Consider the following 72,089-nt stretch of genomic DNA (forward strand, 5'->3'; position numbering starts at 1 on the left):
ATATCGTTGGGAAAAATATCGATTAAAATAATGATAAAAAAATATCGAGTACAAAAATATCGACTCAAAAAAATCGACAAGACAAAATATCGATAAATAGTCAAAGTAAAAAATATCGATAATATGTAGAAAAAAGGTAAAAAAAAATAAAAAAATTATTAATAGTAATATAAATTGTAGTTAATGTTTAGGAGCGGGATGTTGGGTTAATAGGGGATAAGGGTGGGGAGTAATTTAAAATAAATAATTAATTAATATATGTTTGTAAATATTTTTAATTATTAATTAATTGGTAAATAATTAATATTAATTAGTTAATTAATTAATATAATTTTGTACATATTTTTTATTAGTAATTAATTGGCAATTAATTAATATTAATTAGTTAATTACATTAAATAGAGTAATTTTTATATATATAATATTTTGTTATTGTTAAATAATTAATTGGGAAAAAATATTATTAATTATTATATTAAATTAATTACAGCTAATGTGCTAATATATTAACTTATTTGTTATTGTTATAAATTGTAGTTAATGTTTAGGAGCGGGATGTTGGGTTAATAGGGGATAAGGGTGGGGAGTAATGTAAAATAAATAATTAATTAATATATGTTTGTAAATATTTTTAATTATTAATTAATTTGTAAATAATTAATATTAATTAGTTAATAATTATTATAATTTTGTACATATTTTTATTAGTAATTAATTGGTAATTAATTAATATTAATTAGTTAATTACATTAATTAGAGTAATTTTTTATATATAATATTTTGTTATTGTTAATTAATTAATTGGGAAAAAATAATATTAATTATTACATTAAATTAATTACAGCTAATGTGCTAATATATTATCTTCTTTGTTATTGTTAATTAATAATTAATTGGTAATTAAATAATATTAATTAATTTTGGGTAAAGGAGTATTTTTAGGGTTCAGGGTCAGTTTTGGGTTTTTGGGTAAAGGGGTATTTTTAGGGTTCAGGGTCAGTTTTGGGTTTTTGGGTAAAGGGGTATTTTTAGTGTTCAGGGTCAGTTTTCAGTCTTTAGGTAAAGGGGTAGTTTTGGGTATTTGGGTAAAGGGGTATTTTTTAGGGTTCAGGGTCAGTTTTAAGTTCTTGCGTAAAGAGGTATTTTTAGGGTTCAGGGTCAGTTTTCAGTTTTTGGGTAAAGGGGTATTTTTAGGGTTCAGGGTCAGTTTTCAGTTCTTGGGTAAAGGGGTATTTTTAGGGTTCAGGGTCAGTTTTCAGTTCTTGGGTAAAGGGGTATATTTTTGGGTTCAGGGTCAGTTTTCAGTTTTTGGGTAAAGGGGTATTTTTAGGGTTCAGGGTCAGTTTTCAGTTCTTGGGTAAAGGGGTATTTTTTGGGTTCAGGGTCAGTTTTCAGTTTTTGGGTAAAGGGGTATTTTTAGGGTTCAGGGTCAGTTTTGTGTTTTTGGGTAAAGGGGTATTTTTAGGGTTCAGGGTCAGTTTTGGGTTTTTGGATAAAGGGGTATTTTTAGGGCTCGGGGTCAGTTTTGGTTTTTTGGGGTACAGGGATATTTTTAGGGTTCAGGGTCAGTATTGGGTTTTTGGGGTCCAGGCGTTCAGGGTAAATATAAAATAAATTTATAATAAATCAATGAAATGAAATTAAAAAAAAATTACATTAAATTATTACGTTTTTAATTTATTTTAAATGTATATGTATTAGTTTGAATTTTTTAAATATGTTTTAATGTTTTTATTTAATATTTGTAAAATTTTATGTATTTTACAATTATTTTTACATTATTAATAATACTTTTAAAAATACGATATTTTTAAATTCGAAATTTTTGTACTACGATATTATTTTTTCTATATTTTTGTACTTACCTTTATGAAGATATGACTCCGATATTTTTGATTTAGATATTTTTGTGTCGATATTTTTGTATGTAGATATTTGGTCTGTCGATATTATGTCATACATTCAACATAATATTAGTATTAGGAATATAAAGTGTGCAAAAAAATAATATAAATATTAAAAATAATTGAATACATTTTAGTGACAAAAACTTGCAAATTTTTCTGCAAAAAAATGAATTTAGTACTACTCTGCAAAAAATATAATAAAAATAAATGTAAATAAAATTAATAAAAAATATATAATTATTTGACAAAATTTTATACAATAACATTATACTAAAGTAGCAATTCTAATTTATACATGGTCAGTGTCCAGCACCTTTCCTGATATTAGTTTGACTGGAGTAGGAATAGTAAATAATAATTGGTCAGTGTCCAGCAACTTCCCTGATAATAGTTTGACTGGAGTAGGAATAGCAATTATTAATTGGTCAGTGTCCAGCACCTTCCTTGATATTAGCTTGACTGGAGTAGGAATAGTAATTAATAATTGTTCTGTGTCCAGCACCTTCCCTGATATTAGCTACACTGGAGTTGGAATAGGAATATAATTTTTTTCTGAGTCCAGCACCTTCCCTGATATTAGCTAGACTGGAGTTGGAATAGTAATTAATCATTGGTCACTATCCAGCACCTTCCCTGATATTAGCTTGACTGGAGTAGGAATAGTAAATAATTATTGGTCAGTGTCCAGCACCTTCCATGATATTAGCTTGACTGGAGTAGCAATAGTAAATATTAATTGGTCAGTGTCCAGCACATTTGCATATAATTGTACATTACCGTGTTATTATATTACAAAATAATGCAAAATGGATGTTTTGACAAAACTTTATTAAATGTTTTAATTTTTTTTATGTGTACTACAATACAATCACAATCAAAAAGAACATAACATTTTTTTGAAATGTAGTATTTGCAGAATAACACATTATCATTTATGTACATGTTGTAAATTATCACACAAAATTATTTAACAAAATTTTTTCTGTAAATAAACATATTTATCATTAACTTTGAGTAACAAGTATTTATATTGAAATAAATAAAAAACAGTTTTTTTCAGCTTCTTCCATTTATATTTAATAATGTTAATATTATATATTAATATTATTAAATATTTATTTTTAAAATTTACATTTTTATAAAGTAACATGACAATTATTATATTTGCTCAAGATATGGAAATACAAATTAAGAAATTTTTTGGTACATATTTCAGACAATGTTGTTTTTAAATGAAACATATAAATATATTATGTTGTAAACTTTATAACTGTATAGGGGAAGAATATGTTTAATAATAATATCTGGTATTGGCAAAAGATTATTTATGCAATTATATACTTTTATAATACTTAGAAATTATTATAAAACATTTTGTAATAATTAATAAAAATAATAACAAATATATTTATTATTATTATTATTAATTACTAAACATAATCATTTATCTCTTCTTTTCTGAAAAACATACATTCAGAGAAATAAAATTACATTATTTCAGGGCATTGTTTATATATTAAATGGTTATGTTTTTTTTATTAATAACAATAAATAAGTTATATTATTTATTATTATTAATTATTACCATAAACAATTATAATGTTTAGTTAGAAACAAACACAAAGTTATTCCAATAAATGTCCAAAATAAGAAATTATTTACATATATTATTTCAAGTGTTACATAATTTTTTAATATTATTAATATATACTAATTACTATATAATAATTAATATTAAATATATTTATATTTTTTAAACAGTTTAAATTATAATGAGACTAGTGTATTAATTTGTAAAAAGAACAATGTGTATGTATTATATTTTTTTACTATAACATTGTATTTTCTATGATACCTTTTCAAAAATGGTTTAAGGGGACTACTTTTTTACCGCGTAAGGTTATTGCGCTTTATTCAGGACTGGAGAAGCTCGCGGTTGGGAGTTGCTTCGCGTGGAGAGAGGTAAGGTTAATTTTACATACAATTTATAACTGAGTGGTAATGTTTGAGGGTATATTCGAACTGTGTAGTGTTTTTGTGTGTATGTATGAATTGTTTATGTAGCGTTTAGGTGAAATGTCGTCGTTATAGGTGCGTCGTGTATGTTTTAGTTCTAGTGTTATTTTAAGTGTTAGGAAATGTCTTCTTACATGGTTAATGTTAATTGTGAGTGTATTTACAAATGTTATGGGCTATTTGTGGGTGGGTTTCGTTATGTATGTTTTTTTACAGGTTCCGGTTCCTCGCATGAAAACTACATGGAAGGAAGCGTGTTTTTTTCCAGAGAAACTAATGTATGACTTATTATGGTTATATTTTGACATGTATCTCCTATTTTTCGTGTTTGCCAGGAGCGGATTTAAAAATTTGTAAACATTTTTCGGGTTTTTGGAGGGTTTCGTATTGGATTGATACATTGATATGCGTGACCGTTTTTTAAAAGTTGTGTGTATATCACTTTAAATACTAAAGTGTCCACACTACTGTTTTCGGGATTTCCTGGAGCGTTTATTTCATTTTTACATAATTTTCGGGTTTTTGAGGGTTTCCCATATTGGAATTGTCCTACATTGCAATGGATTGTATGGATTGTATTTTGCTTCATTACGTCATTTTCATCTACAAAAATTGTAACTATTTAAAGTACTTTTTTTATTGAGTGGGAAATGTCGATCTTTATGTAATGTGTATGTGTGATGTAATTATAAATATTGCATATTTGTTCAGAAATAATGTCCCAAATTTTGATAAGTTTCTTAAACAAATATGTATTATTTATAATTGTTTAGAAATGTTTATGATTTTTATATTTACCATTATTGTAAGAAGACATTAGTATATTTTGTAGACATTTTTATAGTAGGCTTTTAGCTATTATTGACAGGTATTCTAATCATCTAGTTGTAGGATATAGTGTGACTTGACTTTGCAGTAGTCGGAACATTTGTTTAGTTGGTTTACTTAGTTTTGGACCAATTTGGGTCACAGATTGTTCCATTCTTAGTTCTTGATAGCTTTGTTCTTTTTTCAAAGCTTCTAGTAGGTTATGGAATGTGGGTTTGGCTCTGCTTGTGGTAGCTTGGAAAGCATTATGCCACCCTTCTACACTGTTGTTTGTTTTAGCCTCTTGGTTTAAAGTACTAAGATAGACATTCCACCAAGGGATTTGGAATTTGGGTTGGCGTCGATGTCCAGATCTGTGCAACCTTCCCACCCAAGTATCTTCGAAATAGTCCAGTAATGGGGTTAGTTTATCTTCATTCCTCTTGTAATATGTGCTGTCAATTAATAAATTATAGTGTTCCGCTACATCGGTAACAGGAACGTAGGCCAGTGCTATCAATTTTTTAATTTGATAGGCAAAGGTGCTATCTGTTGAGTATAGAATACTTAAAGTTGATTTCTGGAGATGTCTCCATATGCTCTGATTGAAATGATAGTAGCAACCCTGGATTGCTGTGTGGGGAAAAGTTTTCAAAATGCTATTAATCATAGCTAATTCGAAATCAATAATTATTTTTTGTGGAAAATAATTATTGATTTCATTTTTGAGAACATTTAATAGTTCTGTATAAGTGTTTTGCTGTTTGTTAGGTAGCAAACAGTAAATGAAAGGGATGTTATAGTTATGGTATAAACCGTGGATGGAATATAGTTGATAAAAAGGTTTTGTGCATGGTTTAAATGTTCCATCCATCATCCATTGGGGACACTGTTGGATTTTTCTTAAATTACTTGCAGTTGCAAACATTATGATTCTGTTTGTACTGCTTTCATTGTCAAAAAGGATAAATTTGTCTTTATTGTGTGTGATGCACATTTCTGGTGAAATAATAATTTCCTCAAAAGTAGTAGGGTTGGGTTGGGTTGTGGTAGTGAGTCTTTTAGTGTATGCAATTGTGCGTTTAAGGGAGTCATTAGAGGGTAGTTGACCTGAAGCATGGGCTGGGACTTTTAACAGTTCTTCTTTAAGGATTTGTGTTGTTGGTTTATCACTTTGTGTGCTAGCAGTTTTTATACTTTCTAAAGCATCTCTTATTTCAATTTCTGTGACATTGGGGGGATGATTGTGTTCCCTGGTAAATAACACATTAGTTTCCTCAGTAGTAGCCCTTCCATAACATTTGTTTGAGTAATATTTGGTACATTTCCAGAAAACTTTTCTACCACTTTGTCTTTCCTGATTATAAACATAACCCATATAACATAACAGTAATTTATTTTTCTGTGACATAACAAATTCTGCACCTTCTGTCATTTTGTTTTACTTGTTCTAGGAAAGAGTAGAAAGAAACAAAATCAAAAACCATATATTTCACTTTGTGGTGCAAACATAATTAATGATGTATTTATACTTACAGTTACTAAAAGTAGTAATCACAAATGCAGAACTGTATTTTGAAGGATTTTCTTGTATGTATTTCTTTATTTACTGTTGGTATGAAAATATAGAAATGCTAAGTTAATGTTTACACATAACAAACGTTTTTCCTAGGAAAAAGCAGTTTTTTATTTTGCTTAGTAGTACATTTGATGTAAACATTACATATACTTACTTGTTTAAATAGTTGAGTTGTAGTATTTGGTGGAGTACATCAAGGTAGTAAAGTTCAGATCTGTAGAGAAGATAGAATAAATATATGTAAAATATTATAAATAATATTTGGAACCGTTGGGAAATTGGAAATATTTAAAAGTATACAGACTTCTAAATAAGTAGTTTTGTTTGCTGTAGGTAGAATAGATGTATGATGTATTCAGAATATCTGTAGAGGAAATATAAAATAAATAACATGGTGTTAAGAACATAGTTTTCGTTTTTTTCGGACGTTTTAGACAAATTACAAGTATACTTACATTTTTTACAAGGGTAGTCTTGTCTTTTGGTATAGTTGATGTTGGATGTTTTTATTGGATCTGTAGGGAAGATGTAATATGCAAGATATGTTGTTTAGAAAATAGCATTTTTAATATTGGGTGTTTACTTACAAAAACATATATACTTACATGTTTAATTAGTGTAGTTTTATACATTTGTAGTGTTGAAATAGGAAAATCTCAGAATATCTGTGAATAAAATGTTTAAAATAAAGAATGAATCTTGTGAAATAGTGTTTAAAAACAGCAGTTGGTGTATAACAGAGCATTAATATATACTTACTATCTGATTTTCTAGGTGAAGAAATAGGAGCATGTATTAGGAATTTATTTGGAGTAGTTTCTATCAGAAATGTAGGAGGAGATAAAAATTAAATAAGTGCAAGAGTTAGGAGATATAAGTAAAATAGTAGACTACTAATTTAGATTTCTAAATAATGCACTGTAACTTACTTGAATAATTAGCTAGTGAGCTGGATCTTTAAAGATGTTTGTTCAGGAACAAGTGTTGGCATCTTCTTTCTATAGAGTTAGCAGCAACAAATGGTAGAATGCATGTATCCCTTTTATAGTATGTGTATTTTGTGTGCTTTGATTTGATTGGTTGTAGGATGAAATGAAGCATTGTATAGGCTAGTTTGAATTTTTTTTTTGTTAATTGGTGTGTTTGTTGATGTGAGAATGGTGGTATGTGGTGATTTCCGCATTAAAGCAGGTTAGTTGTTAAATAAAATAGATGTGTAAGTGAAAAAAAATAATGAAAATGTTAGTTAAATGTAAAGAATATTTTTCAAATGATAGAACGCATTTAATAGAATGTATAGCAAATGTAGATAAATAGGAATGTTATAAAAGTAACAGGTATTATATGTAAAATGTTTTTTGTATAGAGCAATGACTTTTATTGACGATTAATATGGTATTTTAGACATGAAAGGGTACAAAAAAGAACTCAATATTTTATTTGAAACGATATTTTTGTACTCTGTATGTTAGTAGTCGATATTTTTGTAGTGTTAGGGGTAATTTCATGAAAAACGATATATTTGTAGTCGATATTTATTAAGGCAATATTTATGTACTCGATATTCTAAAGAGTCGATATTTTTGACTCGATATTTTTGTAGTTATTGTAATAAGTATACAAAGTCGATATTTTTGTTGTCGATAATTTTTCAACGATATTTTAGGAAGTCGATAATGTGACCGTCGATAATATTTCAGTGATCCACTATGAATCAGTGAGAGCAAGAGTAAATGTGAGTAAAAGTAATTGACTGAATGAATGCATTAGAGATAGTGAGAATAACTGATGAGTAGAATGAGTACATGCGAGTAAGAGTGAGTGTGAGACTAATAGAGAAAACATGACTGAGTCAAACTAAGAGTGAATGTGAATGATTGAGAGTAAATATGAGTAAAAGATAGTGATTGTGAATGAATGAGTACATGTAAGTTAGTGAGAATGAATCTATGTGATTTAGAGTGAGTGATAATGAATGTGAGAAAGTGAATGTGAGAATGAGTACAAAAGTTGTGTTCTGCTTGATAGTCTGCCAATAGCCCTGGCATACCAAAGAAAATTAGGTGCATAGAGGAACCTGTGGAAAAATGTTTGTGCTTTTATTCTGGGGGTAATTCTTGGCATGGGGGTACCCATGGCAAAATGATGGTTCAGGCACATTAAAGTTTATTATTATCAAACGAGAGAGAGGGAGGAATAGTGTGGACTAGTTCACAACCCCTGTTATACTTGGTAAGTATCAATGAGAACTAGCTAGTGGGTGGAGGCTAGATGTCCGTGCCTGGAAGAAAAACATTTAGTTTTTATGAAGACCCTCACCCACCAACCTAGTTGCTGGCATGCTTCATCATCGGGTCCCACCCAAGGTGCCGATTGCACCTCGGGTGTGCTTCGGCACCTGACTACAGCAGAGCTGGTTTTGTGTTTGTGAGAGGTACCTTTTTTATAGTATATGTGCAACACTAATAGCCAAATTCTGGCAGGGGAATATTGTATGTACTGCTTAGCCTAATCAAATACCCCAGACATATGGTGGACACCTATGCAAAATTGCAGAACCTTGCACAATGTAGTAAATGTTTGATATATGGGAGCATCTATAGAACAGATTGGAAAAAAAGGTGTCTAATAATGTGGAACTCCATGTTTCATTTGCTTGGCATACTATGAAGTGACTTAAATATTGAATGAGTGCTCATTTAGAGCCCATAGATTTTTAGAAAATTTTACTCTATTGTTCAAACTTTTCTTGGAGGAGAACTTCCCCAAATCCTACCTAGAAGAGGTTGGGTTAGCGTATTTTAATCACTAGCTATTATTCAAGGCACATATTATATCGAGAACGTTTGAGGATTAGCAGCCACTGCAAGAAGGGAAGGTAAATCATTTCTTGATAATAACTGTTTACCTTCATCAGCATCTACTGGGACCAGAAAATTATATTTAAGGTTTTATCAAACAAATAAATTTAGTAATGCATTGTGTACTGCTCTGAATAATTAAAAAAGAACTAAACAACAAACATTATTGCCATGTTTCATTATTGTTAATACGTGTGTCTGAATAAAATATTTGCTTCTGTTCTATGCATGAGTCATATCACCTTGCAAACGATCATAAATCAAAATGTATTACCAGAAAGGGATCGGTTAAGCCAATAGCGTAGTGCATATTAAGTATATGGTCTATATCAATTAATGCATGAGGACATAACTACTGTTTATTAAATCTATTTCATTATGAATTGCTGCATGCACAAGGGAAACTATTGGATAATGGCACTTTGTAGTATAAAGTGCTGTTATGTGTTTTTTGGCACCATATCCTCTTCAGACCACATAATTTTTCATATCATACAAAGAAAAACGAGGTATGTTCTCCTGGTATATCGAGTAAGCAAAAAACATTTGTCTGTAAGGTGGTGTCATATTTTTCATGCAGTTATTATGGAACTTCAGTAAGGTTCAATTTTGTGAAGTCATCAAAGTTAAGGTCATGGAACACCACTTTCTCTGAAGATACAGGGTCAAATGTAATATAATGTCACCTCTTGCATTTGCATGAAATGAAGCCCATATCTGGCTCAGTGATTGTAACCATAGAATGTAACAATGTTTAAAATATATAATTGTGGCATGTTTTTGTATAGTCCAGAGGTGATATCTGTTACCAAAAGAAGGGTACTCTATATGGCAGTTTTCTTGCAGCTACATCCCACATGCAGCATTCCCTGTTATTTGCCTACTGGCTGCCCTGAATCATTCCATACTTGTGTGGTGTCCCAATACTCAGGAGACCCAGAGGAACACAGGTAGAGGTCAGGCCTTGAGAGGGTTAAGTACCTGTGTGAGGGAGACTGGAGTGAATTAACATGCCTTGTGGAAAAATGCTAAAACATCTGACAAACACCATGTTCAGCACACTCTGGTGCTGAGGGAGGTCTGGCACACAGTAATAGAAACCTTACAAAGTTTAAATGTTAGAAATATATTATTGCTGTATGATTCCATAAAGCCCAGTAATTACATCTGTGTCCAATTGACGGGTCCCCTCAACAGCATTTCGCTTGCAGCTGCTTCCAAATTTCTAAAATGCACTGCACCCAGTTTATCACTTGTGGGCACCCCGAATGCGTTGAAAACTCATACATGTCTGAGATCCCTATATTCAGACGAGATAAAGGAACATAGCGGGGGTCAAGTCTTGGCAGGGATGGGTATGTGCATGAAGGAGACTGGATGGAATTACCAAGTGATATGCCTGATTCTTTTTTAGCAGCAGATCACCTATCCCAAAGGTAACTAACTTCTGGATGGGTGATGGAAGTAAGACCACATAGCCTCTTGATGATTTGCATGTTTCCAAAGCCTGCGTGTTGGATAGAAGGTGGCAGGTGCCATAAGTCTGATAATATTTAAATTGATTGTGTCTTCCTGGAAATAGTGTATTATCACCTCAGCGAGGTTAATTGGTGGGGATTTCCAGGTTTTATAACCCTCTGATAGTGGTCGGTAGACCTGTTTGCAGTCAGGTTTACAATCTGGCAGGATCTAAGGATACCTCCCAGGGATCAGGAGATGGTATACTTGGATGAGGTGCAAAGTAATAGTCTTGTGGTGGTCAATTATTCACTAACAGTTACGGTGTGTTGTATGCAGTCTATGGAGGACTCTTTCCTAGTGCCTAGCGCCTCTGTAATCTGAAGAGAAGCTTCATGTCAGAGGCCTAGCCAGAAGGTAGGATAGTACCCACAGAAGCTGGATGGCAAGTATGTCTGTGATCCACCTGCTGCACCATCAACTAACCTTCGCTGTAAATAATGTTTGCAATTTGCCTGTGACTGACTAATATTAGGTATTTCAGATGCTCTTAAGAAAATATGCATTGATTATATTCATGAAGGATAAAAATAGGTGAATGTGAGTGGGCACATTATTTCTGAATGACTTTCATTTGAAACATAATAATATCAATGCAGGAAGTGTGGTAGTTGTAGCACGAAGTGACCCAACCTATCCAGACCAGCCGTGGACTGCAATGTGGGCCAGTGTCGTGAGGGTATGTTTAACCGCATGCGCGTTAGCGGTTTTCCCGCTGCGCGGTGCGATTTTAAAAATTACGCGTTACGTGACAAGGTCAGCTCGTCATCCGCGTAGCGCAGGTTACGCCCATGATGAGCTGACCTCGTCATGAGCGTAGAAGGGGTTAAGTGAACGGCCCGGATTTTATGCCACTTTGGAAGGCAAAATGGCCTTTAAACTTATGAACTGGTATTGAAGTCTATAATTTGGTCTGCTGTTCTCACCAGGGTCTGAGGGCTCAGTGAACTAATATTGCCTATCCAGGAATCTGTGTTTGGCCTGATGGTCAAGGGATTCAAATCCTGGCATATCCTTTAACACTCTCACTTACTGAAGTCAATCAATAAAGTACTATTGAGTTGGGTAACAATACACAGCTGTTACTCAGCATCAAGATGACCCAAGGGGTTAATGTGTGCTTTACAAATACATGTGTTATCTACTGAGAAATATGCCTCTCACATGTGAAGATTTTAGTAGGTGGGGATATCAATTCAAATGTTAGCTTTAGATCTGAGGCCCTTCCTGAGCTGGAATTTATTGTGGGAGAAGATGGTTCCAATGCCACTGAGATTGTTACATATAGTACGGAAGAAGATACACCTGGGTATTGGAAGACGGTCTAGGGACTGAAGTGCTTGGGAGCTGTGACACAATAAAATCTGGTATAAAAGCAGTTTTGAGGCTGTGTTTGCATCCCCGTAAACCTGCAACGTATGTATGCCAATACTCTTGGTATAGCCTATTCACATAATGCAGCCTGGAAAGAACAAAATCAATAATAGTATAAACACTTTTGACAACTAAAAGAAATGGGATCATACTGGACAGGCATGCAGATTTAGCTAGTACAGTGACTTGAGATGCCAGAGAGAGATACCAGTAATCCCTTGAATTGTTTACACCACTAACTTATACTGGTGCATCATGCAGTTCCAGAAGGTGTGGCCTGAGTTGCCCAGATAAACTCCTATCCACACAGGTGAGAATTTTAGTTTTGGAACCAACCAGGACATTTCTTATAACCAACATTGTCTTCCATGCCTTCAACTAAAGAAACTGAATTGTGTTCCTTAATTGGCAAGATCCTCCTTTTTACAATATTAAGAGGAAGCAGGTTTTAAGACTTACTTTTGTAGTGTGGTGTGGTGCAAAAACTCAGAAAGAATTCACATATTAATAGCATTAAAAATTGGAGTGTCCAAACAATTGTAATACTTATAAAACACTTAGGATTTATGTTTTATTGAAGTTCACTCATTTGGTAATCTGGAATCGATTACTTGTTTTGAAACACTTCTGTTCTGGCACTGTGGGTACTGGTTTATCCCTACAATTACAACCTCTCCACCTACTGAATTGTATTACTGCACTAACAAGTGAACACCTGCTGGTTTACAGCTATATGTGCCCTTTGGAGCAGTGTGTCTGGTTCACGTTTGGCAACACCATTATGCCTGTGGATATCACTCTTGCGCTTATGTGCCCTGATGTAAATTTCAGAGGACACTTTGTATAGCTTAGCAGGACACTGCATTCAAAGACCGACACTTCATTATTAAATGGCTACATGTTGAGAATGGGTTTCTTTGATGGAAGTAAGTGGTCCATGGGGTTTGTCATGATTGAACCAGAATGGATCTTTGGCTGGCCCTTCCACCATGGTGTGAAATTGAAGCAATCTTCATGCTCAGAGTCCAGCGGGCAGCCGGGCATAAGTTAAAATAGAAAAATTTCAGAGCACAAGAGATTTCACCACTACAGTAGAAGGGAAAGTAGGCTCAGGAGAGAAAGAGCATGTCTGGAGACAGGCCAAAACGTAGCCGTCGGTCCTAATCACTTTTTGAGCTCTTCGATACTTATCATGTACCCAGCCTATGGGTCACTCTCATAGAAAGGTAGGGTGAATGCAAAATGGTTGCTGAGATGCATTCTTGAGTATGGCGCTTTTTTTATTATCTTGGACAACTTCTTGACCTCAGCAGCTTTCCCTCCCAGGAGAAATTACTGGAGCTGGGCCTCTAGATTTGGTGTGTAGTAAGGCGGGCCACACGTCCTCCATGCAATGTACGTCTTTCTCCTTCCGGATATAGTAGCAGCAAATTATTTTCTCAATGCAAGAGTAAGAACTCAACTCATCTGGAAAGACAACTAATCTTCTAACCTCTGATTCATTCCTTTCTTCAGTATTGCACTTAGCTCCTTATAATCAAAAAAAGCTGAACTAGGTTACAATACTCACAAGGAGCGGTTTCATTCAAAATCTTGGTGGGTGATGTCAGGTCAATTTCAATACCAAACAACATGAACCAGTGGAAGTGTGACATGCGTACAATAAAATGCAAGATCCATCAGAATCTTAGAATGAGTAACAGGATTGCACATGGCTACAATGCTGTGTTTTTCAACCTTACACTGATGCCTATTCACAAACTGCATTTGTAATGTTTAGTAGCTCTAGGATAGTGCTACTAAAGTACTAAAAAAATGCTATTCACAAACCTGCGAGTGTAAATCTTCACATCCTCTTCTCCTTTTCTACTGGGAGAGCTACACAAATGTAATTTACTACTTATTGATAAACGTGGGCGGGACCAGGGGGAGTTACTGGAAAAAGGGCTGTACTTACTACTAAATGGAAGGGGATAAGAGAGGAGTAAGGAGGGGTTTAGGGAGTCTTAGGGTGGGGTTATGGGAGGGACATGCACCCGGAGACAAAGGAATAAACCCACTGCTATTCACAAACTGCTTTCCTAAAGATAATGTAGCCCTGTAAGGGACCAAAAACCGTAGTAACATACTCAAGTTTAAAGCTGGAATAAGTCCAACACCACACATGGCCAACCATTGGTACTGCAAACTCTTCCATAAAATCTAATGGAGTTAGGAACATAACCCCATAGGAAATAATGATAAATTGAATGACAAATGAAATTAAATTATTTAAGATAGTAAAAAAAACACATATAATGTAATGTTAAGAAATATGTTAAAAAAGACCATATTTAATATTTAAGTATAACATATTTTGTTAAATGTATAAATTAATGTGGCATCATTGTTATTAAACTAGAATCAAATTACTTTTAATAAATTCTGTAGATAATTTTTTATAATTATTAAAGCATAATAAAATGTCAAACTTTTTACGTTAGGAATTTACCCCCAGATTCATGCTCCTCTTTTGCGAGTCCTTAATAGCGATTATTAAGGAAACGCTATTAAAGACTCGCAAAACGGGATGCATGTAGAAATCGCAAAATTTATAGCGATTTCTACATCTTCCTTATTTGCGATTCGCTAATTGCTAATCGCAAATAAGGAATGACTCCCCATTCATTCCTATGGGCCAAAGGCCCATAGTCAATCCTTATTTGCGATTAGCAATTAGCGAATCGCAAATAAGGAAGCGATTTCAAGGGTGCCAGGGTGTCCAAAGCACACCTTGTAGCACCCGTGAAATGGTGATTTACACTGGTGTTGCGCACACACATGTCCAAAGGACATGTGTGTGTGTAACATCCAACTTAGAAAAATACACTAAAGTGCATTTTTCTAAGTTTTCGCTATTTACCACGAAGTCAGACTTCGCGGTAAATAGCGGCCAAAAATTGCGATTTCGCAATTCTAAAATAGTTCATGAATTGCATTTAAGGAATCTCAAATAGAGATTCCTTAAATGCAATTTTAAATGCTCGAAAATGCGTCTGGAGATGCAGGGAGCACATCTTCTGTTTCCCTGACCTTCACTAACCTTTCTGGTGTGCGGCCCACCCCGGAGCAACTCTTTCTTTCATATTTGGCGTCCAGCTTTGTCGCGGGCTGCACTGCCGCTGAGGGGCAGTTTCGTGCTGCGTGACTTTGGCAGTAGGATACGGACATGAAAGGTGGTTGCTGGCACTGGGGGGACTTTTTGTGTGTGCTCCTGTTCGTATACCATCACTGCAGGATGCCAGCAGCCCACTGGGGTAATGACTAAGTTTTGCAAGGACTTCAGGTCCCAGAATGCTCTTTGCCATGCTCACCTGAGCTTTGTTGTATTCCAATAAAAATAAGGGGAGGTAACTTGAATTCCCATTACTGGTGTCTATTTGCTGTATTCCCATGTAGAAGATCGCTTGCTCGAAACGCGCCGGGAGATGCAGGGGGGCACATCTTCAGTTTCCCTGACCTTCACTAACCTTTCTGGCGTGCGGCCTACCCGGGAGCAATTCTTTCTTTTATATATATATATATATCGTACTGTTCTTTCTATATTCAGTTGGAACAAGGTTGCTTTAGACTTGCCTGTTTACACCACCAATATGCATTTTTTAAAGTTTGGGAGAAGTCAGCATATGCTAGTTATTTATTGGTTTTAACAGGATTTTAATGTTCTCACTTTTTATCAAGATGAGGTTTGCTTTGGTTGTTTAGCTTAGAGTTTTTTTAAACAGCAATATCCAGGAATATTTATATTTTAAACATATTAATTAATTTATTTATTTATATGTTTTATTTATTCTAAATTGCTGTTTTTGTGATATTATTCACCTGACTCTATGGCCATTTGATTAACTCAATGTTTAAATCAAGTTTGACACATTGCAAGTTTTGCTTTTAAAGTATGCATTGCAGTATGCTCATAAGTATGCATTGCAGTATGTTTTCTATGTTCATGCTGTAGCTGTTGCAATTACTTGTCATGATTGGTTACACTTTAAAAGGAGCATCCCGCCTTTTCAACGTTGTCATGTGATCAAGGCCTCTTTTGGCAGAAACGCGTTATTGCGTTTTTTGGTGTTGGGCACTAAATAAATTTAAAACGAACCAGTTCCTGGGTTCGCATATATATATATCTATATCTATATATCTATATATATATCTATATATCTATATCTATATATATATATATGTATATGAAAGAAGGGACTCAAACAGATTAATTCACCAAAGCACAAAATATATTTCCACTACAACGTTTCAGCTTCTGCCTTCCTCAGGAAATACAAGATGGTTTGCTCAGTGGCTGCAGAGATGACAGATGAATTTTGAAAAAAGCATTTTGAATGAAGATTCCATTTGGAATGTGGAATGAATACAGACCTGAGAGCTCTTGAGCATACCGGAATTTAGGAATACCCCTCATACTTGAAAACATCCCTGATCTCCCCCTAGCAGAGAGGTGGTTGAAGCCCACAGCATGACTAGGCTTCATGATGCGAGGAGGATTCATGATGAAGCATGACACCTTTTTGTTAGTGAGTAGAAAGCCTTTATTGCTTAATGTTTTTGAGTCTTTATCATCTAGCTATTGGACCCAGTGTTTCAAAGTTTTCTCCTTTTTTCGTAGATGGGATTTAATTGACACATGGTTTGCTTTTTGCCACACTTTTGAAAGCCTGATTTTATAAAGTAGAAAAAATAAAATAATTACATTTTTTGGAGAGTCCAAACAACTTCTTTGTGCAAATGCTGCAGAATTAAACTCTTGGTTGTCAATTCTTTTTATTGTGAAAAAGATCTGAGAATAAACATTCTCATATTTATTAACAAGTGTTGTGGTCCTTGTATCACTGCTGTCTTATCTGTTCATTATTTAGGCATTTTGGACTAGGGTGTATTGATGAAGTATTTTCTGAGAAACGAAAATTCTATCTTTTCACAAAATATTAGTGACTTAATGTGCTCGCTGATGCTTCTGGAGACTTATTTCAGATGGTAAAAATGTTTTTCATGATTATCTGTGTGCATTGTGGCAGGGATATGCACCGAATTTTTTATTAGATTTTTCAATGTTACCAAATCTGGAAACGGCTGGTCAGTCTCACTGACACTATATCAGGGACCTGAAGTGCTGTTATTTGCCATGGTGCAAGTCCTCAGAGAATTTTAGAAAATTTGAGAGCCATGTAGGGGCACCCTGTGATGTGGTATCGGAGTCTACAAATAAAGTGGTCTGACAGCATGGTAGTGAAGGCTCTACTAATGTGGCTTATTTTATTTTAGTTTTGCATTTGTCCAATACATGTGCTTTCCAAGAGCAACAATGACCATGCATTAATGCATTCTTCTATATTTCAGGTACAAATATAACAAAAATCACAACAGTAATTTCCAGATGAATTTGGGTCGAAAAACAATAACGGCAACCCCAGTAATTTTTTTTTATCATGTCGAAGCATACAGTGTAAGCTGTGTAATATGCCATGAAAATTAACAGATCATGTCTTACAGGTTTGTTCAAGGCACTATCTGTCATTTCCGCATCTGCACATAGTGTGAGGAGTGGGCATAATTTTACATGTTGTTACCATGAACGGGGTACATTCATGTGATACATGACCTTGGTTCTCAGCTACTCCTTCAAGTACAATCTACAGTCCACAGAGATGCAATAGCCCGACCAGCACAGTCTACTCATGTTAGCAAACACTTGAATTATTTTCTGTGACCAGGTAAGCTATGAGCAGCTGACTAGTGTGTAGCCTGGGTTTTACATAGTAATGTAGATTCATATATAACCCTCCTGTTTCTCACTAATACAATATGACTCATCAGTGTTGCAGCCGACTGTACTACAGACACGGTGCAGAATGATTTCCTTGTAATAATTGGATATCTCATGGTCACATAAGGCAGAACTGTTGGAGGCCATGCCCGTCACCCAAGACTGTACCTGTTCACAGCAACAAACCACCCAGCATCACTTGAACTGCCATGGACTAACTGAAGAGATGTGCCACATACCAGTGGCTGTCAGAGGACTCGAATGTAGTCCACCAATGAAGGTACCAAAAAACGCTGTACTGTGATCGCTTCTCACAATGACATAAATATAAGGAATGACAGACAGCTCCACTGACCATCTTTCCCTCCAACCTCTGCCTGTTGAGGACCATAAACATAAAAAAATCTGAGATGGACAATCCTGTGCTGTAACTAGCTTACCACACTGTGACCATATGAAATATCATAAAGGAACTGTAGAGCTGATCAGTGCTGCCAGCTTGCAAAAACCATAAACTGTGTGCCTATCTTTCACACTCATTCACCCATTACACTGCTAAGCGCTGTGTCCCACAACATGATAAGCAACCCTTAGTGGTCATTGCGTATGACAAGGAAACACTTCCCACAATGGTGCAAAAAAAAAACACAACACCCTTCTGACCACACACCCTAATTAGTATGACATGTTACTCATGCAGGCAAGTGCTGCAGCACTGCACATAGGCGTAGTAAGTGCTATATAATTGTCACAATGCAATACACTACAATAGAATACAATAACATACAATACAACACAATACAATACATAGTTGAGGGACTGCTAATAATGTATCACTTCACTGTGAGAATCGTCTAGCTGAGCGGCTTCATCTCTAGTTCCCTGTCAAATTAAATAGCTTGCCTTTGTGCTCAGCCCCTTCTTAACAATGCCCTTATGCAGACCATAGAGGGTGGTAATATTCTATAAAAATAAAAATACTATAATTTTACATATGTGTACAGAATAAATTCTCAGGTTTTTTTGGTACCGACTCTGGGTATCAGGCTGACAACTAACCTATCTGTGTATACTTGGTGTGCTGGTAAGAGTAAACTTTAAATACAGTGAAACATTATGATAAATGTTTTCCACGTATATTTTATTTTTGATTGATCATGGAAGAACAACGATGATGTCACTGATAGCCTCATCTAAATGATGCAAGACTTTATTACTGAGATTTCACATGGTTACTAATCATCGCTTTTGTTGAGCCAGCAACTCTATATACATACCTGTGTAATTAGATCATAATGGATAGATATGACTCTATGAGTCAAAACTATCAAGAATTTTAGATATAGTTTATGTTTTAGTTCCTAAATAGCTACGAAGCAAACATTTAGGTATTAAATGAATAGTAGGGTGAGTCCCAAAGAGGTGGGCGGTCCCAATCTCCACCACGATGGCGGCGGTCCCACACGTAGAATCACATGGCGTGACCGTGGCGGTCACATCTTGGATCTTCACCATAGCGGCGGGTGCTGCTGGCTGCCGTACTCGCCGCAATGTGTGAAATACATGTAGTGCGTTTCCCTGCACTACGTGGCAGGCCCCACGCGGTGCCTGCCACTTAGTGCAGGGAAATGTAGGGGTACCATGGGTACACCCCCAGTGCACCACTACCTTCCTCCAACACAAGGGGTCCCCCAACAGGCCCTGAAACGAATCCCCGCAAGCCTTTCAATGGCAGTTTACCCACCACAGAGAGGCTGGCGGCGTCCAGCATGGTAATTTGGTGGACGGTGCCTGCTAGACATTGCCACCATTTTACTGATGCTGAACGCTCCGCCAGGCAATCGGAACAATTGCCTGTGGCGGATCCATGGCGGGCGGTCTTTGTGCCTGCCACGCTTGCGTTTCTGTTACCCCGACATCCTAATTTGGCAGGGGAAATGGCTGTCTGATGGCAGAGGACCCGCCACCGCACCGCTGGCGGTGACGGGCCCTCCGCCATTGTAATTACCCCCTAGTTACTTGTCTTCATTTTCTTATCAGATCCTTACTATATCGTCCATGTAGTGTCCCCAATAAATTATGTGATTCTGAAATTCTGTGGCTTGTTTGTTTCAGGTTGAATAGCTTTCAGATAGCCCTTTGACTAGGTTCTAATATTCTGGTGAGAACATACAGCTCGTGGCTGCTCTCTACAGCTGGAAATAAAATTGTCCATTAAGGCTGAATAATATCTCCTGGAGGAAGTAGCTCGAAGGAGCATCTTACATAAGGATAAAAGTAGTGCTAATCTTATATTATTCAATGGCTGTTCAGGTATCATATTTATTTGCCGCCAGTGTGGAGTCCCTATGTGAATCTGGCCCAAAATGCTTTAAAGAAGGTGACTTGTAATCAGCCTCGTCTTAACATCAGGTTTCTTAAAAACAATTAAATGCCAGCATTTATGGAATTTATTTAAGAAAAAAAGTTTTAAAGGCTTTGTTTTGTCAGTTTGAACACTCCAAACACTCCTTTTTATTGGCCAAAATGAAAATGTAACGCAGCAATAATAGTATTGATATCAGAAATTAAAGTCTCCTAGAAATGGCGCACACCAATAAATGGTACATGTTGTAGTGCAACGCATTGGATTTCAGAGTACTACAGTCTTTTTCTTCATAATGCATTGATACAATGGTCTGCCCAGCATTGTTCCATTGCTGCATCTTATTTTCAGTTAATGAAATAAAAGATATCCAACCCAAAGTGCTTGTAACAAAATAAACTTCCAGACTCCTGTAGATCATACATGCTCTGTTGGAAGCCTCAGTGTATTTTCCTGAGTTTGAAACCATCACAGCAACAATAAACTTCACAATTATCTTCTTTGTTGCTTCTTACTTTTTCTTATTTATGTCCCTGGAGAATCACTCCTAATCCTGATGAGAGTGTTGCCAATCAAAGAGTCTCTGTCCCACCAGTAAGGAGATTCTGTTTTCATTCCAGCAGGCTCAATCGTGGCCATGTACATTGAGTAAATGTGACATTAATCCATAACTGAAGATGTAGTTATCATATTGCCTTTAGAGCTGTCACACTGTGTCACTAAGTGAGATGTCTGGCATTCGCCTCATTTGCCAAATGACAAAGACAGCAGCTGGAAGGAACATAAGAAAACTCATGACCAGGACTGTGACGGAGATCAAAAGAACAATTGCCCAAGGCTCTAGGACGGTTGATACCATGGTCTGCTCTTCTCCCTTGCCTAGTTGACTGATCAATGCGGCACCTGAAAAACAAATGACATTAATGAGCATATCTTAATTATATTGTGAGCCAGATAACTGTTGAGGCATCCTGCACTGAGGTATCATCAATAAGCCAAAAGAAGAAAGAATGTTCCTCCATTTTTAGTTTTGAGCAAACCTCATACCCACTAACTAGATTTCTCTTGGTTACTTGCAAGAGGATGTATGACATTACAACGCATGCTTTTACCACGCATGCCTTTACAACACGGTTTTTACAACACATGCCTTTACAACGCATAGTGCTTTGGGGCGCTGGATAGTGAATAGTTTAATTTACTATTCCAACTCCAGTCCCCGTGGATAGTAGGGAATGTGTTGGATAGTAAATTAAACCTATTCCCTATCCTAGAGCGCCCCCCATCGCAATGCGTTGTAATGGTTTGCGTTGTAAAAGTTGCGTCGTAAAGGCACTGCGTGGTAAAAGTTGCGTTGTAAAGGATGTTTCCCCTTGCAAGATCACTTGCAAGTCTGCGCCTCCTGCAGATCCTGCGGAACAGAGATATACCTCTGGGCACTTTTAGATGTTATCCAAATGATGTGACAGCTGCTCAGACAGTAAAAGTTATCCTTCCCTTTAAGCACAGGCCCTTTTATGGCTTAATCATAGTGACTGCAAGCAGGAATATTATGATGTCTGTGATCTTTCCCGGAATGCTCTTCCTCTAACCTGATCTGTGCAACTTGGTCAATGCTCCTTTACAAAATATATTGCTAAAGTTTGAATGATAAGTTGTACTAACTTTTAATGGTTTGTTGTCTGAGTCTTATCTCCTACGAAATTACTATTTGCTCACCCCTGATCTGATGAATACATGCCCTACATGTACATATGTCTAATTAAAGGTGATTAATGAAATAAGAAAGCTATTGCTTTGTAGTCATTTGTTTCTTCCAGCCTCTGGGACTCAAGTTTTTTTGTTTTTTTTCTCCTTCTGCGTCTGTGAGTGTTGCATGTATGCTTCATCCTCTGTCAAGGTTTTTCAGTTATAAAACATTTGAGGTCTCACATATTTGAACAAAAGCACAAAAGATAAGAAAATGCATACCGCTAATCACCTCAATCACAAAACCCACTGTAGTAGTTTCTCTGACCACAAAAGAGCTCATCAGGAGTCGCATTTGAGCAACAAGGAGTGCATTGAGAGACTCACTGGGGATATTTACTAATATTTTATGCAACACAGGGCAACATAAAAAGTTGCTGATCTGCCTTAAATGAAAGGGAGACAGCAGAAAAGCACCATATCTACTTAGATATGACTCATTTTTGCTGTCTCCTAGCAGTGGTACACTGTGTGCTGCCTAGCACCAACGCAGGCACCCTGGGTGTCTGTATTACCGGAAGGATTTCTGGTGTAGGAAGAGAGACCTTTCGGAACATAAACAATGCTTAAAGGGATTTTACTATTTCCATTTGTGCTGCAGTATGAAGCATGCATAGAAAGAGAACATAAAAAGGAGAAATAAAGATATTTCTCCTGGTTACGCCTGAATCAGGGAGGCATAGCATTTTGGTGCAATCCCAGGTTTACTCAATTTGGTATCTGGGATTGTGTCAAAATCAATTGGTGGTTGCATGGGAACAGCCATGCTTGACCTATGCAGTGCATCCCTGATGCAAAGTAACTCAAGACTGTGCTATGCGCTGCCCAGCGTTACTTTGTATTTCCAAAACCATGCAAAGCCATGTAAAGTGGCTTTGCATGGTTTACTAAATCCCAGTTAAGGACGTTCATTGCCTTGCGCCGAACTGCGTAATGCAAGGACAACGAAAGTTCTTAGTAAATCTGTCTCATTGTATTTTAGCATTTGAATGATTATGCACAAAGTCGAAATTTAGGGCCAAGACACAAGTCACTGGAAGTGTCAAATTCATGTTGCATGTATTAAAGCGTTTGTAGGAATAATTGACATATTTTATCATCAAAAAGATAATTTGAAGGTTTGATCTCCAGGACTATCAAAGAACGGAATGAAAGTTAACAGTTTTAGACCATCAATAAGTCTATTGAAGGATCAGTCTTCTCAGCCCTTTAAGGAACTTACTAAAATGTTGGAACTTTTGGACTATTTAAAAATTAATTGTACAATATTACTCCTCTGAAAATCACATAGCTAATTCCAAAAGTTGATCAATCACACAATGAAAAGGCATATTGGGAAGTTTGACGTTTGGACAATCTAAAGGATTAGTATATAACAACAGTCCTGCATTAAAAATGCCCTGAGATCAATGAGGAGATTTTATCACATGGAATTAATCACTTTGGGCAAGGTCTAAAAATATACTCCATACCAGGAATCAACTTGGATTCTCACACATTTTCCTTTTGTTACAAATACAAAAAGTGCAACTGATAATTTGAACCATTTGTTATGGCATCTAAAATGAGACTGTTTAGATGTTTTGCAGGACAGCTTTTTTGTTACTCACTAGCTTGAATATTTTCTCAACTCTGATTTTGGACTGCTGTGTTGTTTGGCAAATGTAGGAACACTGCTTTCTTGCAATCTGTCTTTCTGCCCATTCCAATCTCTTCTTCTCCGTCGTGAAGTTTGGGATCTGACATTTTTGGGATCCCAAATTCTTCATGTTTCTTTCAGAGAAAGGGATTCCTAGCTGAAACTCTGGACGCGTTGCATGATTTTTTCATTGTTCTTATGTGCCACCTACAAGAAATCAACTTACACACTTGGGGCCCAATTCACCAAGGTAAACTGAGACGAAAGTTTAACTTCATGACTTTGGGTATTCACAGAGGGCATTTACGAGTAGTAAAGTTAGACTCTTGTCTCAGTTTAACTTAAGTTTTGTCTCAGTTAGATTTAAGACCAAAACTTAGGTTAAACTGAGAGAAAAGTCTAACTTTACTACCCACAAATGCACTTTATGAATACTGAAAGTCGTAAAGTAAGACTTTTGTCTCAGTTTACCTTTGTGAATTGGGCCCTCTGTGTGGGAAAAATGGAATTGTGATGGATAATTAGGCTATGTGAATTAGAGTCACGTTCTGGATTTTTTTGCGGCTCATGTATTGTTTTTTTCTCAGATTAGGGGTAGGTACATTTGTCAGAAACTAAGGAGATTTAATGGCGGGGTAAGTGTTGCTAGCCTGACATTGTTTGATTTAGCCACAGCCTTTCCTGGTACAATTGCAACAAAATTATGCTATGTGGAACAGTTCATATAGGAATATGGGGTACCTGCTAAGGGGGTGAAACCTGATAAATCTAATTTGTCCATCACCCCTGTGTCTGACTTTGCAGACTAGCAGTCCCATTCTGATAGTGTTTCTGCTCAATTCCTAGCTTCTGTGATGACTTTTAGCTTGTACGCACCTCCTAGAAAGCAGTTTGGGCTTATGCTTCTTTTTGCTCAAGCAGATCTTCCCTGCAGATCCAGCTAGCATTTAAAATTCACTTACAAAAATGCTTTTGATTTAATAGTGAGGATGGCTACATTTTGCATGTTTCAATTTGCAAGCAGTACTTTTTCTACAAACTTTGTAGTGAGGTCTGTGTTTTTTACTACTGAAATTGATCTTTAATTCGGGTCTTTTGCCATATATACTTACTTATTTATGACTGGTGCAGGGAAATGGCAGCATAACAGTATGTATCGAATACTGCAAATTCTTGTCCTTTTTTCTTGCACTTGCTCTGTTTTGGCTACCTGTTGCCAGTGCAGGCACCCTTGCACCATGCTGCAATGGTGCCTGTGTTGTTGGCAGAATTGTTTTTGTGCAGGAAGGGGCACCTTCCTGCACTAAAACCATCTTGAGAGGCCTGTTCCTCTTTGTAGCACACACAGAAAGAGTAAAAAAGAGGAGAAATAAACATACTTCTCCTCATTACACCTCCACTAGGGAGGCGTATTTTTTTGCTGCATTCCATGGTCCACAAGGTCTTGGAACGCCTACCAAGGGCAGAGAAACACAATACAACGATTTGTGCTGCACTGCTTTACTCCATATTTTTGGAGGTACTCAAAGCCACGCAAAGTGGCTTTGTGTGGCTTCAAAAATATGACATGAGCTTTTCATTGCACTTGCACCACGCTACATGTTGCAAGAGCGATGCAAACCGGGTCATAGATATTGCCCTAAGTACAGTACAAGGGACCCATATCTCATTTTTCACTGTGGCTTGCATGTTAGGTCTTGGGCATTTCCTTTAAAGATGTTATTTTCTGATTAGACCAGCTTTATACAAAACAATGATAGCATTGTGTTTGTTTCATTTGTTGTTGCAATTAGCAGCCACTTGTTTCCAGACCATTCCAGATCTTGCTAAACAAGTTGAGGAACAATTCCCGAGGCCATGAAAAGAAACCGAAGCAGCCCATTTCAATGTACTTCCTGATGATTGGATTACAAGAGTTGAACAACCTTTAGGAGCAACAAATCGTAAATATCGACGGATGGTGGGAAAAATGATCACTCAATTTACCTAATTATCAAACAGTCTTTTAGTTACTGATACCCTTACTGCTGTATCTTAGGAGTATGAAAATTGTGAAGGCTTTTACGTTGCAACTTTGGAAAAGTTTGGCATGCGTTGTTAATTTTACATAAGTTGCAAAGTTTAAAAAAAATGGAATGGAACATTTCTGCAAAACCAGTGTTCCAAAAAACATCTCCCACAAAACCCCAGTTTTAGCGAGAGAAAGTATTTAAACAAATTTAGCAGGAAAGTTTCACAAGCATGGTTTAATTTCAGATTTGTAAAGCACGACTTATCACCCCTAAGGGTATCCAGTAGGCCTGGGTGGTGAACTCTGTTCTGTTTGCGTAGTTTGCTGAGTTTTCTGCATTCCGCACTCCCCGAAGCTTGCCGAATACAGAAAACCCCGCTCAACTTAGTGCAGTGGAGTTGTTTCCTCTCTCGCTCTCGCCAAGGGTAAGTTGGTGAGCGAGAGCTGCCGCTTGGGAGGAATTTTTACATGAATGGCAGGAGGATCAGTGCGAACAGCAGTTCCCACTGCACTCAGCTACTTGCGGAACTCTGCTGAGTTTTTTGTCACTGCGCAGAGTTCGGCATAGCGTAACTCCGCAAACTCCACCCAGGCCTAGTATGTATACAATGGGGTCCGTTGAGGAGATTAAGTGAAGTGTCAGACATGAAAGGAGGACAGCTGGCAGAGCTGCAATAATCTCAATCTCATTGGTCTCACTAAACTCTGCTCCAAAGTCCCAAAGAAGTGAACACATCATTGAAAGAGAGGAAACTGAAAGAAGCATTGACTTATAAAGTGATAGGGAACTGCTGTGTACTAAAGTGATATGTTATCAAAGTTTAATTATTTTTTTTAAATAACCGCAGAAGGGCGGTTTTAAGAAGGGAAATTGGGACTTTGAGCCCAATGTACTATGAAACAGGAAACAAAAAGTGGACAGAAATTAAAACTTGTCTCCGATTTTGAATGCGATCTATTTAATAAAAGGTGGCATCGCAAAATCTTCAGTCGCAGGTGTTTGCAGAACAATGAATATTAATTAAATAGATTGATAATTGTGATCCCCATGATTGGCAAAAAAACCAAAGATGATGGTTGCAAGGCCAGCAAACCACCATGTTGCATTCCCAAAAAGGAAACTTATTTTTTTCAAGGCAGCTCATGTCTCCTCTCTGCAAATCTGTTATCCCCCTAATTAAAAGTGTTGGTAACCAGTCAACAGTTTGAGACAACTGCTGTCACAAACTACAGATACGTGCTATTATGACTTGCATATAGGAGTGATGCCCCTTTCAAATCCCTTCATTACAATTGGAATGGATCACAAATTTGATATTAAACAGAAAAAAGTCTTCTGCGTCAGAACTCTGAGCCGTGTTTACCCTTCATAAGTGTGAAATATCAGAAGGATGCTGAAAATTTTACCTTTAAGGTGACACACCTTTTTGATTAGACCACAATTCAAATATTCTTGCTAAGAAACTTTGTAAACTGGGTATTTCTCAGTATCTGGATATCCAGAGCTTCGGCCAGTAGGGTGATACAGGGCCAAATCCTTCCTATGGGGATACTTTGTCTGGTGTGGTGTATGTTTGTTTCTTTCTTGCCATTTTTAACATAGTTTCAAGCATAATAATGCTACATTCAGACATCAATCAAAATACAAGCAGCAGGCAAAAAATAAAAGTACACAAAGACTTCAACACACAGTCTGACAAAACTATAGGCACACATGTGCACACCAACACACATACAAGAAATACACCGGGACACCCAGTCAAGCACATAAAACCCAGATACAGGCACATCCCTCAGATGTAGGATGGGTGTGTGGTTCAACGGGTGGATGGGTAAATGCACGGATGAATAAATAGACACCTGAGTGGATGGAAATACGGAAAGGTGACTAGCTGGATGTATAAGTACATGATTGCATGTGAGGAATGTTGTAGTTAATGGGTGTGTAGACCGATGGATGGATGACAGAATTACTGTGCAAGAGCAGATCAATGGGTGAATGCACTAATCTAGGCAGATGAGCCTGTTAGCATCGAACTGTGAATAAGTGGATGTGAATGAGTTGGTGACAGATAAAGGGAAGCATGGATGGGTGTGGGCGGATAAATATAAAGGTTTTAGTCAATGGAAGAATGTTTGGTTTTGTGTACACATAGCAAGATGAATACATGCAGACGGGTGGTTGTGGGATTGAATGCTTGTGTGTGGGTAAATGAATAGATGAATGTAAGAAAATGTTGCCAAGTGACACCTAAACACACAACAAAGGTTGAAGTCCTTTCTACAGTGAAAGTCGGAAAAAAGCTTTGGTAAATAACATAACCTTACCCGTTGATTAAGAAGGGTTCAGCGGATAAAATCCCATTAGAGCCATCTCAGCCCTACGTCCTTTTACTGCTGATAACCTGATTCTCATTAAAGTGGGGGTATAACAATACTATTTAACGTCGTAGAAACTGGAAAGGTTTAACATTAATTGTTATCTAAAACAGGCATTGTGTATAATTAAAAAATAATAGATAAGGGAATATATATACACGAGAAAACAGACCAGATCATGCATGAATGCAACATATAACATTCATATATTACATTACAAACTTGTTTAGTAATGAACAGTGGGCTCAAGCTCAATAAATAACCACTGATGTGAAAATTAAATTAAAGTAATGGAGTCAATACTTGAACAATGAACTAACTTCTACCACCAGTTATTCAACAAAGTGGCATTCCTTCAATCCATTTTTTAGCTAGGCACAATCTCCCCACATCTATAGTTAAGGCTACAAAGTATTGGAGCATCAGAGGTATTTTGTACACTAGACCTACTATAATTGGCTTAACTGAGAACCTGATAACGATGTGAGGTATGTTGTCCAATTCCTCGAATAATCCCAATATTTCCAAAGGAAAGACATAATGCAAATGGGTGAATATCATCTTCAAATGTTTCTTTATAGCTAGGGCACTTGGTGATTAGCCTAGTGCGTTCATTTTAAGCAAGCATTAGCAAAGGCAAGAGGCCTGACATTGGCCACCAGACTTTTGGCTTTGTTATGTTATGTTATGTTAACAGAATTTTTAAAGCGCTCAAATACCTGGACGGTGTTGGCACTGGATTTACAGACAGAAGAAAAATCCCAGGACAAAAACACCCATACCCACTGGTCAGGGACATGCTATCCTCCCCCAGCTCCACTCCTAATTGCCACCGCTCAGGTCTGCTGGCCGCTGTACTCTGGTTCTGTCTCCGTTGCCTCTTTGTTGTTCTGTCTCTTTTGTACCCGTATCTGTCTCTGTGCCTCTTTGTTTTTCTGTCTCTTCTGTGCCCGTATCTGTCTCTGTGCCTCTTTGTTGTTTGTCTCTTTTGTGCCCGTATCTGTCTCTGTTCCCTCTTCGGTGTTCTGACTCTTTTGTGCCTGTATCTGTCTCTGTGCCCCTTTGTTGTTCTGTTTCTTTTGTGCCGTGTTTGTCTCTGTGCCTTTTTCTGCCTACTTTTTCTGTCCCCCTCGTGGCCGTTTTCTGCCTCCTCTCTGCTCTCCTTTCCACCGCTGCTGCCCCCAGCGGCCCCTCCCCCCTGCCGGTTCCCGCCTCCCAGCTGTGTTTCCCTCCCCCTCCCCTACTTAATGGTAGCTGCTGCGCGACAACACCACTGGCGAACCAAAGGCAAGCCCATATGTGCCCGTCCGCAACCCGACCGCGGCCAGCGCCAGGGACCCTGGTCCTCCTGCCATCCACGGGTACGACTTAGCTGCCCTCCTTGCACTCAACCCAAGAAGAGACAACAACTGCCATAGATCAATGACTAACACCACCCAAGGCCAGTTCACCTGCCAACACTGCCGACAATCCTTCAGCATCAACAGCCACCCCACGACTGCTGAGCCCGGGCTGGACTCCTGCACCACCAAAGCCCTGTGGTGCATCCTCCTCAACATATGCTCCCTCCACAGACACGCCAAAGAGATCTGGGACCTGCCTGACAACCTCTCGCCAGACATCGCCTTCTTCACGGAAACATGGACCAACCCTCCTCCCCCAACATAGCCACCGCCATCACCGACGGATACAAGATCCAAAGACAGGACCGCCCCCACCACCCAGGAGGAGGAGGACTCACCATGGCACACAAGAGCTCCCTCTGACTTTCCACCTCCAGCACAAACGTCCCCCTCCCCAACACAGAGCACCTCCACTTCCAGATCCATACCAGCCCCTGAAACACGGTGTGCAGGACCCTAGTCTACAGACCCCCCAGCAATAGCATCTCCTCCGCCACCACCATTGCCGACCTCATCGCACTCCATGCCATCGCCTCCACGGAGTACATTCTTATCGGAGAACTAAACTTCCACCTCGACAACCACAGCGACCCTGACACCACCACCCTCCTTGACAACCTAGCCAACCTCGGACTGAAGCAGCTCATCACCACCCCCACTCACAGAGCCGGACACACTCTCGACCCCATCTTCGGAAGAGGGACAAACATCCACTACAGCCACACCACGCAGCCCCTCTGGACAGAACACCACCGCGTACACTCCACCTTCAACTCCACCACCTCACCCAAACCCGCCCCACGGAGGAAATGGAGCCAGGTCACAGAGAAACGCCTTAACACCACCCTCCTCCACGACTCACCCTCCGCCATGACCAAAGCCAGCTCCGCAGCCAAAGAACTACACCGCTGGATCGCAAGCTGCGCTGACAATCTTGCACCCCTCCGCCACCCCATCAAACATCGCCCCCTGAAGGCCGCCTGGTTCACCACCAACCCCCAAGAAGCCAGGCGCTCCTGCAGACACCTCAAGAAACTCTGATGGAACAGAAAAACCATTGAAGACCAGAACAACTACAGGAATGCCATTAAAGAATACCACAAGCACATCAGAGCCACCAAGCGGACCTTTATCAAGAACAAAATACACACCAACGCAAGTAACGCAAAAGAAATCTTCAATGTCATCCAGCAGTTCAACAAACCCCCCAGTGAAGCCACGGACGTCTTACCATCTCAGACCTCTGCAACAAGCTCAGCTCCTACTTCCACCTGAAAATCAAGGCCCTCTACGACAACTTCAGCGAACAGACTCTGGGCACCACCCCCCTCTCCACCACCAACAACCAGCCCACCATCACCAATTGGAAACCTGCCACCACTGAAGATACCGCCACGACCATGAAGCACACCCACTCAGGAGCCCTCACGGACCCCTGCTCTCCGCACATCTACCACAGAGCCGCCGCCGCCATAGCACCCAAACTAGGCCGGACCATCAACGCCTCCCTCGAATACGGCATCTTTTCCGACACCTGGAAGCGGGCAGAGATCAAGCCCCTCCTCAGGAAACCCTCGGCCGACCCGACAGACCTGAAAAACTACTGGCCCATCTCTCTTCCCTTTGCAGCCAAAGTCAACGAGAGATTCATCAACGCCCATCAAAGAGAAGCCATGTGATTAAGCAGGATGTGGGCAACCCCTAGGTCATTGTTTAATGCCTACCTGATCTCTTTGATTGCCTTGATCAGTGGTGCTATGACAATTGCAAAATCCAAATTGAGTAGCATCCAAAAGGTTATTGGATTGGATGTGTTCCACAAGTTGCTTGTTGATAATTTTTTTGGCAGTCTTTGCTTGCAAAAGGAGGCAGGAGATGTGGTGGCAGCTATTCTGATCTTTAGGCTCTAAGGTGTTTTTTTTAGAAGTGGAAGCACAGAGACTTTCTTCAATATTGTTGGAAAAACATATGTCTTAAACATCATTTTAAAGATGGTCAATAATCTCTGCTGCTAGCTTTACCACAGTTAGAGGACATGGATCCTGTGGGGTTCCTGAAGTCAATATCTAAGTACATTCGTTACTTCCTCAGAAATGGGGGAACCGGTGAACTCACTTAGTGTGTTCCAGTCCATTAGGGAAGAAATTGTAAATGTTTCACGCGTGGTAGACAAGGTAGATGAGGTGAACTTGTTGTACACCATTCCTACTTTGTTTAAAAAGAAGTTGGCAAAAGTATCACAGAAGGTTTGACCTGCATAAGTTTTTTAGCGGTGTTAGTTACCAGTTTAGTCAGTGTATGAAAGAGCTTGCTGGGGGAATTTTTGGCTTCATCTATCTTCCTTGTGAAATAGGAAGCCTTTTCCTTATGAATAAGACATTAATAGGCTGCTAAGCAGAGCTTGAATTTTGCTTTTTCTTCCTAATTATAGACAGCTCTCATCTCTTCTCTTGTCTTCTGCAGCTTTGTTTGCTGGCTCTCCGCTCAGCAGAAAACCAAGGGGCTGAGTTGTTCAGCTCTATGGTGTTGACTATTTTAACTGGTGCTAAAAGGGTAGCAGCTGTGTCTAACCAGCAATTATATTGCAAGGCTGTTATGTCGATTTTACGGAAAAGCATGGGGAATAAGTCAGTCAAACTTTCTGCAAAAAGGTCTGGTTGGATATTATGACAAGAACCTAAAGGGAAGGTGGTTGTTTGGGCTTTGATATTGGAGTAGGACTGACTGAGAGCTAAATCAAGAAGGACAGCACTATGGTCTGTCCAAATATGTGAAAGAGTCCTAACATTACTCAGTGAGGTGTAATTGGTAAAATACAGTCTATGTGTCCAGCCCGGTGTGTTGAGTCATTTACTATTTGGGTGCGGCCAAGTACGGATAGAGTATGGAGAAGTGCTGTAGTATCTGAGTCCGACTGTGCCTCTAAGTGAAAATTAAACTCACTCAGGACAGTATAGTTAGTGGATAAAACGTGTTCTTCAAGAAGGTTGCCTAAGTCCTGAGAGAATGTCTGTCTGGGGCCGGGTGGTCGATCGATATATGACCATTACTTTGAAGGGCTGTTGTTTGGTAACTTCAATATTGAAGGAGAATGTCTCACAATTTGATGAGGATACTGGATTGCAGAAGACCGCTAGGTACACTCTCTATATATGAGTGCTATACCCCCTTCGTGCTTAAGCAGTCTTTCATGACTGTACATTGCAAAGCCATCTGGTTATGCTTGCAACAGATCTGTGTTGCTTGAGGAATCAGCCCAAGTTTCAGTTACAAAAGCTAGGGCTGGTCTATGGGTTTTCATGAGCAAAGAGAATCTGGAACTATGTTTGACTAATGACCTCGCATTTATTAAAATGCAAGAAAATGTGTTTATAAATGCTTTCGTTTGTGTGTTTATTGATGTGGCTTCTTTGAGTTCAAGCTGCTGACAAGAGAGGTTCGTAGCCAGAGAAGAGCAGCTGAGGGGAGCTTTTGTGTGCTGGGGGATTGGTGAGTTTATGTATTTCCCACAGCACAAGCATTTGAGTGGAGCCTTTTGGGTGATGAAAAGGCAGTCAAAAATGGGACATCCTATGATCTTACCTGAATCTAATGTAAGCAGCTCGTTCTAGGGGCCTCATTTATGAGGCCGCGAGTCACTTTTACGCCGCCGGTGCGTTACTTTTTGTGACGCATCGGCGGCATAAAACATGCCTCCTGTTGCGCACTATTTACAAAGTGACGCATCTAAGCATATGCGTCACTTTGTAAACCCCTGCGCTACATTATACCTGCGTCAGGTATAATGTATGCAGAGGGGGCGTTCCCCCGCAAAAATCTTCGTAATAGTGACGCAGTGAAATCTATGAGATTTCACTGCGTCACTTTTAGGACGCTGTTGCGTCAAAATCTTGCGCCCGCCTCACAGCAGGCGTAAGACTGACGCAAGCCCTTTCACATGGGGCTTTTCCCATGTGAAAGGACGCATTGCTGGAGTTGCGTCACTTTTGTGACACACTCCAGCAATGCGTCACTTTTGCGCTTACAGATACGTCAGAAATACTGACATATCTGTAAGTCCTTGCGCAATGATGCGTCATAATGTAAATATGACGCATCATTGGGGTCGCAAGGAGGGCGCAATGAAAAGTGACGCATCGCTGTTTTCTCGCAGCGATGCGTCACTTTTCATAAATGAGGCCCTAGGTGTAAGACTGTAGCTGTAAGTCTGATCCAAAACTGCAGGGGGGACAGGCGCTAGGCATGGTACAGGCCCGGACGGGCACAGACAGGCTTGTCTTAGGCATGCCGTCGTTGAGTCAACAGCATGCCTGCTGCATGCGTCCGCTGGGCTGATGCACTAAGGAATGTTTTAAATATCCAGCCATAGAAGGGGGCGTGGCAAGGAGTGTGGCTTGTCTGCTGTTAATAACAGTGGACAAATAAGAAATAATGAGGGTCCAGCAACCCCTGAATTCAGTCACAGGATCCCCTGTGACTGAAAACTACTTGCTGGTAACCAAGAATACTAAAATAAAGGTGAGAAAGGTTAAAAACATGCACGTATTCAAACAAAGGGGATTACCATCCAAGATGGCACCCACACTTCAGTGAAAGCTAGGCATCTCCCAGAAAATGGAAGGAACTCGAGGGAACTACTCTGTGTGCGGATTTGCTCTTTGTGACAAGGAAGTTAGTCAAAGCCTGAAGTGGGTTACCCATAGTCATATGCTCTATGCTGTTGTGAGTGGAAGAAAAATACGAATGACAAATTAACAGACCAATGCATGAAGGCTGCTGGCTGAAAGCCCATCTTAGTAAGTGCAATATGCATATTGTTTTTGTAAAATCAAAAGGTTTTAACTAACGTCAGAAATAAAAATTCTTAAAGGGGACATCTAGTGTATGATGTCACAACACATCTCAGAACCCCAGCTGACATCATCATTATCATACAAAGCAACATTCAGTAATGCCCATTACTGGTTACTTTTTAGAGATAGACATCCCTTTATTTACCTTTAAGACCACCTTTTAAGGCTGCAGTTATTCAGTAGACACTGATCCGTTTCATCCGTGGATGTGCATCACTCCTGCCTCCCTAAATTGGCGAAGTGAAGAGCACCTATGTATCCCTGTACATTTCTAATGCTAAAATGGCAAAAGTATTTGTCACTTTTCTAGCTTGGCCTGAATGGCACAATACTAATCATATGCTTAAAAAAATTACTAGAAATACACTGATTCGTAATGATTCGTTTTGGAGTGTTGTTGGTGTTGTAGAGTGCTCCGTATAAAGGAGTAGCTCTCCACTTAAAACTTGGGAACTACTGAGGGTTTCCTTGTTTTGTGGTTACTTATACCGGGTGCTTTTTTGTGTCTGGCAAAGCTATGCTTCTCTGATTAGCTGATGAGAAAACACGTGTAAGGGACTCCTTTTATTCTTTCAGGCTAAAAGTGCTGCATATATTATGAAAAAAAAGAAGTAGGGCACCCTGGACAGTTCCTACGTCTTAGGCTTAGGCGAAGAGCAGCCTCTTTTTGTGGATACATTGCTAATATATATATATATTCAATACATAGCTTCACAGTAAATAGCTAGATAGATATATATTTTGAAGGCACACAGATATGGAGCTACGTATAACAGTCTTATACTTACCTGCTCAATATTTTGGTCATTGACATTTATGCTACAATATCATGGTAGCATGATATTAAAAGGTTGAATGGTTACAATCAAGTGATTCAAAGTGGAATCACTGCCTGCTAGGTCACTGGATACAACAAACATTAGCTAAGACAAATAGGTCTTGGCAATCAGAAAGTTATTTGCGTTGTCAATCTCAGTGTCTTTCGGCCAGGATGTATGTAGTGTGGAGTTAAATTATGTGTAGAAATGTGTATGGTGGGGAGCTGAATTTTGTGGAGTGTAATTATATATATTTTGGAGATGAATAAATATATGTGGAGTGCAATTATTTTAGGTGAAGTGGAATTATGTAGTTTGCAATGGAATTATGTGTAATGGAACTATCTGGAGTTGAATTTTGTTGTGTGAAGTGTAATTATGTGGTTTTGAATGGAGTGGAATTATGTGGAATGTAAATATGCTGCTTGGTGTGGCATGGAGTTGCAAGATATGGAGTTGAATTATGTGGCATGATGCTGAATTATATTATGTGGATTGCAATTATGTGGTGGGAAGTGAAATTATGGGGGATGGAGTGGAAATGTTTTTTATGGAATTGTGTTGAGTGAAATTGTGAGGCATTGTATGGAGTTATGTGTAGTGGAATTTTGTGGCATGATGTGAAGTGGAAATATGAGGATAATAAATATGCAGTATTGAGTGCAGTGGAAGTATGTGGAGTGAATTGTGTGTCATGGAGTGTAATTGTGTGGAGTGGTATTGTGTGTTGTGGGGTGGCATGTAGAGGATTGGAATTATATGGCATGGGGTTGAATTATGTGGTGTAGAATGGAATTGTGTGGAGCTGAATTCTGTGGTGTATAATTGTGTGACGTTGAGTGAAATTATGTTTAGAAGAATTATGTGGCATGGTGTCGAGTGTATTTATGTGAAGTGTTGCTCTATAGCATGGAGTGGATTTATGTGGAGTGTAATTACATGGTATGGAGTGGAGTTGAATTATGTGGAGTTGAATTATGTGGTGTTTAGTGGCATTATGTGGAGTGTAATTATGTTTCATGGTGTGGAATTCTGTGGCATTGATTTGTGTGGTGTGGAAATGTATGGTGTATATGTAGCATACTGAGTAGTGGAATTATTTGACATGGTGGATAGCTGAATTTTGTGGAGTATAATTATATAATTTGGAGCTGAATGGATATATGTGGAATGTAATTATGTTGAGTGAATTGGAATTATGGAGGATGGAGTGGAATTATGTGTACTGGAACTTCCTGGACTGAATTGTGTTGTGGGGAGTGTAATTATGTTGTTTGGAATAAAGGAGAATTATGGTGTATGGAGTGGTATTATGTGAAGTAGTAAAGATGTGGCATGGAGCACAGTGGAAATATGTGGAACTGAATATGTGGGATTGTAATTATGTGGCATGAAGTGGAATATTGTGGAGTGGAAATGTGTGGAGTTGAATTGTGTGGTATGGAAATATGAGATGTTGTAATGTGTTGTGTGTAGATTTGAGTGTTGTGGGATTGCATGGCGCTTATGTGTCGCATTGTGTTGAACTGTGTGGAGTTGAATGCTTGTTGTCTTCACGGGCCAGCGATTGCAGGGCACCATCTGTATTCGTTGGCAATATTGTCCAGTGATCTCTGCAGGGCTAAGATTGATGTTGACTTGAAATGGAGGCAGCATATCTACTGCAGTGCTGGGGGAGCGCCTTCAGGGGAGCTGCAACGTTGTTTCTCTTTTCAACCCCTGAAATGGCCTAAAACAGTGTGAATACCATTCAGAACTGTTTATGCCTCCCCTGTGAGTGCTCTAGTCTTGAGATGACTCATGCTTCAGGTGGTTGGATGTATGACTGCTTTGAAGATTCAACGTGGGCTCTGCTGGGGGAGGGCATGGTGATTAAAGGTGGCTTGCTGAGTCCTCCGTATTAATTCAGAGCGCCAGTGGCTTATCTGAAGGTCTTCTCTCTGGTAGCATGTTTGTTTTAAATGCACATTGTGCATCAGCCTGAGGGACAGAAATACATGTATTCTATTCCTCCTGCTAGACCATGGCAGCAGCAGCTAGTCTGCAGTGATGTTTTCTTGGATGCCCTTTAAATTACGAGTATCTGCAGGGACAGTCAATGAAACAAGAAACACAATGATTAGTCTGTAGAGGTTTTCGGTTTCCTGTCCAGAAATGGCACAAGGGCGGGTCGGGTGAATAAAGAAACACGAGCTAAAGCAGGTGGGGAGGGGGCTAAAAAAAGACACACATTACAACATGAGCTGCGGGGGAAAAGAAGCAACAGGGATAGGGCGGGTGGAGGAGACAGAGCGAATGAAAACATAGGCACTCCTATGGAATGCTCATAGACAAATAATAAAGTAGCTCCTAAAAGGGGAGCCGTGGAGTGCTTGGGCCAAGCACATGCCATGCATGCAATGGACAAACGGGAATGAAGATACTAGAGAGACGTTGAAGTGAACAAATGGTAAGCCTGTGGGCAGGCAGTAGCCTACTGATTGTAAACAACATGTCTCTAAAAGAGAGCGCATGAGCTGTGTAATTGAGACCTATAAGAAGGTCCTCAGCCATTATTTCATGACTACTGGAGTTAAAAGTGGAGACAATCATAGGACCTACTTCAGCAAATCAAATCATATGACATAACTCTTTAAAATCCTCCATGAGCAAATCAAATAGCTTCAAGTTAATCTTGCCACCACGGTAATCTATGAAATAGCAAACTAAAGAAAGCTACGGCCATCATCCCATCCTCGTCGCCAATGTAGGAAAAGAAGGATCCACAAAGGAAGCTTTGCGCTTGACAAGTAGCTTATTGCATGTGAAAAGCACAAGAGTCAAACAGTCAATCAATTCAATCAATCAATCAATTAAGAGTCAAACAGTCAATGGCTTAAACGTCCCACAATCATAACATCCCCCAAAGTTCCATACATTTGAAAAATGCCACAGATAAGGAACCTTGGGCATAGAGCGAGACAGTCACTAGCCACAACAGGAATCGCACTTGTGACGATCGTGCTCCATGCAGACGACACACACGGCATTCTAGATGAAAATAAAACAAACAATGTGCAATCCAATTTCAATGCCATCGTTTTCAACCCAGGGAGGTTCAGCATCCATCACTGACACATCACATCCCGTGGCCGATGGCGAGGCAGAGCACTTCAAGAAAGTCATTCAACAAAATCTTTCAAGTACCAGTGGACACAGCAGCTAAGCTTGTGGTACTGATATTTCAGTTCCCTTTAGAGCTACAAGTGACAGCACGTGTTGTCGTGTTGCCATCAGAGTAGCACCGGCCTCTGCCCTGATTGTATTAGTAATAAATGAAAGCATTCCCAACCTCCCACCCCATGCTGCTTCCAGTTGCTGCCAAAAAAACCGGCAAAAGCAGGGCACCTGAATTAAAGTGCTAGGAGAGTTACTTCCCCATCCAAAATCAAAATGGGTTGAATTGCCTGGGAATGAGAGAAGAGCGTATCTAAGGATGCCGTGTCAAACATAGCCCTTACCTGTGATTTAGAAAAGAGGATCACCTGTGACTGTCTTTGCCAGACATCACACCAATGCAAAGAACGTGACCTGGTTTCAGGAAATATTGAGACCAGGTGACCATTCAGGCTTCTATGGCACAAGGGTCCATTGGGCTGCTTAATTTGTCTATGTTTAGCAGTATATGGTAGAGCGATCCCTGCACAGCATCATCCTCATCCTCTGAACCCATCACACCACTCTGTTGTCTCTGGTTTGTGTGTATATTGACTCCAGAAATATCGTGCTACAAGACTATTGCAGAAAAAATATTGACAGTCAATATATTGTGGAGATAAGTATATATTACTAAGTACAGAATTACTATTGCTAACTAAACTTATAAATGCGTTAAAGAAATATATTACGTCAAGATGCACTCTGACAACCATGTGCTATTTATGACCTTCTTCGCAAGCACCCTTAACGAACAGCTTCCTTTTATGAAGAGTTCATTATTGTTTTTGACAGCTTTGAGATTTAACAAGAAATAGAATACCTTTTGGGGATATTCATAAATTTGAGGCAAAAGATGAGTACACAATGCCATGCTACTGTATCCATCTGGTATTGTATTGAAATGAAAACACAATGGGAACAATCAAATTTCGATTGTACACGACCCTATTTAAGTTTAACAAATAATGAAACGTGAAATATTTTTTTTTAAAAATCCAAATACTTAGGGGTGTTTCCTTTATAAACAAGATATGTCCAGCTACCTACTAATGCCTTGTTGTGGTCTAAAAATCAGAGTTTCCCACTGGATAAGATCAGCGGACACACAATGGAGAGGTACATTAGCGAGCATTAAGGATGGAAACATGAAATTCAAACACTGCCTGTGACCTATTGCTCCAGTAACATCTGATTTGAAAATAGCTTCCTTGCAGAAGTAGTACCTGTACCCCCATGGCTGCATTCTTAGAGATTCATGGCACTAACACATGGGCCAGATGTATCAAAGGGTTTTACCCATTCTGTGTCTATCGGAAAACGTGTTTGTACATCTGTTCCTTGATATTTTTAGGGATGGAAAATATTCATGACATTTGATCTAGTCACTGTTCGAATTTTGTGATATTTAGGTATGAAGAATGAAGGTTTTGTTCTTCTTTGGAATAGGATTGCTACTATACAACATGACAAGATGGAAATCGTCACTAAAATGAATGTCCATGTCTCACGCTACCTCATTACTCAATTCAAACTTCCAGATTTATTAACAGTTCGAATTTAGCAATTCACAGACAAGCACAAAGATTCAAAACAAATTACATAATGTACAATTTAAAATGTTAAAAAGACAGACTGATAACAATCATCGACAATGTATTATCATTAATAACTAAATTCATAAAATGTTAAAATAATCAGGCATTGATATCTTTTTAAAAAGTCTAATCCATCAACAACAATATTGGTTAAATGGATACTGCCAACAATGCAAAAGAACTGAGATCTATACGGAGGCAATGGCCTTCTGTCATATTCACCATGCAGACAGAATAAATTTAGCCACAGCCAACACCACAATCGTCTTTGTGTCATTTTATTTATCAAATTCTTAAGGAGTTAATATGGCCACACATCGATCTGGAATACGCCCTGTGGAAAAAAATGCTCCTCTGACTCATCTGTAGAACAACAGGCTGGACAGAGTTTCGATTTGTTAATCGATGAAATCCAAGATGAAACAGGTGGCTAATGGAAGGGCACCATAGCGAAACTGCAGGAAAAGTGAGCGAGCCTGAGTCAGATTGAATAAATCCAGGGCATCGGATAGTTTAAATATAGATTTGTGCGTTGAAAGGCTTTAGTCTTGGGTTGGGCAGAACCCATGGAGTTTCTCTCCACGGATTCTGCAATGAGACCAGATATCCACATTTGGTGCTGATAGATCCTGCATCCTTGGTGTGGTTTCCCTGACTTTTTTTGCTTTCTGACCTCCTATTTTGCTAACTTAATTTTTCCTGGCTTTAGGATTCTTGGCACTTTACCACTGCTGATCAGTGCTAAAGTGCATAAGTGTTGTACTCAAAACATAGTAACATTGGCTTAGCCACAATTGGCATATTAAATTTACTTTTAAGACCCTAGTAAATTGCACCATATGTGCCCAGGGCCTGTAAATTAAATGCTACTAGTGGGCCTTTGCCACTGATTGTTCCACCCACTTCAGTAGCCCTTTAAACACGTCTCAGGTCTGCCACTGCAGAGCCTGTGTGTGCAGTTTTAAACTTTGATTTTGACCTGGCAAGCTAACCTACTTGCCAGGCCCAAACCTTCCCTTTTATTGCATATGAGTGACCCCTAATATAGGCCCTGGGCATCCCTATGGGCAGTCACACAAAGGAGCTGGGGTGTGACATTTGCATTCAGATGCCCCATCACCAGGCTGATGGGCAAAAGTATGCGGTCTGTCTTACATGCGGTCTACCAGATGACTGCATGTAAGACAGACCGCCTACTTTTGCGGATATACTCTCCATTGGTACTGTGAAACTACTTTTGAACCTTGATCGCTGCTGGAGTACATAGGCGTTCTTAGAAATTGACTGGCTTTTAATTCATTGTGTACAGATTTTTGAATTAGGACTACCGAAAAGAAGTTAAAGCCCTGAAGAAGTCCGGTGCCTTCATCAACTTCTCTTGGGAAAACAACTGAATACTTGTGTATTGCCTATAATAAGAATTTTGCTAAAAGCTTTGTACAAAATCTGACATTGAGATGAATACTTGTGTTGATATTATTTGAAGGGTGCAGGGCTACTTTGTGCATGTAATTCTTGAGAAATTAGGGGAATTGTCTCCTTCTTCTCATTTATGGGACATATGGGATTGTGTTCCAGGCTACTTGCAACTTCACTGTATCCAGCATCACCTTTGGGACTTTAGGACTGGTGCAGGCATCAAAACTTTGATCCTCATTTTTGTTGTTGTAACCCCTAAGCACTAGTGACATTTAAGCACTATATTGCAGTTTATTCTTTAAAAATGAATATCTCGAGTTCTACTTATTAGATTTGTGTTGTTTTGATCTTGTTTTGATCTTGTTCTACTCAGATAAATAATCTCAATTTTCCTACACTGGAGTGGAGACTCTTGTGGTGTTTTGAATACGTTTCTGTAATTAAAGTATGCACAAATACTTTACACCTTGCCCCTTAAATTAGGCCTGACTGCTCTGTGCTAAGCTACCAGAGGGTGAGCACAGGTAAATGTAGGTTGTGTATCTGACTTACCCTGAATAGGACTGTAGTCTCTACTTGGACAAGGTGCAAACCTCTGCCAACTAAAGACCCAATTAACAGGCGCTTTGTGATTTTTTATTCAATTTTTACCAACATTTTTCAAATGTTATATTTACGGTTTCTACTAGAGGTAATTTTGTAATTGTGGTCTTGTTTTATTTATTGAAGAAAGTTCTACTTTTCTAAGGTGATGTGGGATCTTTTTTTGTGTGGTGCTTTTCACTTTTTTACTCTTTGAAGTGTTGCACAAATACTTTACCCATTGCTTCCAAGTTAAGCCTGACTTCTCTGAGCCAAGCTACCAGAGGGTTGAACAAAGGTTAATTTAGGGTTGGCATGTGCCTCCCTCTGAGAAGGACTGTGATTGCTGCTTGACCAGGTCTCACACCAAACAACACCACGATTTCTGACAGAAATTATATACATGTATTCTATTTGTTCACTCAGGGCAGCTTACTGGCCTGCACAGATGATGTTACCTTTGCCCATCAACCTCCAAAAGCAATCCCCATTCCAGCCCAGGCCCATGGGGGGAGTTTTGGTGGGGCGGAGAGGCGGGGCGGGGGAGGGGCAGGGTGGGGGGTGCTAAAATCTGGAGTATGGATAATTGAAGGTAAATAAACAATTTAATAAATAAAATGAATTTTGTAGCACACCCTGCATCACATTTTGCGATGCAGGGCGCACTACGAAATTCCCACCCTGCCCCTCCCCCGCCCCGCCTCTCCGCCCCACCGAAACTCCCTCCACGGGCCGGGGCTGCCCCATTCCTCATCTTTCTGAGGGTTTTGCCTGTGTTCACTATGCCGAGTTCAGCCTTGGCCTTAACCCCCATAAGCTCTCAAACTGTGAGATGTCTACATGTTTAGTGTTAAAAAAATATAAAATGAGACATAAAATTAAAGGTGAACAGGAAATCACTGGCTCACAGTTCACTGCTGATTTATTATACTTGAAACATATTTACAGTGTTGAATTATTTCTCTGGGGCATAAGAGTTGAACTCATCCAATAATGAATCTTCATTCCAAGTGAGCATGATGGCAATTTAAAAGTGGTAACTTTCACTCTGAATATGACAAACTCCCTATAGCCTCTTAAATTATTTTCTGTTATGATGTCATATGCCAGGTCCATAAATAACTGCACATTTTTAGAATTAAATACTCGAGCTGCAGTGCTAAAATCCAATGTGTATGTTGATTTACAGCATTAAATGTATAGGTAAGTGTGCGCACAAAATCGCAAATAACTGTTGGAAGGTGATGTATTGGAAATTAGGGTTCTTGGTCTTTGATGGCAGTGCAAGTTCTTTCCATTGGAGTGCCATTGCAAGCTGCTTACACTGTCTGTGTCTGATTTCCAATCTCCTCACGTAGTCTTCCATATATTTCAAAGTCCTTACAATGTCTATGTATATGCCCAAGCTCCTCACTCTATCTGCACATGTGCCACACGCTGGCCCTGCTATGTATTCATGTGCTCAAGCAAGATGCATTGTCTATACATGTTATATAAATAACATGTGTCCAAATCTCGGCACACTGTCCATTTATGTGCCTCAAGCGGGACACATCCTTTACATCGCAACTTTTACCACGCAGTGCCTTTTAGACGCAACTTTTACAACGCAAACCATTACAACGCATTGCGCTGGGGGGCGCTCTAGGATAGGGAATAAGTTTAATTTACTATCCAACACCTTCCCTAGTGTCCACGGGGACTGGAGTTGGAATAGTAAATTAAACTATTCACTATCCAGCACCCCAAAGCGCTATGCATTGTCAAGGTTTGCGTTGTAAAAACCGCGTTGTAAAGGCATGCGTGGTAAAAGCATGCGTTGTAATGTCATACATCCGCCCCAAGCACTCCATTCTGTCTATCCATGTTCCCCAATCTCCTCACTTTCTTTGTAAATATACCCCAAAGTACTTGCTCTTTCTGCACGTGTTATAGGCTCCTAATGCTGTGTATCTATGTGCGCAAGCTGCACACAGTGTTCTTATCTCGTCATACTGTTTGTATCTGTTCCCCAAGCTACTCACACTGCCTATCCTTGTGCCTCAATCGCCTCACAATGCGTGCACATGGTACAATCTCCACTTGCTGTCTCTTCAAGTACCCAAAGTTCCTTACCTTGTCTACACATGTACCCCAAGTCCCTGACACTGCGTGTCCATTTCTCCCAAGCGCCTCACTAAGTCTAGTCAGGTGCCCGTTCTCCTTAGATTATTTATGAAAATGCTCCAGACATCTCGCACTGTTTTCCATGTGGCAAACTGTCCTGACGTTCCTGGCCCTGTGCTCTTGTGCCCTAAACTCCTCACCATGCTATCCAAGTGTCAACAATTCCTCACACTCTCTAGACATGTGCCATAAGAGCATTATGACTTGTGTTTAAGTACCCAAGAGTCACACCTTGCATACACATATGCCCAAATCTCCTTAAAGTGTCTATATATGTGCCCCAAACATCCCATGCTCTCTATCCATATGTCCCAAGCTACTCATTCGTTCTATTTGTGTGCCCCAAGCTTTTCATGCTGTCTGTCAATCCATGTGCCCCAACAATCTCACCCTAAGTATCTGTATGCCCCAGCATTTCATACGCTGTACATATCCATGTTTTCTAACATCTTATGCTGTTTATCCGTGCCCCAAGCTTCTTGTGCTTCTGTATATCCATGTGTCACAAACTTCTCATACTTTTCGTCCATGTGCCAAAAGCTTCTCTCAATGTCAATCCACGTTCCAGGAGTTTCTCACGCTGCCTATGCTGCCTATCCTATCCCAAGCTTCTCACAGAGAAGTGTGGCTCAATGGTTAGAGCGGCAGACCCTGATGCAAAGGTCTAGCCCGGGACCAGGGTACAATTCCCCGCCTCGGCGGGTCTTCAGCTCAAAAATTCCACGGACCTGATAATTCTCGCCTCGGTTCCTATTCCAATCATGGAATCCCACTCTGCAACTCTGGGCAATAGCTTGCTTAATCTCCACAACGGCCCCCACAACGCTAAGGATGCCTGGCCTCCACCTTGGGGGTGCCCAGGAGTGGACACCTCACAGGGAAAGCCAGGATGGGTTCCACAGCGGTATTCGTACAAGTGCCTTGAGACCCTTGCGGGTGAGTAGTGCGCTATACAAGTATCAATTTACATTTACACTGTTTATCATTTTGCTACAAGAATCTCACATTGCCGATCCATTTGTCCAAAGCTTCTCATGCGTTCTGTCCTTCCACATGCCACAATCTTTTCAAGCTGTCTACCCATGTGCCCTAAGCACCTGACACTGCCTGTCCACCCCACGCTTCTCACACTACCCATGTGCCCCAAGCTTCTCAAGCTGTTTATCCAAATGCCCCAATCTTCTTACACTGTGTATGCATGTGCCCCATGCTCATCACACTGTCTGTCCGACATACTCATGCTACCTTCCTTGTCTGTCATATGCTCTAGCCTACATGGAAATATCCTACAGGGCATTGAATGTCCCTTAAGGCACTGAACACCTCTCATTGTATCAGACACATCGTGGTACATGAAGACCCTCCAGGTTTATAGCATCCTGCAAATCCCTGCAGCATTTAGGATCTGCGTCTTCCTCCTTGTGAAACTGAAGCTACTATGTTCTTCTCAATTTTCATAAGTATTATTGTAACAGTAATAATAATAATAACAATACCAATAACTGGCAAAAGGCCCAGGAACGAGCCATTGTCACATGAACAGCGGCAAACTCTGGATTAGAACATGGTGATGCATTAATAGATTTCCCCCGCAAAATTCATTCTTAAATTGTGAGAAGCTGGAAATGCAGCAGGTAGGCTGATCTGGCAGTCCGTATTATGATACCCTATTTCTCAAACTGAGTACAATTCTAAGCTTGGGAATATGCAATAGTGACTGTATCACACATATCTAAAACATTCATATATTGTATTGTATTGTAGTGTATTGCAACATGCATATAGTGCTTACTGCCCCTATGTGAGGTTCTAAAGTGCTTGCCTGCATGGGTAGCACACTACAGCATACTACACCATGTAGGGTGTGCAGTTGGAATCAGTTTGTTGTTGTTTTGATCTTACGTGGGAAGTGTTTCAATGTCACGCATTATGACAACCTAGGTGCGGTTATCGTGTTATGGGAAGCACTGTTTAGCAGTATGATGGATGAAGATGAGAGGATAGACAGGCATGCAGTATTTGGTTTCCAGTAAGCTGGCAATTCTGAGCAGATCTGCAAGTCCCTTATAGAATTTCTTGTTTTTGTAGTCCACTGAGCTGGTTACTGCACTGGGCTGTCCATTCTGAGAAGTCTTGTTTAAAGTTTAAAGCTTATGGCGCTGAGCAGGCATAGGTTGGAGTGAGAAATGGACCAGGGATCTGCACGGGTGGACTTTGTTACTATCATCCCATATCTAATTGGGATGTATGACATTACAACACATGCTTTTACCACACATGCTGTTACAACGCAGTTTTTACAACGCATGCTGTTACAACGCATAGCGCTTTGGGGTGCTGGATAGGGAATAGTTTAATTAACTATTGCAACTCCAGTCCCCGTGGATAGTAGGGAAGGTGTTGTATAGTATATTAAATCTATTCCCTATCCTAGAGCGCCCCTCAGTGCACTGCGTTGTAAAAGTTTCGTTGTAAAGGATGTTTCCCATCTAATTGACATTGTGAGATGTCAGAAGCGGTCATGGTGTGTAGTTAGTTGGGAACCACAGTGGTGGACTAGATTAAAGTTTTCTGTTGGCCAGCGGCATGTAGTAGATCTCTTCAGTCATTTCACGCTTGTTCAATTAGTAATTAGCTTGGGCGGATTATTGCTGTGGACTGGCACAGTACTGGGTGATGGACATGACCCCATAGCAGTTTCGTCTGACGTGATTGTGAGTGTCAAGCAGTAAAAGGAAATTATTATTCAGTCTGCATGAAATACAAGTGACTGCCCAACCGCTGAATGTTATGGAATTAGTATCAGTATGAGACAGGAGGGCTTAGACTGTATGTGCATTTATGTAGCACTTACTACCCCTGAGGAGGTATATGCTGTGGCAGCACACTGCTCCGGAACCCAGGGTTAGTGGTTGTTTTTGTAGGTTACTGGGATTAGTCTTGCGCTCTTAAAGAAACAATGCCATGCATTTACTTAAGTTTCTATATTCTAGATCAAATTAATAGGATTTAGGTGCGATCCTTGGTAGGAGAGGGGGAATTCATGCATTGGTTGGCGGTATTAATAGATGAGCTACAGGATAGTAGGTATTGTAGGTTTGCAGAGGCATGACTTTGAAAGGAGAAGTTGTGGCCTTTGAAATGGGGTGTAGGCAATTTAGAGAGATACAATACATTGGATTAAGGCAAACACACATCTGATTTAGAGAAGGATATTGACAGACAGGGGATGCATGCAGAGGACGGAAGGAAGAAGAGAGCAATTTGAAAGAAAAAGGAGAGTCGAGAATTGGAAGATTCAAGTGAAAGTCACTTTACATGCAGGATTTTCAGAAACATTGTCGAGCCCTTTTGAGACTGCATGCAAACCTATAGTACGAAACAACATTGTTTGCATGTGCTGCATTATGTAATAATGATGTCTTGTAAAGCGCATGAATCACCCCACATGGGGTATCTCCGCACTGTAGACCGCTGGGGAACCCGTCCTGGCTTTCCCTGTGAGATGGTCCCTACTGGGTATCTCCAAGGTGAATCCAGGTATCCCCGGCGTATGTGGGGGCTGTTGTGGAGATGAGGCAAGCTAATGGCCAGAGTTGCCGAGTGTGATCCCTGGTTAGAGTAGGCACCGAGGTGAGAATTATCGAGTCCGCTGACCCTGGTCCACGACCCTGCCGTGTCGGGAATTGAAACCTGGTCCCGGCCGTCTTCTGCTTCCGGGTCTGCCGCTTCTAACCAGTGAGCAACACCACTCCACTATCATTGTAGGTCATGAGAAAAGCAGTGCACACATACATACACAACCATCACCCAATAGTAAATAGAATTAAAATAAGAATGGTTTAATTTTCCCAGAAAATACAATGGAAAGAAAGCTGAAAAATGAATGCTGCAATTTAAATGTGTGTGCTATACATGTGCCTCCCCTTTTGTGATCAGAGAGGGATGAAGGAGAACACAATCTGTTTTAGTGAATTAGTGTAAAGTAATACTTCTCAGGGAAGGTAGCAATGAGGCTGTGTGTTATCTGGAGCACCCAAAACATTGGCAGGATGATTTGCGAGATTTTGCATCTGGTTCATTCAGCCTTCCAGTAGCAGTATCAGACACACAAAAGAAAAGGCAGTGCCTAGAAACTTACTCACCTGAACAATAGAAACTGCAGTCCTACCTCTCACACTTACCCTCTACCAAATCTGCAGTGCTGCCCCTTCCAATGTGGCCCTCCAGTGAATTTCCAAGGGGGTGGGGCTGTCTCCATTTTTTTCACTTCAGTAGCTGGTCTGGTGCTTTAGCTCCCTTCTCTGCTCTCCATAGAGGGGTACTGAGCCCCTCCTTCTGCCCCCCCCCCACCCCTGCAGTGTAATTTCTGTTTATGTTTACGTCAGGGCACATTCTAAGGTCACATGCGGACCTAGCTTCAAAGATTAGAGAAGTTTAGAACAATACATTTTGAAAGAACATTTTTATTGTAGCAGGGAGAACTCAGACGTGTGGTGCACACGGAACAGAGTTGTTGATGAGGTCAAAAAGAGATCAGAACTCAGAAACCTGGCTGTAATGATGGGCGAGGGGCATGTGATTTGGGCAAAGCATTTTGGTGCATTGTTAATTTGGAACTAGAAGATAGGTATTAAGCGCTCCCTGGGAAACAAAGGCGTCTTGGCACTAAAACCAGTAACCGGGAAATAAAACAGGTGCGCTCTGCAAAACCGATACCTTGGGTTGTAAACATTTACTTTAGATATGATTGCATTCTGAGGCACAGTGAATAAAAGTTTTTTAGACGACATATGTTGAGCACCGCAGAAAATCAACAAGCGAAAAATTTAACTGATTACGTATCCTGGAAATTACACCGTGGCAACCAGGCTGGCGGTAATCAATTTCAGCCATGGAGATTGCAACAGGTAGGGCTGAAAATCATGTACGTTCAATAATATCAACATTGTTCATGACATCAGGTAGTAAATAGAATGTGCCCATGATTTGATCTGCGCGTTGAGCTTACTGTAAACTGTATAATAAAGACACCTGATCCGCTGGTGTGAATTGAGCGCCCACTTCACGGGGTGTTTCAAACAATTAACTCGTGCACTTCCAAGGAAAACATTGAATTCAGTGGCAATAACACCAAATTGAATATGGTGAATAAAGAGGCTTGTCGCTTGCGTACACTGACATCAACCCGATTCCCGTTTTGACCACACACCACTCCATCACTCGTTCAACCAAGCACTCCCTGCCGCTAATGTGCTTTGAAGTCTACTTATCTAGAGTATGAAGCACTGTAGAAGTACCATTGCAGTAAAATTATCAGCATTTTGTATTTCTTACGCCATAAATTAAGCCCAGGCCATCCATGATCTATTTTCGGAAAGCCCAGTTCCAGATTCGCCAGATAACCATGTACTAGGTAAAGTCATTTTGCGTCATTTTGTGTAAATGTATGCCGTGTGAATATCATGGACGAAGCTCTCAATTATGCGTCAGGTGAAAGCTGTACACTCCCTGTTCACAAAATACATAGGGGCTTATTTACAAGCTCCTTGCGCCACTTTTGCGTCATTTTTAACATGGGGAAAATGACGAAAAGTGGTGCAAGGGGCTTGTAAATAAGCCCCATAGGCTGTATAATGCATAGCCAAGCGGAAAGTAAATAGTTGTAAGATGCAACTGCCAAGCATTACCTCACAATTAACTGGTATATTAAATATTGCGCTTATCTGTAAGTGCACAGCGAGTGGCTGGGTGCATAGTTACTGGTATAAGAATGCATGCAAATTGCAGCATCAACATTGCAGTTTTCATTGAGTTCATATTTGCATGTGCGCAAAAATGCTCACCTTCGGTGGAAGTTCAAAAGCCATCGTGGCCGCTTCCCACGGGACTGCTGGGAGCGACAACCACTTCAGTGCGTCTTCTTTAAAATTAAAGTGAGGAGCACAACGTCGGGAGGAACTGGGCACCGTGTAGACCGGGTACCACATACCACGAATGTTGTCGGTGAAGCTATCTTCCTCGTTGTGAGGCCCACACTGGCTCGTCCCCGGCGAGTGGCGGCCCGAGAGCTCTGTACTCTAGAAGACAGTCAAACGTATCGACCAACTCCAGAAGCAGCGGTTTTGAGAGGAGAGAGCCGCCTGCTTCAGCTAAGCCTGTAATCGTGCTTTCCGTGTACTAAAGTACACTCTGTGGTAACACCGCGAGGGCGGACGACCTGTTTCCACTTCCTCGTGCAAAACCACAGTAACGCCTGGGAAGTAGATGACGCCCCCGAGTTTACACGTTTGTTGTAACCTGTCCCTGGGAAATTGTTCGACGGTTGGGTAAGGTGAAAGTGGAGTTATTTTGCACGCAATACACAATACCCCACTTCCCCTCCTTGCACCGGGAGGCTGGCGGAGGCTTCAGCCGATGCGTAGCTAGACATGCTGGCGCAATGCAGCTTTGTGTGAACACAATGGGCGATTGACAAAATGCACCTGAACGGAGGCTTGGAAAGTAAAGTAAACGAGCCTGTGCGTGTAACTAGGGAATAGCGTGCTACTGGTAAAGAGGCTGGCAGAAACTTGGCTTCGGCTCAGAGGTGGCCCTGACGCAGGAGGGCATGGGAAGGATTACTGACAAAAAGAGGGGTTGGAACAGGCTCAGCTAAGATTCACTACACCTGTACTTGATGTTTTGGCGATGAAAGGCTAGATATCTTCGCAGCACAGCACACTCAGCCGTTCCCTAATTTATGTGCCCAGCATAAAACAGATCAATCCGAATTCACTTCAGGAGACCATAGCTGAATAGATGACAGATTCTATGGTCTCATTGACAAATACCACCCAGGGGCGGCTCTAGGCTCATGGCGGCCCTGGGCAGGGCGCGTAGGTAGGGGGCCCTGGAAGAGGGGGTCCGGGCGGGGCGGAGCACGGAGGCCAGTGAAGAGGGGGGAGGGGTGTTTGGAAGTAGAACAGAGCCGGAGGCCGCCAAATCCCTGCCAGTAAAAAAAAGAAAGTTTATTTATCAAAAAGCCAGGTCTTCAGCCCTTTCCTGAAAGCTAGAAGATTGGTGGCATTTCTCAGATGGAATGGCAAGCCATTCTCGGCTTTTGCTGCGCATGAAGAGAATCTTCTGTCACCCCACTGAGCTTTTTTTGTGGGTGGGACTACGACCAGTTTGGCTCCCAGTGATCTGAGAGTTCTTGTTGGTCTATACCAGTGTTTCCCAAACTGTGGTCCGCGGACCCCCAGGGGTCCGTGACACATTCCCAGGGCAGGTAGGCAACAGTTTTAAAAGCACAGAAACGTTTCTTGTATAATTAGCAGCTTTCGAGCAACAATAAAAGTGTCTAGAGAATGCCAGTGATTAATGTACCTGCTGGAGAGTGAGGAGAGTTTTGTTCAGTGGCAGCTTTGATTTAACTAATGTAGCACAGAGGGTTAATGTGCCTACTGCAAAGAACGTGTAACATGCATCTTAAAAAGCAGTATTTTATGTGCCTAGGTTCATGGTTACTGCTTTTGTCACAGAGTTTCTTTTGTTACTGTGCACTTCATAAGTGACAATCGTAATCTAGCAGAGGGACCTATAAATTGTCATTAAAGAGCTGCTTGCAAACTGCATGGTACCAGTTAGTAACTTATATTTTGTCCCAGTTACGCATTATCCTGATGCTGCTAAAAATATATATTTGGGTGGAAATAAATTTTTAATGTTAAAGTCAATGCTAGCCACTGTGTTATGTTCTGAATCCTGAGTTTGTGCTTTTCCAGACCAAGCACTGTTTAAAGTTTTTATATACCCACTGATTTACATGTATGATTCAATGTCTCTATATGTCTCTGCTGAAAAGTGCTCTGACATTCTACAATGGTATGAGAGATGCTATAAAACAAATGAAATACATGTGACAGAGGGGCTATTACTTCAATATAAAATACTAAGGGTCAGATGTACGATCTGTTTTTATATGTGCGAACGTGTTCGCGAACCCGTTTGCGCATGCAAAAACCTATTGAGCCATGTACATAGCCTATTTAGCGAGTCGCAATTTGTTTGCGACTCTCTAAATAGGTTTTGCAACTTGCTATTTGGAAGGGGCATTCCCTTCCAAATAACGAGTCTCAAAACCATGTACAAATGTTTTGCGGTCGCAAAACAGTCACATTTACCACCTACTACAAGTAGATGGTAATGCATTTGCAAATGGGAAGGGGTCCCCAGGGGAGCTGTTCCCCTTTGCAAATGCATGCAAAATTATTTATTAAGGGCAGGCATTGGTCCCAGAGACCTCTGCCTGCCCTTAGAAAATGAAACGAAAACGTTTCATTTTCTTTTTTTTTTTAATGCATGGTAAAAAGGCTGCATTTTTTTAAAAATCTGCTTTGTTTAAAAGCAGTCCGAGACATGGTGGCCTGCAGAGCCCAGCAGGCCACCATCGCTGGGAGGGCTGGCATTCCCAATGGGCTCGCAAATTGCGAGACGCTCATTAATATTAATGAACCTCGCAATTTGCGACCCCATTGGGAGTGTTAAACACACTGTTGTACATTTCATTTAGCGACTCGCAATTTGCCACTCGCAATGTGTCGCCAATTGCGAGGCGCTAAATGAAATGGTCGTCCATCTGGCCCCAAAATCCTTAGTACTTTCAATATTTGTTGTGTGTACACGTGTGTATTTCTTTCGAATTACTGTTTTAATGTTTGAAATTTAACTCATACAATTTGCTTGGGGGTCCCCGGCTTCCAGTGGTGACTCAATGGAGGTCCTCAGGAGTCAAAAGTTTGGGAACCACTGGTCTATACCATTGAAACTGGTGTCTTAAATGATCTGGTCTCAGGTCTTGAAGTGCTTTAAAAACCATACAAAGTGATTTAAAATGCACCCGGTTCCTCACCGGGAGACAGTGCAGTTTTTTTTATCTCGTTGGAAATTGGGAAGAACTTGGATGTGCCCGTAAAAAGTCTAGCCGCAGCATTTTGTAGCAGCTGACGTTTATACAAGAATTTTTGTTGTATATTTAGATAGAGGCTGTTACAGTGGTCAAGCCTCTACAAGACCAATGCTGTCACCACTGTCTGCCGGCTCCCCAAGGTAAGAAGCCGCAATACCTTCTTAACAGTTCTCAGGACATGTGCTGTTGTTGAAGCTACTGCATTTACTTGGGCCCCAAAGGAGAGTTTTTCATCGAATATTATTCCCAAATTCCTCACCTTTTTAGAGGGTACAGGGAGTGACCCCAGGGAAGCAGGCCACCAGTTAGGAGTCCAGAAGTTAAGATCATTCCCGAACAACATCACTCCGGTTTTACCAGAGTTCAGTTTTGGGACATTATCTGCCATCTATCTCCCTACCGAGTCCATGCTGGCCTGAAAACAAAAGTCTATTCCCAGCTCTTGGTCGGGTAATAGAGACATCACGATTTATGTGTCATCTGCATAGGACGTGATCCCAAACCCGAATGCACTGATAACGGGGGCCAATGACGAGACATACACATTGAAGAGTGTTGGGCGCAGTGATGACCCCTGTGGTACACCACATGGCAGTGCATAGGGATTGGAATAAAATTTCCCTAAGGATACAATCTGTCCTCTTTCTGATAAAAAGGATTTGAGAAAATCCCAAGCTTTACCCTGCACCCCACAGTCCTTGAGACGGTCCATCAGAATATCATGATCGACCCTATCAACTGCAGCGGACAGATCCAGTAGGATCAGAGCTGCCCTATCTCCTTGATCCACTGCTTCCCTGATCTCTTCTGTGGCTTTAATGAGTGCATGACACATAAACCTTCCACCTCAATACCCCTAAATATCTCACCCATAAACTCAAACTCTCGAGCAGCTCCAGAGCATCCAGAAGCACCACCACCTTTCTTCTGAAACCTCAAAGATTCCACAAGAGGAAAACCTAAAACTGTGACTTCTTTGGGATTGCCCCAAGAATCTGGAACTCACTACTTACTAAAATCATATCGAATCTCTTAGTCATTTTATTCAAGAAAGAAGTCAAAGAATTCCTTATGAGCAAATTTCTTCTCTAGATCACGTCTCCTATCTCCCTAGTCATTCACAGAATCGATTATTCTGGCTACCTAATGCACTCTGTCGCACAGTACCGACTTCACCCCACTGCTTTTCATCTCTGCCTGGTACTTTCACTGTCATGAACTATGACAATATGTTGTTATTAACAAAGACTCTATTGTATTACTTTGTTAGTGAATTTGCATTGAATGTGATATTACTGTTTCTACTTCTCCGCATTGCTTTAATTCTGTAAAGCCCTCTGATACCCACAAGGGTCATGTTCGTGCTATAAAAAACGATTAAATGAATAAATAATGCCATGCACTGCCTAGCCATTCTGCTACTCTCAATCAATCAATCATTTGTAAAGCGCACTACATACCGGCGAGGGTCTCAAGGCGCTGGGGGGGGCGGGGGGTGGGGGTGGGGCTGCTACTGATCGAACAGCCAGGTCTTGAGTATCCTCCTGAAGGTCGACAGGTCTTGGGTCTGTCGTAGGCTCAGTGGAAGGGTGTTCCATGTCTTGGCGGCAAGGTGGGTGAAGGATCTCCCACTGGTAGTGGTTCTTCGTATGCGCTTGACGGTGGCGAGTGAGAGGTCGGCGGAGCGTAGCTGGCGGTTGGGGATGTAGAAAGAGAGCCTTCTGTTGAGGTAGGCTGGGCCAGTCTTGTGGAGTGCCTTGTGTGAGGAGTTTGAAGGATATCCTCTTGTTGACGGGGAGCTAGTGCAGGTTTCTCAGGTGGGGGGTGATGTGGCCGTGGCGTGGTATGTCGAGGATCAGTTGTGCAGAGGCGTTTTGGATGCGTTGTAGTTGTTTGATGAGCTTGGTCCGGGCTCCTGTGTAGAGGGCGTTTCCATAGTCGAGTCTGCTGCTGACGAGGGCCTTGGTGACTGTCTTTCTTGTATCTGTTGGGATCCATCTGTAGAGTCGTCCCAGGCTGAAGGGTTGGAGCCGAGGATACGGACCTCCGTCTTGTCCGAGTTCAGCTTCAGACGGCTGGTCTTCATCCAGTCGGTGACGGCCTTCATTCCTTCGTGGAGGTTGGCTTTGGCTGTGATGGGGTCCTTGGTTAGGGAGAGGATCAGCTGAGTGTCGTCGGCGTAGGATATTATGTTGAGGTCGTGCTGTCGGACTACGTGTGCGAGCGGGGCCATGTAAATGTTGAACAGCGTCGGGCTGAGGGAGGATCCCTGGGGTATGCCGCAGATGATCTCGGAGGCTTTGGAACGGAATGGGGGGAGGCGGACGCTCTGGGTTCCGACGGAGAGAAAGGAGGTGGTCCAATCCAGAGCCTTGTCTCGGATCCCTGCGGCTGTGTGGAGGTATGCACGTAGTGTGCGGTGGCAGACGGTGTCGAAGACGGCAGAGAGGTCTAGGAGGATGAGTGCTTGGTCTCGCCATTGTCCAGCAGGGTCCTGATGCCGTCGGTGGCGGTGATGAGGGCAGTCTCGGTGCTGTGGTTGCTGCGGAACCCTGACTGGGAAGGGTCCAGGATTCTGTTTTCCTTGAGGTATCGGGTTAGCTGTCTGTTGAGGGTTTTCGCGATGACCTTGGCCAGGAAGGAGAGCAGAGAGATTGGCCGGAAGTTCTTGAGGTCTCTTGGGTCTTGGGGTTTCCCAAGTCCATTGCAGGAAAGTGGCTGGTTTCAGAGCGAGAGGCATTGCCGTGACTCAAACATACCCCTGTGTACCTGTCCAGTTACGGTCTTCTGCAGCCTGGGACTGGTTTGAATGTTTTTGCCGAGTCTGAATTGGGTTTCCAGTCTGTCCCTGCTGTGCATCTCTTTGAGGTGCATTGATGTGATCTTCTGGTCACAGTTAGAATTCCAACATGCGCTGGTCAGAATTTAATCTTTCTAAGGTCAAGAAATGTGTATAATTGTATAATGACCAGAGCCACTGGAACTATGCACAAGGGGAGAACCAAATTATGTGGCAGGTTGGATAAATTATGTTGGGAGAAAAGGCAAATTATACGGTCTAATGCTGCACATTATGTGACAGTAATGCCTCTATATTTTGACAATTTTTTCTACACATTAATACTGTATGGTCAAGGTCTTACCTCATTAGTAGCACTTCTTTAACACCACAATACCACGAAGAAGCAATTGAAAGGGAACCAGACAACATTTGCAAAGGGTGTTCCACTGTGCAGCAATACGTGAAACCAGGTTTAAAGTAAATTCGGATCCATCTGAGCTAGAAACACTGTTGTAGTTAAAATCTTCAGATTATGCAGAGGATGATGAATTATGTGGCACATTTAGCAAAGTAACAAAGGGAACCGGCTGCACACACTTTTCCATCCGAATGTGTAATCGATTGCTCTAAGGAATGCGTGCGTCGCTGGAATACGTGCCTTGCCCAATTGACACGGTGATGTCTGTTCAGTCTGAAATGTGGGGCAACGTGTAGCCCCACGTCCAGCCGCACTGCTGTAATACCCAGTGTTTTCCGCATTAGTTCGTTACATTTTTTTAAACGGGTGATATATACTTTTCATTATCATTTTCGATTCTTCAACTTCAAGTATTTTTTAACATTTCATCCACTCGCACGCAGACGTCATTATGCCATTTCCCAAGCTTCTAATGTTACTGTAGTGCCAAGGCCTCATACTGAAACACGACTAGTGCATTGTACGTTCCAGGCAGTGTTTATTAAAAACCTGATGCATTTCAGGCCAAAGCCCTTCTTCAGGGGTAACTATGGATAACGATTAAAATATATTCCATTAGCTTAAAGTACATTTAAATGTGAACAGTACATTGATTTCATCTATGACATACAATTATTATTTCTTCAATTGCTACTCAGTATTCAGTGTCAGAATTGGCTGCATCCCTTTTTTTAAAAACCATTTGGATAACCTCAAGCGCTACTCCTCTACTCTTTTTGAAAACACAATAACAGTGGTACCTCCACCTTTCTCCACATCACTTTTAAACAGGCTGCTTGTTTCTCCCTCTTATCTTCCTTCTATAAACCCTTTGACCCACAAACTTAGTAGTACTATGCTTCTTTTACTGATTAACCGTTATTAAGATGAGCATCCGTTTTTTACGATTCCATATTTAGTTTGTATCTCATCCACCCCACCTTTCTGTTTTCCGCTCGCTCTCTCTTCTAATCTTTGGCTTGTATCGATTTTTTTCTCAACCATACTGTTCTTCAATCCCGTAGCGGGAAAACATTCGTACCTGCCGTGATGTTAAAACCCGGTTCTCCTCCTGTATCTTACATCTTCAAAAAACCATTCACCACGCCCTCACTTCCGTCCCTCTTATTCTCCGTCCCATCCTGTTTCTCCCCCCAGATTTAGCAAATCCATAATGTGCGGAAAACGGGCCAGCCACAAAATCCCATAATTCTTCTGGCAATGGTAATAACATAAATTATTGTCCCCTTGTTAGTCAATAATAACTATTAATTGCAGGCCAACTTTATGGACTCTCGCTTTCAGGTAAAGACCCATAAATGTCGGATAGTCAATTAATAATTGTAACTGCCCTCTGTAGAAACCCTTCATCACCGTTAATTCTCTGAGCAGAGGAACATCAATCAAATTAATGTAAGGGACAAAACGGTAATTTTCTTTGTTGTGTGCGCTCATTTCGCCCAGAAAAGAACTATCCCTAAGCACTGTTATTAAAGTTGCACAATACTAATTGGATGCTACTTTTAAATAAAAACTTGTCTAGCCACTGAGTGCCCAGTTGTACGCCTCATGTGGCTGCAAGAATGTGATGTGTGATGCTGAGAATGCAGCAGCCGAGGACATGAGCCATGCATAAGCAACTCTGTGAATGTGACTGGAACAGTTTGCTGGAGAAGAAAAATACATTTTAGTGCCTTAACTTTGGGTTGGAAAAACCCCATCGGATGGGCAGGAAATTACTGTGCAGCGTCTTTTCTCTTCGGTGGTTTTGCCTATTTCCATATTTGCTCTCCAGCAGGGCTTTAAGTGGCCCGGGTCCTGCCGGTGCTTAAAAGCAGGTGCTGAGACGGGTCTCTATCGGGCTGTCCATTTTTGCCCTCTCCCTCAGGGTGGAAAAAAAAATCTTAACTCTGCCACAGTACCACCCTTTTCCTTTGTTGTAACTTGACTCGTTACAGTACTTTTAGTCACATCATTTCAGAACGAAGCATTTTCAATATTATATCCTACGAAGCCACAGTTGCTGATTTTTTTTATAATATGCAACTACCAGCCATTGAAAAAGCCAATAGTCCTGGCTTGTTGTAGGTGTAACGTTACTTGCCATATATTTATATGTATCTGGGTGCATTGAAAGAAGCAGCAAAAAAAACTGTGGGGCAGCACCAGGGCACAAGTCCTATAAAAAGAAGAGGGGGGACTGTCCAACTTAGGCAGTATGCAAGTGACATCATGACGCGTGCCATCACAGCACAGTCATGACGCGTGACATTCCTTGTGGCATCACAGTAAGTGACCTTACTGGAAGGGACATAAGATACTAAGATCTCATACATATGTTTATCAGGTATATTATGAGTAAATTTAAGTGCATTATGATATTTAACAAATGAGATTTGGTGTCGGGGTTGTGCCAAAAAAGTGGAGCAATACTGACACAAAATCTGGGCCTCAACTAATACATTATTTTTAAACCCTGCCACAAAGAAATTGACAACAATGAAAAGCATGGTGGTAGATCTGTTCTACTTAATTGGTTGCTCAGTCTGCATTTTAAAATATTTTATGGGGTTAAGGCATCTGCTGTAAAAGGTGCCCAGTAAATCTCAGGAAATAGTAATAATGGTGAGATAACTCTGGAGGGTAACACATTTGTTGGAGAGATCTGTGTTTTGTGTATTCCCTAATTTGAATCCAAGTATTATAAAAGATTAAGGGCCAGATGTAGGTAATCCCGATTCGGTATTTAAGAACTGGCAATCGGGATGTAGGTATATTTACAGAATTAATTACCGAATCGGTATGATTCGGTAATTAATGAATCGGTATTTACCGAGTGTGTAACTGCCATTGTTTCCTATGGGCCTTGAGGCCCATAGGAATCAATGTCAATTACCGAATCGGTAAATACCGATTCGGTAATTGGGGTAAATATTGAAGGGTGGCAAGGTGTCACTTTGACACCCTGTTGCACCCCTCAATTGTGCATGGGTGCACATGTTGCTGACATACATGCCCTTAGGGCATGTATGTCTGCAACATGGCACTGTTTAAAAAGCAAAAAAAATGCTTTTTAAATGGTTTTCTTAATTTACCACCAACTACTAGTTGGTGGTAAATTAAGAATTCTTAAACCCTTGTAGCACTGAAAACAGTGCTACCTACATCTGAAATTACAGAATCGGTAATTTTACCAATTCGGTATTTTACCGAATCGGTAAAATTACAGAATCGGTAAAATGACCGATTCTGTAATTTTACATGCCCCTACATACCAATGTCCAAATACCGGTCGGAAACGGCCGAAAATCGGTATTTTCGGCCGTTTCCGACTGGTATTTGGACACCTACATCTGGCCATTAGTTGTCTCCTGCAAAACATAATCACCCTCTGTTCTTGGGAGGGGGGGGGCGGCGTTTGGGGATTGTTGAACCTCTATTTTGTTGCTACCTTCTTCGGGTTTGTTATTCATGATATCGCAACACACATGGAGTGCATCTTTTACAATGTTGTGAGCATAAATGTATCATTTAATTATTCAATAGTTTTCTGATATGTGTACGATAGAATATTTGCAACTGAAAATGCAATAAAATATGTTTTTAAAAAAATGTCTCCTGCAAAGCACATCATGTAACATGTAGATCACAGATTTTTATTTTATGTTGATAGGTAAGTGAATTACTGTTTTTAACACAATGATCCTTTTGTTACTTGCAATTCATAAATTGTAATCCTTCTAGTAGACCAGAGTGAGGTATGATGGGCAGGTGACTCCTACACCTAGTAACCCTTACCTTCTCATGTAACACAGCTTGAGAATTGATTTGCATCCTTACATGATTTATTTTGAATCGATAATGTGTATGTTATGTAAAGGGCTCTAACACTAAAATAGGGCTATTTAAAGTGTGTAAATTCTAGGACAGACAAACCCATATTACATTCTTACAGTGCATGAACTTATATAAAGGAACTGAACAAAGTAAAAAGCATTATTCTCTTAAGTATCTGTGAAGAGATAAGAAGCTATGTGCTTTTTTTTCCTCTCCGTTGCATTTGCATGTAAGAGTGAGGTTACCCCGGGGGCGTGGCTTGGCCACCAACAAGAATGGACGTGTGAGCACAAAGCTCCGTGTCCACCTCCAGCGTTATCCGGCTTAACTTTTCCCTGATGTCCCTTGAAGGCTGGAAGTAACAGCCTTCACCTACGCGGACCCGGTGGTGCTGCCTCGAGTGGCGGAAGGCGGTCCCCTGCGTTGGTGCTCCGGACCTCCGGTGGGCTCTCTAGGACGGCGCCGGTCATCTTTTGCGGCCTGTGCGGCCGCGCTCATCCCCGGCCTCGCGTAGAGGGGCGGCTGTGCCGGAGTGAGGGTCGGCTGGCTTCGGCTGTCGGTGGGAGTCGGAGCTCCGGTGACGGACCTGGACTGCCGCGACCAGAGGCGAGAGGGGCCTTGAGGCACCCGGGGGCCCTGACGGTGTCCGGCATGGTGTTCCCCATGGCTGTGGAAGCGCATCAAAGAGTCGACTGCGGGACCTGCTGACTCCCCGGCGAACGCGGAGGCCCCGGAAGACCGGAGGGCCCGGAACGAGCAAGGAGGTGGTGACGACCGGCAATGCTGCAGGGGGCCCCCGGATGATGTCGTGGGGTGGCGCTGTTGGTATATACAGCCCGGAGTGTGTGGTCCCTGGCCTTGTACACACAGGGGACCGGACGACGGTGGTGGTTAGTCGACCCCGACCTGTAAAAGAATACCGGCACTCCGGCTGCTGACCCGGATTGCCTATGAGGACAGTGTGAAGGAGCGGGACCTGCAGCGGTTGGCAGCGGACCCCCCCCCTGCAATCAGAGGGTGGCCAGAGCGTGCCGCACCCGCTTCCTGGCGCTCTCCGGGGGGTGTAGGTGATCTACTCGGATGCCGCAGTGATAGCTTTGGATAAGGTTTGAGAGGGGCCAGGGGCCGACCTTGGCGCGCCGTGATATAACGAGGAGGGGCCCGTGGACATTGGCAGGATCCCGCCTCCCCACCTGGGGGCAATACTGACGGGGGTGCAGATTCTGGGCCCTGTGAAGGGGAAATGTATCGGCTTTGTGGGCTCTGAGACCCTCGGCGGGTTCACGGGGGCATAGCCACGCAGCTGGAGAGTGGATCACGGCCCATCATCGCCTCGGGGCTGTTGCGGCGATGCTTGAGTAGGGCAGGCACAGGCACTGGAGCGTCTGGACTGTCTCTGGCTCTGATCTTTGAGGTACTGCGAGGACTCTAGGGCCTGGCGTGCTCTGGGACCTTCTTGGGGCGTCGGATCTGAGGTGCCCGGGAGGGCCAGGCTGATCCGGAAGGGGATGCTGTTGGAAACCTGGCGAGAAACGGGTGCGGCGACAGGGGGCCTGCTGACAGGAAGAGTACCATCGCCTCCGTGGTTGGGGAGTACGAGCCGCCATTGTTGGAGGATACTCCTGGAAGAACTGTCCTGGGGGAGATTTTTGCGGTCTCAGGATCTGAATACTGAATGACTGCCGGCACAATGGGGAAGCCGCGCCAAAAACCGGGCCCAGCGCCTCCTGATCATGTGGGGAACTGTCGGGTGACCGCGATGTGGATCTGTCCGGAGACTCCTCCGCGGGCCTACAGCAGTGCCAGATGGACCAGATTCTGAAGGCCATCACCGACACGAGAAAGGCCCTACACCATGACATCACCCAAGTGTCCATGAGCTTGGAACTATTGCGGGCAGACCATGGGAAGTTGGCAGATCGAGTCAAACAGACCGAAATCAAGCTAGACCTGTTGGAACCAGCCCAAAAGGAGACAGACACCGCTCTAGGAGATTTGCAGAGGAGGGTACGGTTGCTAGAAAAGAGGGCCGAAGATGCAGAAGGTCGCAACCGGCGTAATAACATACGAGTGGTGGGGCTGCCGGAAAAAGTTGAGGGGGCGGACATGGTGGACTACCTTGAGACCTGGTTACGAGAGGTGATTGCCCCGGAAGGTCTGACGCAATTTTACACGCTGGAGTGGGCTCACCGAGTCCCGGCCCGTCCACCAGCTCACGGTCGACCCCCTCGACCGGTGGTAGCGCGCCTTCTGCACTTCAAGGATAGGGACACTGTTTTGCAGAGAGCACGAACAATGGGGCCCTACCAAGTGGATAATGCACGGGTTTCCATCTACCCCGACTATTCCTTCGTCCAACGCCAACGCACCTCCTTTTTGGCAGTTAAGAAAGCTCTTCGGGATGAGGGTATCCAATACTCTCTCCTGTTTCCGGCTCGCTTACGAATAATGGTTGATGGCCAATCCTCCTTCTATAACAGCCCTGAGGAATTGTGGAACTGGTTGGAGTCTTACAAGGCCGGGACGGATGCCCGCACGGCGACCAAAGAAACGCAGGATGTTGCACCAAAACCTAGGCGGAGCCGACGACACAGGAAGCAGCCGGTGGCTAATCGGATACCCTCTGTATCGCAGACTGAATTGGAACGCAAGGAGGCCCTCAGGGCGGTCTCCACTATTTCGGGGGCGGCAACTTCTGCTTCTGTGGTGGACTCAGGATCTCGCAGGGGATCAAAGGATGCGAAGTCTGAGGGCTCAGGAGGCGGTGACCAGACTTTACCCCATGTTACCCCAAAGACTGCAGATGGCCTTTTGGATGAATGACCCCTGTATCTTTCTCTTTGTAGTATGGTAAAGGAGTGTGATTTAATGTGTGGGGCGGGGGGAGAGATGTGCAGCTTGTTCCCGTAGGGGTTTGTTGAGGTGATGGTGAATATGATTGGTAGGTCTTTATGATAGCTGTCTAAGGGTGTGGGACATCAGGGTACATATTTGGGAGGTTGGGTTACTTGAATGTGAGAGACTCGTTGTCCACGTTGTTGTGGTGCTGAACCCCCTCGACCTCACACTAGCTGTGAGACTCTGGTGGCTACCAGAGACTTTCTTTACTGGGGTTTTGTATTTGGATGGGTTACTGTAGTTTAGCACCTGTTCTGGGGGTGGGTGGGAAGTGGGTTTGTTGGGCTGTTCTGGGGATTCAGGGGACTGTCAGTGCACCGGGGGATTTGATGGAGATGCGATTTACATGTTTGACTCGGTATGGGGACCCTACCTGAATTGAAATGTATCACTTGGAATGTGAGGGAACTGAACTCCATGATGAAGCGACACAAAGTGCATGCCTACCTGGTGTGTAGGGGGATCCAAGTGGCCTTTGTGCAAGAAACACATATTGATCAAACTGAGGGGCGTGCCTTACAGCGCAGATGGAGGGGCCAAATGTTTTATACTACCTTTTCTGCCTTTGCACGGGGGGTTTTGATTTGGGTGGGAGCGGGAGTTCCATTTCAACCCCAGACAACAGTGATAGATCCTGAAGGGAGGTTTGTAGCTGTACAGGGCCGGCTGGACGGGAGGGATTTGACGCTGTGTAGTGTTTATGCCCCGAATGTAAAACAGACTGCTTTTTTTGCACGATTGTCGGGGAAACTAGCAACAGTCTTAGCTGGCACGGTTTTGATTGGAGGAGACTTCAACTCCGTTGTAGCTGTAGAGTTGGATACATCACACCCACCTCTAGCACAGTCTGCAGTCCATAGGGTAGCAAAAGGGAGACGAGACTGGCAGGACACGTGGGGTCTAGTTGACATGTGGCGAACACAGCACCCTGCCGAGAAAGAATATTCATTTTATTCCACTCCACATGATCTACACGTCCGGCTTGACAGTATCATATGTTCCCCTGATGTTCAGGGATTGGTTCGCCATAGTGAGTACCTGGCGCGAACGATCTCTGACCATAATCCCTATTTGGTGGTGGCCCAATGGATTAAGCAGCGACAGGCAATTCCCACTTGGCGTTTGAACCCTCTGGCGTTGGAGGACCCGGCTTTTAAGACGGAAGTGCAGGAGGGCGTGGACCGCTACTTTGCTGACAATGCGGGGACGGCCTCGAGCAGAGCCCTGGAATGGGATGCTTTTAAAGCAGTGATTCGAGGGGTTTGTATCTCCTCCACGGCGGGGGTTCGCAAGACCCTACTACAAGATCTTGCGCAGTGCGAAGATAGGTTACGCCAGGCAGAGCGAGCCAATCACGCGGATTCAGAGGCTCGCGAGGCCGTTCTGACCGCACGTGAAGAGGTTGCAATGCAAATGGAAAAGCTCCGTTGTTTCGACTATAAAGAATACCTCATTCGAGCTCACGCTGAGCGTGATAAGGTGGGCTCCCTGCTAGCCTGGTTGGCTAATCCTGCGACCTGCGACACCCCGATACGGCAGAGGGTCGCATGGTATATGCTCAGAAAGAAATTAACAACCAATTCTTTGCTTATTACGAACAGCTCTATAGGAGCGCGATGCCAAAAATTCATGGGGAACTTGACGATTTCCTAGCCGCGGCTCGGCTACTGCGCCTTGACCCAGGAATGGTGGATAGACTGGGAGGAGCAATCTCGATAGGAGAGATTCGCTCGGCGATTAAACATATGGCTCGTCGTAAAATGCCAGGTGCAGACGGTTTGCCGGTCGAGTTCTATGCGGCATGCGTAGATATTTTGGCCCCACGTTTGTAGGATATATATGGGGAGGCTTGGGACACTGGTGTGTTACCCATGACCACTCGGGAGGCAATTATAATACCCTTACTAAAACGAGGAGGAGATACCTGCTCTTGCTCGGCTTCTAGACCGTTATCTATGCTTACGGTTGATTATAAAATTCCAAGCAAGGTTCTCGCGACGCGACTCCTAACACATATGAGGACTCTGATCCACCCTGATCAAGCGGGCTTTATCCCCCAGAGTACCATGGCGACGTGTATACGTCGACTCGTCCGGAGCTTGGGGGAAGATTTTGAAGGGCTCCCAGATGCTGCTGTGCTTTCCATCGATATTGAAAAGGCCTTTGATAGCATAGAATGGCCCTACCTGTTCCGAGTTTTGAGGGAATTTGGACTGGGTGATCGGTTTGTGAAATGGACTGTGTTGCTTTATAATTCTTCTACGGCCAGGGTGAGAACGGGAGCCACGATATCGGCCGCATATCGGGTGGGCCGCGGGACGCGCCAGGGGTGTTCGCTGTCCCCCTTGTTGTTTGCGCTGGCCATTGAACCATTAGCATCTCTTGCTCGTGCGGGACAGGCCTATGAGGGTTTAGTGTTGAGGAGTGGGAACCATTATATATCCTTATAGGCAGACGATTTGCTGATGTTCTTGGCGGATACGGGTGACTCCCTTTCTGGAGCCAAACTCCTGCTTCAGGAGTTTGGCAAACTCTCTGGCCTGAGGGTCAACTGGGGAAAGACTTGCCTGTTCCCAATGACTTCACGGGAGCATGCACCCCAGGCCGCGGGGAACCTGCGGTGGGAGCATCAGTGTCTTCTGTACTTGGGCACTTATATTTATCACTCTCAGCAGGACTTGCTGGATGGCAATGTGAACAGGGCGATCAGGAATCTAGAGTAACAATGGGTTTTGGCGCACCTTGCCCCTCTCGGTGGCAGGGAGGGTGGCCTTGTTGAAAAGGGTGGCGCTTCCTCGCCTCTTGTATTTTTTCCGCACATTGCCGGTATGGAGCCCAGCGTCGGTCTTTCGAAAACTTCGGTCTTTGACTACGGGGTTCATCTGGGGATCAGGTAGGCGGCGGGTCGCTTTGACCACTCTGCTACGTCCCAGGGCAGAAGGAGGAATGGCAGTCCCTGATTTCGAATGGTACTATCTGGCGGCGCAGTTACAATGGCTTACTCAGGCGGTGGCTCGGGAATTCAGGGGACCGGAGGGGCCTCAGGGCAGACTAATCTCCATGGCGACAGTTGGGCAGCGTTGGCTGTCTGGGAGGACCTTGGCCTGCATATGATTGGAGAAGTGGAGAAGTGTGGCTCACTGGTTAGAGCAGGTAGATCCTGAAGCAGAGGTCAGACCCGAGACCAGGGTTCAATTCCCGACGCGGCAGGGTCTTGAGCCCAAATATCCACGGACTCGATAATTCTCGTTTCGGTACCTACTCGAATCACGGGTTCACACTCTGCAGCTCTGGGCATCAGCTTGCTTAATCTCCACTACGGCCCCCCCGCGGCGGGATGCCTGGCTTCCACCTTGGGGATGCCCAGTACAGGTATCTGACAGGGAAAAGCCAGGACGGGTTCCCAAGGCAAGCGCCGAGATGCCTACGGGTATTCGAGCGCTATATAAGAACGCATAATAATAATAATAATAATAATAATAATAATTGGAGATTTGTATGGGGATGGATCCCTGTTGACTTTCCAGGAGTTGCTGAATACCTATGGGCTTCCGAGAGGTGATTATTTGTTGCACGCCGCTCTGGTGGCTAGTATTCAGAAACAATGGAATATGGGGCTCTCTGAACCACCAACCTCTCTGGGCTGTCAATACGTAGTTATGGCGGCAGGCACTTTCAAGGCCGTTACATGCCTCTACGGGCGGCTATCGACAGAAACTTTACTGCCTTTAGATGGTTTGCGAGGTAAATGGGAAGTAGATATTGGAAAACCCATCCCAGAGACGCGAAATCAGCGCCGCGCAGGCGCGTCAGGCGGGCCATGACAGAACCGCTCCGTCATCAGCACAGCGCCACCGTGGCTGATGACGGAGCGGTTCCGTCATCAGCACGGAAAGAGCTAAACCGCCACATAGATCTGTACCGGTATGTCCGCCAAATGCGTTCCATTGTGTGCATATGAAACATGGTCAGCGACTGGCTGCCGCCCCCCCCCAATCCGGCACCCAACACCCAGAAACATGAACATGAGACTTCTTTATCTTTGGAAGGCGGGGGCTAGTCCCCCGGCCGTATTTATTAAGATATGAAATTAAAAAAGGTTTTAATTGCATGATCAACAATGTATACAAAAATCAGCTGGACATTAGATACAATATCATCAACAAGTTTGAGAGGCTAACCTTAACAAAAATTTTTAATACATGTTGTTTCCTAACCGAATCTAACATCCTCATCTTGATTTCTGTACATTTCTGGCCATATGGCAAGGTCGCTAACCGGTGCCAGGTCCTACAAGCTGCGCCTCACCTAGAGCTGTGCGCATGCGCAGTCGTGCTCCGGTAATCGCCCGGTCTACGCCGTGAACTCCATTTACCCACTAAAGGAGGGCCCTTACTCTGCGCCATCCGGTGACGTCATGAGTATGCGCGCGCGGGGTGGCTACCAGCCTAAGGAAAGCGTGACTACTCCTGACCCGCGCTCCTTTGAAGCATCAATTACCTTGCCCCTGGAGTTCTAGGAGTGGCCAATGGCCCCTCCCCCTGGGCGGGAACCTCCATAGGATGATGCCCGCCCCCTCAGACCTTAAAATATGTGCTCACCGGTCATGACCTTACCGCATGCCCCATACCTAATAAATACGACGACCTATGGAAAAAATTCTAAAGGACAGCTACACTGGCTAATTAATAACACGCATCAACGTAAAGCTACAAAGGGAAAAAAGGCCTAGACACAATTGGCATCAAAGCACTTTACACACAGTTCGCTACAAAGGGAAAGAATTCCTAAGCAAAATTACATCATCAAAATATACAGTCCAGATAAAGTTCCATTACGCATGTAAGACATGTTAACAGTACGCTAGCAAAATGACGCTCAAACCAAACTTAGTGAAGCAACAACATTTTTTGGTTCCAGGGATGGTGGGTGGGAAAACAAAGAAGCCCCGAGCGCGGGGCACACCGTGCTGTGGGGGAGCGTCCAGGGACAAGGGGGTCTCCCGGACGCTCCCCGCCTCTTTATTCCCAAGGGGCCAGGCGGAGTAGCGACGCCCCTCCGCCCCGCCCCTCCAGTAGCCCGCCCCCCCAACCCGGACATCCTACACTGGTATCCGGGTCAGGGAGGCCGCCGGCCAATCGGTGGTGGGTCGCGCCCAAGGGCCCGCCCCCACCACCGAGAGGCAAACAGAGGGGAAGGGGGGAAGCGGTCGCCGCGCCGCCATGCGTGCGGGGGGGCCAAGGGCCCCCCCTTTTCACATGGTCAGCGACTGGCTGCCGCCCCCCCCCAATCCGGCACCCAACACCCAGAAACATGAACATGAGACTTCTTTATCTTTGGAAGGCGGGGGCTAGTCCCCCGGCCGTATTTATTAAGATATGAAATTAAAAAAGGTTTTAATTGCATGATCAACAATGTATACAAAAATCAGCTGGACATTAGATACAATATCATCAACAAGTTTGAGAGGCTAACCTTAACAAAAAAATCTAATACATGTTGTTTCCTAACCGAATCTAACATCCTCATCTTGATTTCTGTACATTTCTGGCCATATGGCAAGGTCGCTAACCGGTGTCAGGTCCTACAAGCTGCGCCTCACCTAGAGCTGTGCGCATGCGCAGTCGTGCTCCGGTAATCGCCCGGTCTACGCCGTGAACTCCATTTACCCACTAAAGGAGGGCCCTTACTCTGCGCCATCCAGTGACGTCATGAGTATGCGCGCGCGGGGTGGCTACCAGCCTAAGGAAAGCGTGACTACTCCTGACCCGCGCTCCTTTGAAGCATCAATTACCTTGCCCCTGGAGTTCTAGGAGTGGCCAATGGCCCTTCCCCCTGGGCGGGAACCTCCATAGGATGATGCCCGCCCCCTCAGACCTTAAAATATGTGCTCACCGGTCATGACCTTACCGCCACAGGCCAGCATTGTTAACCGACGATCTGGCCTCCCCCTGCCTTGACCTACCCTAGAAAGTTCTCATTTTAGCAAAAACCCTCCAACCAGGCCCTGACATTATCAGACCACAGGACCTTTCCTTCCTCCGTCAAATGGACTCCCCTCACCAGGTAGAATTATGCACCCCAAATACACCCATGTTGGATCGTCTGCAACCGGGGGGGCTTGAAATAATTTGTCCAACTGTGTGTTGACCCTCTTTACCGAGTGATTCAACGCCCTGACCGAGTCCGCCCCTCGCCCCTGCCACCGCGGGATAAGTTGAGACCCTACTACTGTGCCACCCGGGCAAGTCCTGGAGACCCACCCGCAGTGGAGATGAACTCATCAATGAGTATTCGCCTCCCAAGTTTGGCCAAGTCATTCCCCCCTAGGTGAAGTATCACCACTGACGGGGGGTCGGGCTGCTGAGCTAAGAGTCCCTGAAAGAAGTTCCTGAACTGACCAAGGCACAGACCCCCAAACCAGATCTTCCCTGTCCCGCGTCCAGCCTGTTGCTTGTGCTGGGACGTTGTAGCTCCTCCACTTCTGGTGATGAGTTCCTCCCCTGCGTCACAGGTTTGAGAAACTGCAAGAACCAGGAAAAGACCAAGAAAACCTGGGTGACAATTCCCACTTCCACCTTAGGGAATGGGTAGCACTTACACCTGCCAGCACTACTTGGGCCCTTGGGTGTCCTCTTTCTCGACGTATGCTTCCCTTTTGACGTCCACCCGCTGCTGATGTTGCGGTGTGGAGCACCCCTCAGATATCCGCCATGGACCCAGCCGTGACCTGTGCTGGCACCTCCTGCGTCTTTGATCGTTTGCCCATCACACTTGCGTTGTTGCTTGCCATCCTCTACCTGACGTAAGCATCCCTTGGGCTGTCCACCTGTTGCAGCTGTTGTGATGTGGAGCACTCCAGGTATCCACCATGGACCCGGTCATACATAAATGCAAAAAGATAAACACAAACCATTAGTGTTTCTGGCGATAACTGCTGTACACGTGCTAGTCTTACATTACCATCACTTGCTAAGTTTTAGATAAGATTAGCGCCAGATGACTACTCATTAACACTTCGACAGTAAATGTTAAGCATAGCCTCAGTTTGTGTCCCATGTATTGTGATTGAATTAGTGTTACGGAGATTGCCCTGTAGAATGACCTTTATTAGGAATAATATCCCGTGTGCAGTACAGTGACCCAGTGGCAGTGCCACAATATCCCGTGTGCAGTACAGTGACCTAGTGGCAGTGCCACGGCACATTCATGGCTACTAGCAATTCTGCTGTAGACCAGGACATCACCTCCTATTCCTGGTTTTCCACCCACGTCTTTAGGCCACAGGGTCTAGGTTTGAAAAGGACAGTCTGTTAGCCAGTGCAGCATCTCGGTCGTTAAGCATAGGATCAGCACCGCCCTAACCATGCTAGGCTGTAAAATTGGCTTCCTATTTTACATTCATTGTTACTACAAGAAAGTTGTGCTGCAGGCGAGGACATCGCCTCTGAATCCTGGTTTTCTACCCACGTCTTTATGCATAGGATCTATGTGTGAAAACAAGACAGTCTAATAAACATGTTACATGTAGCGCATTTCAACTCAATGCTACCGTGGGGTGCCTATTAGTATAGCCTTACCTAAGAGTAAACCTGTAGGCTACAGTGAGTGCCATAGCCCCTCCATCATTACTTACTGTCGATACCAAAAGTGCACTACCCGCACATGGAGCCCAGGGCTTTCGACACCGGCCCCCCACTACCTATGTGATGCCGCAACTGGGTGCCGGGACCCCTTTTGAAGGTATGACAGCAGGGGCCAGGGGGTGTATGAGTATCAGGACCCCAAGAAAGAGGTCATTAGCGTGGAGAGGTTCCCCCATTGTTGTAACTATCAATTCGGTTGATGCCATTGATAGAAATTCTAAAATGAGATGAACTTGTGATATAAAAGCTGTCCCCCCCAACAACTCAATGAGAGATACATATTATCATTATCAAACCCCTCACGCATGACTGTTGGCTTTGACAATGGCTGCCCCTTGCGTAATATAACTAAGGGGCACCCACATCCTATATATACTACTGCTAGGATACCAAACTTACGCCCAGTGAAAACCACGCCCATAGAGATGCTCTGACGTCTTCAACAGAGAGCAGCACCCTAGGTCCAGTTAGACCGTTTCAACACCTTTAATAAGCTGCATCTAACCTGTGACCCTCCAGCTGCACCACATATGACTTTGCCAATCAACTCATAGTTTACCGTCATATATCATAAATCGTGATGCAACATTAATTTCAACAGATCTGTGTTTAATCCGTTGCCATCAAATCGGTCTGCAAATCAGTCCGACCCTTATGCCTGTATAGGAGCATCAGCAGCATAAGAGATGGGCTTTAGGCATGGTCACGACCTTCCCTTTTAGATCTACTCTGTTATAGTGAGTCCTTTGCGTGCTGTATGTCCTCTGCAAAAATTGACCTGAAACTAACAGGCATACTAAGGCATGACAATTTCTCGGCTGACATTTGGTACAGCTAACTCATTAGGCAATAAGACAGGGGGGGGGGGTGGGATGCCCAAGTGTTGCGACGTAAACACGCAAGTGTGACATGAATCCGCAAGCACACAGGTGATCCAGAAATCGTATTGCCACTACCTGTGCTTAGCATACTGCGCTGCCCATTTTGTAGCTTTGTCCTGTCCTCACCTCAAGGCATAGAACCAAGGCATCATACCCCTTCTTCCGGACTACTGGCCTTGCCAACAGCCGGTACGATAATTAAGCAGTAACCATAATTTGTATATAGTTATGAACAGGCTACCCCATAACAAGACTGTTGCCCTTGTGTCCTCCAAAAGAACGCTGTCATGCCGGGACCAGGTGCACCATTCTAGAAAACCGAGCAGAAGGACAATGCTACCCTTATTAAGTTAAACTGAGTAAATAAGCAGCTGCCACGGGTTGAAAGGCTACCACTGTCAGCCAAAGGTATGTAATTACCGATTTATATCCGACATTGTGACAAGACCAGTAGATGGCAGCTCTAGGCTCCTAGATCCCGTCTCTTGCGTACTGACAACGCTCCCACAACATGCTAAACTGATTGCTACCATTTGCCTACCGCAATTTATCTCTTACTTATGTGCCCCATTACACGTTTC

At 42.4% G+C, this 72,089-nt stretch overlaps 2 long non-coding RNA genes across 2 annotated transcripts; both read right to left on the minus strand.

Annotated features, from left to right (window-relative positions):
- Positions 1 to 5,899: 5,899 nt before the first annotated feature.
- On the minus strand, positions 5,900 to 6,802 carry LOC144753280 (uncharacterized). The gene is made up of 5 exons (XR_013594287.1): positions 6,765 to 6,802; positions 6,614 to 6,673; positions 6,464 to 6,523; positions 6,267 to 6,339; positions 5,900 to 6,180 (listed from the first exon to the last, which is right to left on the minus strand). It is a non-coding gene; the product is annotated as an uncharacterized LOC144753280 (long non-coding RNA).
- A 10,538-nt stretch (positions 6,803 to 17,340) lies between these two features.
- Positions 17,341 to 50,438, minus strand: LOC144754745 (uncharacterized). Its single transcript, XR_013594760.1, has 2 exons — positions 49,904 to 50,438; positions 17,341 to 21,148 (listed from the first exon to the last, which is right to left on the minus strand). It is a non-coding gene; the product is annotated as an uncharacterized LOC144754745 (long non-coding RNA).
- Between the last annotated feature and the right edge of the window lie 21,651 nt (positions 50,439 to 72,089).

The sequence above is a fragment of the Lissotriton helveticus genome, chromosome 5_1 (genome assembly GCF_964261635.1).
Source record: "Lissotriton helveticus chromosome 5_1, aLisHel1.1, whole genome shotgun sequence".
In the NCBI taxonomy this organism is placed as follows: domain Eukaryota; kingdom Metazoa; phylum Chordata; class Amphibia; order Caudata; family Salamandridae; genus Lissotriton; species Lissotriton helveticus.